General features: G+C 44.7%; 1 protein-coding gene and 3 long non-coding RNA genes across 7 annotated transcripts; 1 reads left to right on the top strand and 3 right to left on the bottom strand.

Moving 5' to 3' along the window:
* Positions 1-7,202: 7,202 nt before the first annotated feature.
* On the bottom strand, positions 7,203-19,444 carry KLF9 (KLF transcription factor 9). Its single transcript, XM_064403509.1, has 2 exons — positions 18,437-19,444; positions 7,203-8,187 (listed from the first exon to the last, which is right to left on the bottom strand). Exons 1-2 carry the CDS (start codon positions 18,903-18,905, stop codon positions 7,955-7,957), a joined length of 702 nt encoding a protein of 233 aa, XP_064259579.1. The 5' UTR covers positions 18,906-19,444; the 3' UTR covers positions 7,203-7,954.
* Positions 19,445-20,448: 1,004 nt separating this feature from the next.
* LOC135290517 (uncharacterized) lies at positions 20,449-25,103 on the bottom strand. The gene is made up of 2 exons (XR_010353284.1): positions 23,981-25,103; positions 20,449-23,835 (listed from the first exon to the last, which is right to left on the bottom strand). It is a non-coding gene; the product is annotated as an uncharacterized LOC135290517 (long non-coding RNA).
* A 974-nt stretch (positions 25,104-26,077) lies between these two features.
* On the bottom strand, positions 26,078-39,020 carry LOC135290628 (uncharacterized). Of its 4 annotated transcripts, none has more exons than XR_010353386.1 (4): positions 36,466-39,020; positions 30,443-30,663; positions 29,171-30,269; positions 26,078-27,424 (listed from the first exon to the last, which is right to left on the bottom strand). It is a non-coding gene; the product is annotated as an uncharacterized LOC135290628 (long non-coding RNA). The 4 variants fall into 4 exon arrangements; XR_010353387.1 differs by having other exon boundaries at positions 26,078-29,367; positions 29,495-30,269; XR_010353384.1 differs by having other exon boundaries at positions 26,078-30,269.
* LOC135290627 (uncharacterized) lies at positions 30,444-39,020 on the top strand. Its single transcript, XR_010353383.1, has 5 exons — positions 30,444-32,686; positions 33,916-34,552; positions 37,068-37,188; positions 38,439-38,495; positions 38,906-39,020. It is a non-coding gene; the product is annotated as an uncharacterized LOC135290627 (long non-coding RNA).
* Positions 39,021-57,484: the final 18,464 nt, after the last annotated feature.

The raw sequence follows: 57,484 nt of genomic DNA, 5'->3' as shown, positions 1-57,484 counted from the left end.
CAGGCTTGACTGCAGCAGTGTGGAAAGCCAGTAGGGAAAGCATGGAAAAATAAGGACCAGCAGCAACAGTAGAGACAGAAGTAAGAGAGGTAGAGAGAGAAGAGAGTAGAGCAGCCTATCAACCTCTCCTGTGGCTCCGCTCTTGTTGATGGTGTAATCCTCTGACACCAATTCCCACCTTTATGCTTTCCACCAAATTCCTCCAGCTTTTCTCCACTCATCTGCTCCCCGGTTACTCTTGGAAGTAATTCCCCCATTGTCTAGTCTTTATTCTATTGGTCTGTTACCCCCACTAGGCCAATGGGGGTGTTTTGACAGTTGTACTGGTTTTGGCTGGGATCATTTTCTTCATAGAAGTTTGTATGGGGTTATGTTTTGAGTTTGCGCTGTTGGTTACATAGGGATGTTTTTGCTACTCCTGGAGGGTGCTTTGCACTGCATGGATACCTTTTCTGTTTCTCACACTGCCTCACTAGCAAAAGTTTATAAGAAGCTGGGAGGGGACACAGGTGGGACAACTGACCAAAAGGCTATGTCATGCTTTATGACATTGTTCTCAGCAGTAAAAGCTAGGGGAAGAAGGAGGGGTGTTTGGATTAAGTCTTTTGAAGTAACAGCTGTGTGTGGTGGAGCCCTGCTTTTCTGGGGGAATAGCTGAACACCTGCCTGTTGATGGAAAGTAGTGGATGACTTCCTTGTTTTGCCTTCCTTGTGCACACAGCTTTTGTTTTCCACATTAAACTTTTTATCTCAACCCAGAAGTTTTCTCACTGTTACCATTCTGATTCTCTGACCCATCCCACAGGGTCAGGGTGGGCATGTGGCCCTAAGCTGCCGCTCAGGATTAACCCCAACAGCAGTGTATGTTGGTCTCAAAACGTGATGTTGCACCTGTCATTTTTGCACCCTGAGCTAAATGAGATCTTGGCAGGTATCTTAGCTTGTTGTGTGTTCATAGAAGAGGAAGTCACCTGCTTGCAGACTGACCTCTTTGGAAAACACGGTGATGAGAACGTGGCAAGTTAGCCAGAAAAGAATGACAGACTTCTTTGGGGATAAGGACGCGTGCATAGTAGTGGACAAAGTTGATTTTGCAGGAAGCAAGGTGAAGGGAAGGGATGATAACTGAGAAGATGGTGGCAGAATATACCAAGGAGCCATAGAAAAGAACAGAGAGCTGAGGAGTGCACAGGTGACACGTAACATGGATGGTTCAAAAGAATCTGGATCGCGTAATTTAAAGGGAAAAGATGTCCAATTCCCCCTTCCCAATTAGTAACCAAAGCTGTAGACTGTGAACACTATGCAGCATGACCTTAACTGCAATCCATTAACAGTGGTTTACCTCAGTTTGGGTTATGTAATAGGTTTTCATGGACAATAAAAGTTTTTTTTGTTGGTTGGTTTGGTGTTTTGGGTTTTTTTGCAGGGTTTTTACTTGTTGGTTTTGTTGTTCATTTTCCTGAAGAATTACAAATACAGTGTAAATCCAAAGCAGATGATCAGTACAAGGAGTGCAAAGGGACTTTGCTGGTATGACCAAGGTCAGATATGACCAAGAGTACCAGCCTCACTTTGTCCTCCTGCAGTGAAGCTTAAAGGACTGTTCAGGTGAAAAGCCACTGGCGTTACAGTTTTCTGTGGGCCCCAGCAGCTGAGAATTCTGATTCTGCTTTGTGTTTGCTTCTGAGCTGAACTATACCATCCATGAAGGACTTTCCTGGTCAGAATTTTTGTATAATTTAAAATACACTTTGCTATATAAAATATACTGGCTTTGTCCTCATATATTTAAAGTGTTACAGTTGCCAGTGTGCATGCAATTCCCTAAGCATCAGTAAGTCAGAAATCAGTATGTTCATCAAAAATCCTTGCAGTAGCTTATATTGGGGAGAATCCTTTATTTCAGTTTGAATAAATTTACAGTAAGGATGCCCCCCTTGAAGTGTTTGTTTGAAAATGATACCCCTAAGAAATATTGCTTATTAGATGTAAGAGTTGAGTGTAGTTGACCTTCTAGATAAGGCCTGACTTATTTTATGCAATGTAGGAAAGCAGAGGCCTGTCTTATTTCTTGCAATGCAGAAAAGCAGACCAGCATTGCACAGGCTATAGCAACACAACTGTGGTTTTCCCTTGTATTTTTTGACAGAGCAGTTATGCATAGGTTTTCATAGGCCCTCAAAATGTGGGAATGTGTCTGCTGGGAAACACTGTTTAAAGCCACCAAAGCAGTCATTAACAACAGTAGAGCCAACATTGCTGTACGTGGTGCTTCTGGGAAGCTCTAATATACCTTAAATCTGTGTCTTCTGAAACTTCTGCTGTTCTCTGATCCTTGTCCATTAGCCAGAAGAGAAAGAAAAAGCCATTGAGAAAGTCTGAGACTTCTGTGCATCTTTGGTTTACTTCTCCTTGTGCTCTGAATTTCAAGAGAGCCTTGTTGGATCTTGTCATAGTGAACTACCCTTACGTACTCAGTGATTCTCCTGCGTGCTGTGGTTTATACATTCCATTTCCTTTGTGCCTTGTGTTTCACTGTGCAGACACACAGGCATTATGTGGCCTAAGAGGCAGTAGACATTATGAAACAGACACTGATGGGGTTTGATATGAGAAGTGATAGGCTGTTTAGCAATTATCAGTTGAAGGTCACAAGCCGGTAAAAATACAGCAATAGTTGTAGCAATTTCAAAAATACAAACTGAAAGCAATAGGGACTCTAATTTACCCAAAAGCATGGATGAGCCAGAAAAATAATGTGTGTAATCATACAGAAGTAAGTGTCTGTTAAGGATTAGAACTGATGTCAGTCAAGATCTTCTCTTTTTGAAATAGGAATATTTCCACAATACCTGTGGAAGTGTTTGAGGAGGTGTTTTAGGGGTCTGAGAGTTTCTCAGCTGAGGACAGCATGGCAGTGAAAGCATGATAGCTGAAAAATTCTTCCCATTGGGAAAGCTTCCTCTCCTTTGAGGGAGTCCCTTAAACAGTACTTGAGTAAGTACAGTGTTCTGACAGTTGGGCATTTGCATGAAATTACTGCTGAAGAAATTTTTCCAATGTGGCTGAGCAGTGTGAGGAGCTCAATCTGAAAGTTTTGTTTCCAAAACAGTAAGTTATTGAGAAAGTAGTGGTTGTTAAAAAGCTCTGATGCATAAATATAACCTCACAGACTCTAGCCCTGGAAGAGTGAGTGCTGAACAACATTGTTATAGAGTCCTATGGAGATCAAAATTATTTGGGTCAACCAGCAGGCAGACTCAGAAAGCCATCCTTCCTTGTAAGCAGCTTTCTGAACCACTCTACAGGCATTTAACTAGACTGTTAAGACATTTTGTGGCATGTTTCCTTTCTTTTGTCCTTGGCAGAGAGGAAAAATGGAAATACAGAATACCCTTACAACCTTGTAGAAACCGTGCTTCAGAATGAGCATCTCTGTGTTCAGGGTCACACTTCCCCATGCCAACTGCCAACGCCTCCATGGTGCACCCAAAACTTTGCATGATGTACCCATTCCTACTCAAAATTTGTACCACTCCTGGCGAGACCCCTCTGTACTACACCTCAGTGGTTGGAATCATCCTTTGAAGGCCTCCTCTACACTAGGCAGATTCTGGTAGCTGTTCAAATTACAGCACTAAAACCAAATATTAAAAGAAAAAGAATGGTAAATTTGTGGAAAGTCTTTTATGATGGGATTGCAAGGGAATGAGGCCAGTGCCACAGCCCTGTGTTCCTTATTCATAAAATCAATGACAAGCTGAAAAAAAGAAAACATTATGCTGAGGTTTTTTTATCTGTCCTTTAGCCATCCAATACAAGAAGAGAAAACTCCAACTCAGCATTGAGTAAAATCTGGAAGCTACTTACAAGTTTTGTTCCAGCTGCAGATGGCAATCTTCCACCCATTTGTCCCTGCCTGCATTGCTGGAAGGTTACAAATTCCCTCGGGTCCAGGGCTCATCCTGCAATCATATCCGAGCCCTGTGCCCATGCCCTGGTTAAGTTCCTGTAAGTGGGTGCTTTCAGTAACTGTGATGTCCGTGATCGTGCATGTCAGGGAGCTTTTTGGCACAGGGTACCTTGCCTTTCCCTTTCAGAGTTGAGCAGATGCTTTTTATCTCCATACACCAGTGAACCCTCCAAAGCCATGGAAAGCTCAAGGCAGCAGTGTGGCTGCACAGCCCACAGTGTGGCTGAAGCCTCATTTTCTACTGAGCAGCTGCACAGAGTGAGGGAGAGCACCACTCTGAGCTCAAAAGCCATGGAGCAGTGGGAGACAGACTTCTTGGGAGCTGGAGCATGCAGGAGCTGGAGCATGCAGGACACTTCTTCCTGAGTACAAGTTTTGTCTCTGTCTCCCTGCCGTATCAGAAGAAGGAATGCCTGGGAAAACACCCTGGAAAAGTAGAGAAAGACAATCCAAGCTAAATGATGACTAGCAGAACTAAGACCTTTGAAGATGGTTCACACACTGCTCAAACTATGGATTTCATAATGTGCAGTATTTTTTTTTGGTGGTCATTCAGGCTGGTTTACATGACCACTGTTTGATTCCAGTCATTCAAGACCATGTTTGGGTTTTTTATTCCTTTTTTCTTTATTTGGACAATATATATATACATATGTACAAAAACACCTATGCCTACTTTTTTTTCTTTTCCTTTTTTTACAATTTTATGTGATTTACAAAACAGGACAGCAAAATAACTTATAAAGAATACGAATACTGTACAAAAATAAAACTGATTAAACTATTGGGAGTTGGTATTTTACAGTGTTACAGATCACTGGTTTGTAGAACAGCATTTTTAAGTATGTGTCCAGTCTGGTGTATGCTGGCCTAAGTCCATCTGCAAGCTGAAAACAGATCTGTAATGTTGGTCATGAAAAAAGCTCAAGAAGTATGTTATATAGCTATACCTTTAAATCCATGACTTCTCTATACTAATGGACTTTCTTAATCAAGGAGAGGAGCTGTCCTAACTTCAGCACTATTAAGTACTTCCAAAATAGTACAACAAGTACATACAGTATTAGAGAACCTGATTTTCCTTTTCTTTTCCAACACTTGCAACACTATTCAAAACTTAAGATGCAAGGATCTAACCTGCAGTTTGTTTTAGGTGTTAAAGCCATTGTTTGCTTTTACTGAAAGAAAAAGAAAAAAAAAAAACAAAAGCCAAACCAAATGAACAAAACAGTACAATGATATCCCCAAACCTGGTAATTCCCAATGCTTTCTCTTAGAGATTAATGAATCACATTAATCCTGTCTGTCCAATGCTGAAATACAGCATACACTACCATTTAGGAAGGGTTTTTTTCAGAAACAGGATCTTGTCACTGGCAGTGGTGACACATGCCTTGCATGTCCCATTGCCCCATGGACTAAAGTACCTCCCACCTATTTCAGACTTTGCAGGAACGTTTCTTTACATGTGCACTCTACCCCAAATACACAACATGGATATTATAAAGCTGGCCATTTACTCCACCTATCAGTTAATCCTGGTAGCTAAGTGACCGAAACGTTTACATACTGATTTAGAAGCTGCTTATCAGCTGTGGCTTCTAGTTGTGGTTGACTGGATGTGAGGATCTCTTGTATTTCACAGGATCAGGCTTTAATTTTCCAAGTGCTGTATTTGTCCCACAAAATGGCAACAATCCAGACTGCAGGACTGAGACTTGAAATCTAGCTTGATCTTCAGAGAGAAGAACAAAGATGAACAAAGATGCACCTTTGAATCTCATTGGGCTGCTCATGGCCCTGACCCTACTCCACAAGGCAGCATTAACAGTACTGGTAAGCAGAATACTTTCTGTATTTCTTGATCAATAAAAACACCAACACTACCAGGTTTTATTATAAAGAACCTATGTCCCTATAACTCAATCTGAATACGAGAAATTAAAGTTTGGTTTCTAAAATAAATGTTTCAAAAAGCTGAAACGGAGGTAGAAAGTGTGCTTGGTTTCCTGATGTCTTCACTGAAGAAAACACATCCCTTTTTATTCCATAGACTGTTCAATATCCCCAATGCTTCAAAAGAAGTTCTCTTCACATAGACGAAATCTATCATGAACTACACAGGTAAAAACACAGTATGCAAACTGATTTCTAATGCTGAAAGCCATATACAACTGTAGAGGAGAACACTCTACTCTCCACGTTAATTTTTTATGTTTGTTTCTAGGAAGCAAGCTTTTTATCAGATAAAACAATAAGATACTGCAATTGCAGGTGTGCTAACAAGATCTTTTATGTACAGAATTTTACAAGATGACCTAAATTCATCTGCAATGGAGACACTTTGGGTTTCAGTGTAAATACTCACAAAATTAATTTGGCCCTAAGTCTCTAGTAGGGCTGCACCTCCCCTTCCTCTTCTGGAGGAAGGGGTAAAAACCAAACAAAAGAACATTTCTGGAAAAAATAATGTGTAAACAGAATGCTCCCCCATTATGCAGCTGGGGAGGGGAAAAAATATATCACTGATAACCTCTTAAATTGCATGCTTTTAACATAAAAAAATTTGAAATATTCACTAATGATCACATCTAAAAGTTTTCATTCAGTGGTCTTTCTGCTCCTTTTAAAGATAAAAAAATAGCTTTAAAATAAAAGTTAACATTGCTTTTATCACCATTTGATGTGCCACGCATGACACATGTACAAAGTACTAAGAGAAGCTTATGTTCTAAAGGAGTATTGCAAATCTGTATTTCAAATTAGCTTGTGGTATTCCCCCATACTCCAGAGAAAGAGCAATCAAGAGATACAGGAGCCCTTCCGAAGTGCTCCTTACAGTAATTTTAGTTGTTTCCGTTATCAGAGTGCTCTTAGGAAAAGGTCTACTCTCTCCATAAGCACACACAATTCCCATAGGACTCCAAGGGAGTTAGGCCATGGTATGAAGAGAATAAATCTTTAAGGCAAGTGTAGGAAGAGAAAAAGCCTTTAAAAAAGCAGCAGTTTTGTAAAGATGGTAGCTGCTTTGTGCACCCATTCAAACAAACCACAGCAGAATAAAGCACTGTTAGTGGCATTTCTGTAGTACAGTACTATATTACTGACAAGTAAAGTATGGGATCATATGAGAGACATATGCTTCAGCTCCCACATGCCCGCTACATTATCTAGGCTGAGCTGTATTTTTCCAGGTAAGTGAGTAACAGAGCTAAATACACACACAGTCAGAAAATTACTGAGCTCTTTATGGGGATTTTTTTGCTTTAAGTATTTTCTTGAATCATACATGTTTTTACTGGAAAAGTCCAGCTGATATTCAAAAGTATAGTTAATACAAAGAAAAGTTAAAAATACCTATTTACTTTAATGGGCCTTATTGAGTATAAATTCACCTTATGTCAGTATATCAATCAGATACTATTGGTAACATATGTAATGTTTCTCTTAATAGTCTCTTTAAGTGCAGGATCACAGAAGATACACAGAAGTAAACCCACTTCTACAATGTGCTATGGAGTTTTTATCTGAGTTATTTACGTGACTCGGAAAGTGTTTTTACTTGACAGACTCTAAATACAAGCAGCATTACACTGTTCAACAAAACATGTTCATGACACAGCAATCACAAAGACTTTGGGGTCATGCTACTGTGGTGGCACAGGCCAGACCGCCCAGTCACATGTATGTACACCAGTATCAACGCATTACATTGGAAGAGGTGGTTCTCCCTGGCTGCCCCTTCCCTCCTCTCACCCCACAGTCCACTTGTTCCAGACTGTTCTCAGGGCAGAGCCAGGAGGTGGAAGATGGGGAGGGGGATACTGAGTACGTGTTTTTTTTTAATGCCGGCTACATGTGCTTTTGGACAGCGAGGGTGACCGGCACCGCAGCGGATGCTCGTGTTCTGGCACCGCTGCCTGCACCCTCGCCACAGCCCGCCTCTTCTCCACTCCTTCCCCAGGGCCAGCCCTGCCTTCACAAGGAGCTGCTGGAGCTGGACTTTTTGGATCGCTTGATCATGCTGGGGTGGAATTCGGTGTGGCGGCGGGCGTGCTTGGTCAGGTGGTCGCTCCGCATGAAGCGCTTCTCGCAGAGCGGGCAGCGGAACTGCTTCTCGCCCGTGTGGGTCCGGTAGTGCCGCGTCAGCTCGTCAGAGCGGGAGAACTTCTTAAGGCACTCGGGCCACGTGCACGGGAATGGCCGCTCACCTGTGGGGAAGAAAGGATGACGAGAGATTATGGGGGGCAGGGGCAATGCAGATCGGCACATGCCAGATTTGCCGAGGAGCCAGAGAACATGCTGCTGAGGGAAAAAAAGTTGCTTTTGTTTCCTGCCATGGTGCCAACGGCTGTGGAGTTGTTGAAAGTCACTTCATCAGGTTTCACTCTCACCTCCAGCAGAAGCCAAAAACCCCTCCAAACACATGAAACTCACATTCTAGTGCGGAACCTTACTCGACCTGACGACTGTCAAAACAAGAGATGAGCTCTGCCATTGCCTGTATGTTTTTCATATTGTTCTCACTACAGCAGCTTGGGAAAGGTGTGCCAGAATTATTCCTCTGACACTTCCATTCTACTGAATTATTTGTAACAGTTAGGAAATTATGCAAAAAAAAAAAATAGCTAGGACAAGTCTTTCCAGCCCAGGAAGAACTGAGTGGGGAAGCATTGGGAAGAACAGTGAAGTCTCAGGGCTGCAAACATGTAGGGCAAAACTGCTGCAGAGGGAAGTTCCCATGCTCCCCTTTCAGCCCTTCCTCTGGAAATCCAAGGTGTTCCAGCAAGTATCAATCTGTTAGCTGGTTTGAAGGCAGGAAAAACACCTCATCATTCACTATCGGAATAAATGCTTGCTATAATGATGAAAAACAAACCCAAACACTTTAACCTAAATGACACTGCAACTTTGCTTTTGCAAAACAAGGGTGCAAGGATTGAAGAGCGCTCCATGTCATCTTCCTGGCACTCCACGTCCCTACAGTTCACCTCTGTGGGCTGCACAGGCTTTGCCTTCAGGCACAAACACAGTGCCTCCAAAGCAGCAAGGCTGACCGTAGTACACAGCACATATGGAAACTGAGGGTGTTTAAGTTCACATAAAAGATTTCTACCATGCACTGGTGCAAGTTTCATCCATTAATTTCTTCAGAGCCTCCTGAAGGGAATATAAATGGCAGCTCTATGACAGCTATTTATAGATAGACAACCATGAAATATAAAAACTATCCCAGGGGTTTTCCAGCTTGGAAGAGTTGGAAAGAAACTCAGGAACTCCAGTATTTCTTAGTACTATGAGGTTTGGCACAACAGGTGAGCACACTTTACATTCAAAGATCAAAAGGAGTGATCAAAAAAGGAGTGATTTACCAAGTGGGTCCTGGAGTTCTCCCCAGATACAATAGCAGAGACAAAAAGCTATGACTTGAATGAACAGCCCTGAGGCCAGGAGGACAACAGTCAGTACAAAGTATGGTAGAGTTGCAGGGAGGGACTCACTCATGGCATCCAAAGGCCAACGGAGGATAACCACAGGCCAGGTAAGCTGACGTGTAACTACACCAGGGGCCCTGAAAGCCATACTAAGCTTCCCTGAATAATGCCTCACTGTTTGGGATCCCAATTATTTGTGCTCCTTTATAGGCAGCTGCCCTATTCCAGACCAACCAGCGTGCCATGGAGCTGAGCTGGATGAGTGGGACTGCCTAAGTCACAGCACAGCCCTGTGGCTGCTGCCCCTGTGCTTGCCTCCTTCACCTCTGGCCACGCTGGGTCTCAGTCAGGGGAGAAGGATGGAGCCGAGGAAGTCAAGCCAGCTGCTTGCCCAAGCCTGGTGGAGGCAGAGCTGCCAGACATCATGAGCCAGGGCTATTTTGTTTGTTATAAATGGATTTCTTGGCTCCCTAATGCATGCCTTTAGACATGGTTGGAAGACCTTCTGAACAACCACCGCCTGTATAAAACAAATTAATTGAAACAGTATGTAGGGTCATGTGTGCATGAATGCCACAGCTACACTATGGAGCAGCACCAGGAGCTGTATAGGGCCTCACAACACCACCCTTGCCCACTGCCAGCCCTTAGCATCTGAGGCAAGCGTTTTACTTGTGCTGCTCTTTTGCAATCTATCTCATGGTTTTTGTCACAGCTCCTGGAAGCAGGTGGCAGTGGGAGGTGAAGAACAGCTTTCTGCCCCCCTGGGAGTGTGGGAGGAGTGCTATACATCTTGCACGTGTAGAGCCATCTAGTATATGCCTCTGTGTCAGCACTTACACCCCAGAGCAGTGGGAGCAACTGAGGCATCCTGCCTCATCTCTGGAAACCACATTTCCAACCATCTATCTCAGGACAGCTCTTCTGTCTGCAGAAGTGCCCAACTGTAAACAGGGAGATAAGGTGCCTAGGCTGGATGACAAGCATCAGTCTTTGGGGAGCAGCACCTGTATTTTAGACATGGTAGTATCCAACCTGATTGTCTAAAAGTAGTGTTTAAAATCTGGCCTCAAGCAGCCCTTAAGAAACTGAACTCTTCCCTCATGCCCTCCTGGAATTTCACCTGGGAAGACAAAATGAGGCCCTGCTTCTGGAATTCCATCTGACACATGACAATACCAGCATGACCTCCACCACTGCTACCCTACACATCCATTGCACATGCCAGGGGAAAGCACTCCAAGGTTATGCAGTGTAACCACAAAGCTTTAGGGAAAGGCAAGGCTTGCTCAGGATCACATAAGGATCACCTCACCTGCCGTGCCTTTGGTAGTGTACTCTGCAGGGAATCAACCCTGAGCCTGGCTGGGGGAGGATAAAAAGGCTGCGGGAGCCTGGCATGGTGCAGAGACACCTTGCTACCAACAGGAAAGCTGCTGTGCGTGAGGATGGGGATACAGGAGAGATTGCGGCCAAAGATGGGTGGCCATGCTCCCTTGGAGGCACCAGCTTGGCCCCCCATCCACCGCAGAGCTCCCAAGTACAGTAGTAAAGAATGACTTCATCACCTCAGCAATACAAACCTGCAGAAGCTGTCACAGCCACTTTGGAAGTGCCCATATGAAAGTAGGCACAATCCCAGACACCTGGATGCATTAAACTCCATGTTTCTCAGAGCAGAGACAAGGGGAGGGAGGCTTCTCCAGGTCCTCAGGGGTCATCTCCGAGCCTGAGAATTCACTGCTCCCCTTGGTCACAAAGCTAAAAGGGATGAGACCAGCCCAAAGACATGGTAGCTCAGTGGTAGCCTCAATAGGTGCAAGGCAGGCGTGAAGTGTGTCTCTGGGAACCACCTAAAGCAAGGCAGAGATGGCTGATGGCATGTGATAGCCGTCCAGTCTACAAAGATGGTGGTTGTATCTGCTGTATTTGACATGCTTTCTTTCTGCAGCAGCAGAGATGTCTGTGGAAGAGCCATCTGAGAAAACAAGTCTTGCAGCTCATATGCTTGCTGGGCAGGCAGTGGCCTAGAGAGCTGCAGTGCAAGCTAGTGCTGCCTCCATCTGGAGATAATGGATTTCTGTGTCAGCCCAGGCAAGGCATCTATTTTCCCTATTATTTTTTCCCTTAGTTTTAGGGGTAGTAATGCTAAAGCTTGAAACAGCAGAATGAAGCATCAATATGCAGTGCTGTTATACACCGTTTCCCTTAGTGGCTGTATGCTACTGACTTTTTACATTATGCCTCCAATGGGATTTTCCATCAAGAAATGAAGGAAAGGTCAATGGTACATCATGATAATTTGAAACTATGTGTGATTGGATCCTAACACAACATACACATGATGTGAATAATTTTCTCTAAAAAATAAGATGAATATGTGTATACACATATATCCAGAGCAGTGCACAAAAGTAAAAAGTGAATGAGAAACTGAGTTATAGGTAATAGGAACAGGTGCATGCATCTGCAGACTCCCATTCTTTGTGCTGTGTGGCACCAGGAATACAGTAAGAGACAGTTTATTCTCAGTATAAGTTAACAGTGGTGCTTCACAGGTCTTCTCTACTGTCAAAAGAACTCCTGCAACCCTGGCTTACATTAAATCCCATACAGATGTAAAGGCCTCTGCAGATCCTTTTAATCTTAGCCCTCTTGCTACACCTGCCATTTTCAACTTGTTCCTTCTCGCCACCCTCTACAACAAATATTTAGTTTGCTCCTTCTGGGGAAGTTTAAACTCTATATCCAAGCTAGTTTGTATGACCTGAGGCAGGTCCACTTTATTTTATTCTGAATAGATTAAAAAAATACTTTTTCCCTACCCTGGGACATTTCAGATTTTCCCACACTGCAGTCTTAGAAAGGGCTTCTGAAAAAAGAACACAGAGTGGGCATTATTAGCAGGCTCATTAACGTAAGTACAGGTAGTAGTGGTATCCTGATTAGTCATCTGCCTCCTCACCACAAACACTGCTTTATGCATGTATGACTGAGGTTAGGAGCTGCAGTTCATGGTGGCTTTAATACACAGAATATCTGCTATCTGTCTCAGGTATCTTTCACTTTTTTCCCCAGTAATTTGCCCCACACACCCTGAATGAGCAATTTCCTGTGGGACACCGGACTTTGACTGAGTGCCCACATGCCAGATATTCTGGTGAAGACAGATCTTCCGGGCAGAGATTGGAGGCCTTTCTAGCAGGCTTTTTCATCTTTTGAGATATTCCAAAATCAGATCATTAAAACACATAGCAACCAGGTACAGGTACTGGTGCAGAGAGAGATCAGCAGTGAGGATGTCTGGGACCATATGCCTAAACCAACATTTTCTGGAACACCTAAGCCATGGTCATCCAAGCAGACAACAGACCAAAAAGATGGAATAGGCGACAGATAGATGGGTTCTAGCAAGGAGTTTATTCTGCCAGGACTCATAATTAAACAGAACAGGTCAGTTCAAGTATTAAAATGCTGCTTTCAGCAAGAATTTACGGTGGTCTGACATTCTTAGAACTATCACTCAGCAGCTGCTTGGACATACAGGTGTTTTGAGCCTCTTTCAAAAGTCCAGATGCAAAACCACCTGCTACAACCTGCTGCTGCTGCCGAGTCTAAAATCCAGGAAAACAGTCTTGCTGTTATCCCACTGTGATGCAGTATCAGATGCAAGAGATGCCCTTTCAGCTTCTCTGTCAGAGCACAAACCTTGACCGTGTTACAGAAGGCTTTCTCTGGGGGACTGTGCCTCCGTACACATAAATGCAGACAGAAAGATCAGTCAGGTAAGCTACTTGGGAAAGATCTTTCCAAACCTCACCAGAAAGTTAAATCCTTGCTTTTGTAGCTAAGACAAGAGCCCTCAGCAGTACATTCATGGATACATGAGACAAGTTCCTACCTCTTCTCCTTTCCCGGCTTATATTCATTTGAACTTCCTCCATTTTGCAGTAATACTTGAATAATAACAACAATGGAGAGACACCAACTCCTAGCCTGGTGCTTAGTGCACTTACCTGGGAACAAAGGACATCAAGTTTAAGCTCCTGTCCTGCATGAATGATCAAATTTCCACGCTAAGATGAAACAGCTTTGACAGGGAAAGGAGCAATCCAATTTCACATGCATTCAGAAAGATAATGTGACTTTTGGTATTTCACTCTGAATTTATTAGCCAGTGTTTCAACAGACCTTTTCCTCAAGTTTAAGGTGTTTATGGAGTGCTCTCAGGCTGTGTACATTAATCATAACTGAATACAGATGGTGAACTGCACTACCACAAGTGAACAGTGTCTGAGGTATTCTTTGCCATCACTCCCTCATACCCTGTTTCCTTAATCTGAAATTGGCCCTTCCCTACTCTTTCAGCTGCAGGCTTGGAAGCTGTTCAAGGCCAGAAGCACAGGAGCAGCAGCCTGGTGCCCAACAACACAGCAGCCAATAAAGAGGAACAAAGGAGTTCCTGCAGCAATCCTAACAGCTGGTGCTGCAAGAAACACAAGCTAACAAGAGCAGTGACACCCACCACATGGTCTCCAGTGCCACAGCACAAACACCGTGCAGAACTTGGTAAAGCTGCAACTTCAGTACATCCATCCGGAAGCAGTTGTGCTCTTATGGATAATGCCTGCTCACTTCTTCTGTCCTACATGTGAACTTTGTCATGATGACTCAAGTGATTAAGTTTTCTTGAATGCTTTCCCGCAAGTGACACATACACTTGCTTAAATTCTTAATTTGTTATCAAAAAACAACAACTGGGAATTGGACAATTTTGAACCTAATCTTGAGGATTTCTGCCTACCTTATTCAGCTGGCAAGGCTCCCAGTCAGGATCATCAGGTTTCTCCCAGACCTGGAAACATGCCCATCAGAACTCCAGCAATTTGTGCTTTTTCATTAACTGTGGTATTTCACATGGCAATATGAATTTAATAAAAAATGTGTTGTCGGCTCCACTTTTTGCTCTTGGGTCCTATTCTAAAGGATCTGGGTAAGTGGCACGGCGTGAGCTGGATAGGAGGGTCTTAAAATGCTAAATTTCAGATTATGCTCAAACAAAATTACTGAGAAAGATCTCAGCGAGCAGAGGACTGCCAACATACCAGCATCTGTACAGCCTGTTGAGTGAGATAATCTAGAACACAAGTAACAAAGCAGTACAGTCAAAACAAACTGATACAGGGGCTGGTCCAACACCATGATAACTGGGCAGCAGCAAAAGGCAACTGTAGTGCCTTTTCTTACTCTCTACCAGAAATGCTCCTCCACTTCCCTGTGCAGACTGTCAGCCTGTGGCTTCACACCTCTGCCTAATCCCTGCTTCTGAGCATTGGTGAGAGCCAAATGCTGGGACCACTTAAGAGTGCATCAGCTGTCTGGTGTAACAAAACTCTTGGCATTGTCTGAATCCAGTTTACATGATAATACAGTTGATTGAAAAGCCTAGCTGAAGAAGGGGAGCTTTTCCCACATCTGAGTTTTGAGCAGCCAAACTCTTAGTTAAAGGCATCTGATGTGTATGTGAAATTCCCATCAATTCTCAGCCTCCACAGGCAAGTAAACACCTGCAAGTCCAGTAGGTGGAAGCATCTCACAAGCTACTTTTATGGTACCTTCCTGGTCAAGAAGGAGGGACAGAGAAGACCTGGTCTCAGTAGTCATGTGCCCTTTAACTGGATTATATTCACACCATGACAGCAAACATGAATTTTGTACAGCTTGTGTCTCCTGCCAGTTTCTTTCCCTGTCCTTTGCCCTGCGCTCTCTGGCCAGGCCTCCTGACTGAGATTGCTTTTGTGTTCTCGTATGCCTACATTTTCCCTGGAAACCCGCTGACGTGCACATCCCTGCTCCACCTTTGCGGATGTAACAACACTACACACCTACACCTGTCACCTGTAACTCTACACCTGTCATAACCAAACCTCTAAACTCACCTATTTAGAGAATTTCTGTTTCTTCTTCATTCTGAAGGTAACTCTCTGCTTATCTGCTGTTGCTTGTCTTTTTCTTGTTCAGATGGATCCTTCACCTTTTCCCAACCTGTACCACTTCCAGGGCTTGGGTCTCACCCAAGCCTAGCAGCACAAGCAAGGGGACAGTTTGCACAGGCAGGATCTGCAGTGCCATCTGCTGATCTTTTTCTGTAAAGATCAACTCAAAAGACAACTTCTCATGGATGGCTAATTTGGGCCTTCTGGAAACTGAACGAGAATTAGCATCAAAGGCCCAAACTTCAAGCAAACCGTTATATAGACATTTTAATATCTGAAATACAGAACCTTTGAAACAACAAGTTTAAAGAATGGTTAATAAGATACAGACCTCTAACCTCTGAGCATCCAGTTGTTGCCTTCTACACTTCTACCTCAATTTGGTATTTTGTTTCTTGCTTTGCATTAGGCTAGCAAAGATGAACTGGCGAATTTTCAGATTCTCAACCACTACACAGAAAGAGGATCCAGAGCTTCCCAACTCGCTTGGTTAGGATTCATGAATAAAGAGAACTGTGAGTACACACAAGTTTATGGGTGTGAACAGAAATCCTTAAGCCATTTTCCAAGACAGAAATACTGGGATAAAATATTAAAAAATTAATACCAGGAAGCTTCAACTGGTGGCTGTGCACCTACTTCCACTAAAGGCTACACTGCAGCAAGAAACCTAGTTGGTGGCCTGGTGAAAAATGGCATATAGATGAGAGAGACATCATTTGAAAAAAAAGGAAATAAAATGGTACTAAGGAGGGCCCATTAATGCTCTGCAATATACAGTTATGAATAACTCCAGAGGTCCCATTGAATCCCACTGTTGCTAAGGAATTGTTGTCATCTATAAAAATAATTAACATTAATAGTATCATTTAGCATTTCAGTTAGCTACAATTAACTTCACATTAGGAAGCTCTGAAAGTTCATTACTCCTGGATGTCTGCAGTGATTTTAATCACACAGAACTACCATGACAGTACATCAGTGTTTCTGAGTCAAACGCCTCATATTTGGAGCTAAGGCCACCCACTTGGGAGCAGCACATGCTAAACCTCATACCACTTCAGCACTACTTATTATAACACTACTGCTCACAGCAGGCTGTGTGGGTTGTACAGTACATTAATTTACATGTCATCACACAGAATGCTATCTCAGCCAACATCTATTCTGGTTCTCTTATCAGGGTGGATATTTGAGCATGGAGTAGTAAATGGAAATGATACGAACGTTTTCTTTGTCACTTCTGAGACAACATTTTGGAAAGCCCCAGTTACACTCAGCCTCCAAAAGAGCATCTGAGCTGCAGTCTCTGAGCTGGCAACACAACAACCCTTGGCACTGGTCATGGGGTCAGCACAGGGTCACCACTGGCCATCCTCTTTCCTAGCTCAGAGAGAAAGTCTAACCGCAGAGCTCTTCGCTGAGCCACATCCAGTAATCCTACCCCCTTCTCTCCAGCCTCTTGAGGTAAGCACCCAGCAGATCTGCCAGCAGGGCACCGGTCGGCACCGCGCCCAAGCCTCTTCCTCTGCAGTGCTTGCACACCTAGGCACACCAGGGAACTGGAGCAACAGAAGCTGAGCTGGAGCTAGATGTGGCAATATCCTACCCAACCCATATTAAATTCTACAGCAATGCCAAGGAACGGTACATTCCTTGGGTGATCAACTCACTTTGTATCACACTGCTAACCATCACGACCAACAGACAAAACCCAAAAGGTACCACCATTGACAGAACTGATGTAAAGCCCATGAAACGTCTTGGCAGCATTTGTCTCTTTTTATTCACTCCTTTCTGTTCCTGAAGACAACCCTTTAATTCAGAACATTTTTAAAGCAGCCTTTTGTATCCACTATGAGCAATTCAGACCCATAAAGGATTTTATTCAATCACTTGCACTGAAGGTCTAAAAACAAACAAATAAACAAACAAAAAACAAGAAAACCAACAAACGAATAGAGAAGTCTGCAGCTGCTGTCCCCTTGGGGCTAGGCTGCCGCAGATATGTTCTATCTCCAGGTTTCCATGTTGCCACACCCTCCGAGGCGCCCGGGCGAGGGCCGGGAATGGGAGCACACGGCTTGATGCACGAAGCCCTTGTGGAACACGTCAAAGCTGGATCTCGGTAACCGATAGTGCGAGGTGCTGCCGCCGGGAAGAGCGGGGTCGGTCCTCCGTGTGCGGCGCCGGAATGCCCTGGGCCGGCGGCGCAGCGCGGGCCGGCCCGGGGAGCGGCCGGCGGGGCTCTGCTCCAGCGCCTGACACGGCTCCACTGACGCGCTCCCCATCCAGCCCGCCGGAGGGGGGTGTGTCCGCAAGCCCCAGAGGTGCAGCTCACCCAGGTTCAGGGAGACGCCGCCACCGCCCCGAGCCGAGCCGAGCCGAGCCGAGCCGGCAGCCCCTGCTCCGGCGCCATGGCCCCGCGGCATCCCGTCCCCGTAACCGAGCAGAGCTCACCGCCAACTCCGCGGCCCAGGCCGCGGGTTCCGACGGCGGGAGCAGCGGGGATTGCGCTGCCCTCGCCTCCCTTGCGAAATGGGCGCCGAGTTCTGACCCGGTGCAGCCGCGTCCGCCCACAGCGGCAGGGAACGCGAATCCCGCCGTCCCTGGGCTTCCCTCGCCGACGCCCCGAGCGAACTCGGCGGCCCCCGCCGCCACCCTCCCCTCCGAGCCGCGCCGGACACGCCAAGTTCGCTCCGCTCCCCCGCATCTGCCGCCCGGCCCGCACCGCCCGCCGCGCTCCGGGCCGGCTCCCGGCCGGCGCAGGTGGGCGGCGGGCAGGGCGCGGCGGGAGGCGCTGCCGCAGCCCCGCCCGGGGCGGCCGCCCGCTCCCTCCGGACACGGGGCGCCGAACAGAGCCGGGGGAAAGCAGGGGGGCGTGAAGGAGGGGGAGGCAGGAGCCAGCCGCGGAGCCAGAGCGGCGCGGCAGGGCGGCGGGGGCGCGCGGGGATGCCGGGCGCGCCGCTGGCCGGGTTCACCCGAGGACAAGCGCTCGCTCCCGCCCCCTTCCCTCCGCCACCGCTGACCTGTGTGCACCCGGTAGTGCGCCTTGAGGTGGGAAGACTTGCCGTAGACCTTGCCGCAGCCGCTGTAGGGGCACTTGTGCCGCTTCTCGGCCGCCAGCTTCCCCTTAGGGGCGGCCCCGGCGGCGCGCAGGCGGGGGGGCGGCCCCGGCGGGGGGCTGCGGGGCGGGCTGGAGCCCTGCTCGGTGGCCGCGTCGCTGTCGGAGCCCGCGTCCTCGTCGGGGCTCTCCACGCTGTCACTGCAGACGGAGGGGGCGGGCAGCGGCCGGTACTTGTTCAGCTCCAGCAGGCTCTTGGCGATGGCCAGCAGGGCGCAGTAGTCCTTCCAGGCGTCGCGGGGGTCGCGCAGCTCCCGGGCCGCCTCCCCCTCGCCCGGCACCTTCAGCCGCGCCGCCTCGGGCACGGCGGAGCGGTTGGAGATGGAGACCAGGCACTGCGCCGCTACGAAGTCCACGTACGCGACGGCCGACATGGTGCGGCCGCGCCCCGACGACAAGGGGGGCTCCGTCCGCCCTCACTGCTCGTCCGCCGGGCCGACCGCGCCGCCGCCAGCCATGGCCCGCCCGCGGCGCGGGAAAGAGCGGGGCGGAGGAGGAAGGGGGCGTGGGGGGCGAATAAATAGCGGGGCGCCGGGCAGGTCCTTCACCGCCGCCCCCCGGGGGCGGCGCGCAGTCGGCGAGGGGGGAGCGCCGCCCGCGCGGCCGGTCCGGCTCCGGCGCAGGGGCCGGGGGAGAGGATGCCGCCCGCCCCGCGCCCCGCGTGCTCCTGCCCGGGGGCGGCCGCGCCGGGGCCCATCACGTCAGGCGCGGAGCCCCTCCCGCCCCGGCCGGTCGGCGGGCAGGGCCGGCCGGCTGTGTTTACTTTCTCCCCCCGCCACTCACGGCGCCCCTTTTCTAGGGGGGGCGTGTCCGCCGGGCGGCCTCCCCGCCAATCGCCGCGCTCCCTCCCCAGGCCGCGTGCTACTCCGGGCGCCCCGCCGCGACCGCTTAAAGCAGCGATGCCAGGCCGCCGCCGGGGGCGCGACGGCGGGGGCGCCGCGGCTCCCCTCCCCGCCGCGGGGGTCGCGCCGCCGGCCCGTCCGAGGCCCGGAGGAGCCGGCGGCGGCCTCGGGCGGGGGGCCCGAGGTGAGGGCGGCGCGGGGCGGCGGCGCCGAGCGGGTTAAGTGACTCCCTGGAAGTCCTACGGTCCCAGCAACGGGCCGGCCAATGGGAAGTGAGCCGGCTGATGTCACTGGCAGCGCCCCGCCAATCAGCGCCCGGTCCCGAAAGGTGCGCAACGCTTGGAGGCGCGGGGAGCGGCGGGCGCGCGCTCCGGCCGCGGCCCCCCCGCGCCGCTGCCGGGAGAGGCGGGAGGGGCGGCGGGGATGCCGGGCCCGTGACCCCGCGGGCTGCCCGTGACCCCGGCGGGACCCCGAGCTGGCCGCCCCTTCCCTGCCCGCGGCACCGGGACCCGCCGGACGGGGCTCCCCGCACTGCCCCGGGAAGGGCGCCCCGGTCCACGCGGGCAGGAGACGGGAGGAGGCGGGACCCCGCGCAGCCCCCCGGGGAATGCCGGCGGCGGCGCTGCGCGCTCCATCGCCACGGCGTCGTGGTTGAGACAGGCGGCCCCGTAAGGCCTGTCACCCCTCTGTGCCCCACGGTGAGCGGGGCCGGTGCCGAGCGGCACCACCGGGGAAGAGTTTTAGAGCCGCCTGATCGTGTCTGCCGTTCTGGCACTGTTGGCAGAAATAAAGGTCAGGTTGACGCTTACCCTGTCGCCAAGTGCCATCCAGCCTAATCGAATCCCGAAAACCTGTCACGTCCACCCAAGTACCGCGCCCCCACCTCTGCCCCATCGAACGCGCCAAGCTCGTAGAGTGTTATGAAAGCTGACTGACCTGCGCTCAGCCAGGGAAGAGTGAACAATTGGCTTCTGGATCAAGCACTGTTTTAAAAAAGGAAATGAAATTACCATCACCCCTAAACCACCAGTACTGAGGTGTGAAGTATGTCAGTGTGTTTTGCTGCTTTGCAAGCATCAGGAGAGAGAGTAACAAAAAGACTCTGCCTTTGAAATAATGCCCATGAGCCTCTCTGCGGCATTACCCAAAGTAACATGGGGGCCTCTGAAATCACCGTGTAGATGGAGAAGCACTCCTGTCAGACAGAAGAGCTTTTCCTGGCTTTTGTGAACTGCATCCCAAAGAGACTGAGTCCTGGCAGGCCAGGGTCCCTAACTGAATCTTCTGCCCTCAACTGCAGCCCACCCTTCCTGACAAAAACAGGTCCTGAATGGTGAAGGGCTTTATGGATTGCTATTAATTTCATTAGCTGAATGTGGAAATTATGAGGAAGTAGCTACCGAAATGAGGCAGTGTTGTTCTTTTCCTGCAGGAGATAAAAATTAGTGATGTCAGCCATTTTGTATGCTAACATGCTAGATCACTGTGTGTAACCTCGAGCAGTAATAATCCTTTGCCGTGGATAATTGGCATCAGCCATGGATAATTTTATGTGCCATAACTCAGGAAAAAAACCCAAACAACCAAACAAACAATAATCAAAATACACAAACAAAACAAAAGAGCTAGAGGCTAGGTCTGTAAGTGGATCATCCGTAGGCTGATGAAGACCAAAGAGAGAACGTGGTTAGAGCAATGCACCTGACGAGGTGGTCTTCAGGTCTCAGTCATCAGTCAGCAAGTCACTCTAAACACTGTTCTCACAGCATTTTTCCCAGCTAATGTAGCATCTGTTGGCCTCTGGTGCTTAAGAGACACCAGGCAGAATAAGAGGTGTGATCTCCAGGTCTGATAGGAAGCTGAAGCAGAAGGTATTGTTGTTTCTTTACCACTAAAGCTGTTGATATATGTCTGGTTTCTGTATAGTACTGGTGCCTACAACCGTCTGTTTCCTTCAGAGGGGCAACAGCATTTTACACAGAAAATAGCATCTCTGGTTTGTTAATCTGGATATCCAGGATGTAACTTCACAAGCTAGATGTTTGTAATCGTTTTTCACAGCACTTTCAGAGCTTCTTTGGCTGACAGTGTTCAAAAGTTCCTGCTAGGAGATGCCCTAACCCAGATTTCAGTAATATGCAAATAGCTTTGCAGAAGGAGACTTGCTTATTTCATGTCAGATACTCACATTAGTGAATAACTCTTACATTAATTTGTACAGTTCAGAGAGGAAAGTGTTAATAACAAATGAAAATAAAAGAGACAAAGCTTTTTTGTTTGCAAGTTTGTTTTGTTTTAAGGTAACTCTTGGCTAATTTAGAGCATAATCTGTGCCCAGTTCCACAATGAGGAAGCATACCAAGCTTTTAAAATAACTCCAATATTCCTCCAAGAATTACTGCCTATTAAAGAATACACTGCCTATTAAATGTATCTGGTAGTCCAAACCGCCAAGACTCCAAGTGAATTAGGTCCAAACAATACTTAAAAAGCAATGCCAATGTTATACAGAATTGTATGCTTGGAGAGAGTATCAAAATGACCATGTCTACTTTCTGAACAGCAACACACACGTGCCTGGAAACGGATTGTGCTCACAAACCTGTTTATCTCCAGATGATACAGCCCATCACTCAGAGTTGACTGTGCTGATGGTAATACTTGGGTATGGTTTCAGAGCATGCATTTAATACATAGCTTGGTTTATAATTCACAGCTGATTTTTTGCAATAACTAGGCTAAACAAGGATGTTCTCTTAGACTGTACCAATGAGGTGTAAACTTGGCAGAGGGGTAGGACCTAGGTGATCTTTAAGGTCCCTCTCAACCAAAACCACTCTACGGTTCTGAACACACAACAGCACTTACACCCTTTGTCAGCTAAGGGCACTCACTTGTGAAAGCCTGAAGCCCAAATTCAACCCACTGTTTACAGCTCCATCTGCTTCTGGTGGGCAGATGTTTGCCCTCTGCATAGTGCCTGGGTACAGGAATGTAGCACATCTGCGTGGAGTCAGGGTGGAAGTTGTCAGTGGCTGCTTTTAAGGCAGCTGCTGGTTCTCTGGTCCAGAGGACAGTGCATGGACAGGAACTGTCATGGGAGTTGGGAGCAATGAAAACTGTGACCTCCAGGTGAGTAAGGAAGGCACAGGTGGGTCTCAGGTAGCAGCCAGGGATCATGCTTGAGGGGAGCACAGGGAGATGTTGCAGGGGAAGTAGCAAAAGTGAGATTCAAGGATCTGCAAAGAAGGCGAGGGAGGACAAGTCTGTGTGTGAAGGAGAAGGACCCTTCTCACCAGAGGGATGGGCACGGGTTCTGTAGGAGATGTAAGCCTGTGGAGGAAGAAGAGCTATTCATTATTCCTGAGGCTTTCAAAAATGTTTTCTGTTTTCAAAACCAGAACTTTTCAGAATAAAAGACATGTCAACTATCCTTCACTCCATGCCCCCAAGTCTTGTGCACCGTGTGCCTGTGCCTAAAACATTGCACCCTCTTTCTGGAGGATAAGGATGGCATGCACCTGGCAGGCACTCTTGGAGAGACCAGACTGTGGGAACCCTCAGGTTTTTGCTCCAAAAGCCAATTTATGTAATGACCTTTAGTGCCACTGTGGGCAAAAAACCCTTTCTTTTGAGGAGCAAATGGTCTCGTAAAGACAGTCTGAATCAGGTGTTCTGCTTCAAACCTTGTTCTATTGCTTCTTGTGGGCTGTTCTATGGAGCACAGAGGATTCTTCTCTGATGGTAACTTTCTTCCAAGACAAAATGAAGAAATCTTTCTTTCTTCTGTATTAACATTTCCTAATATTTTGAAGGTCACAGGCTCCAAACATTATTCCAGATTCTGCTTTGACTTTTTTCATTCTCCAGGGCTCATGGTGTAAGCTCCAAATTATTTGACAAGATGCTGAGGGATTGATAAATTGTTAGTAATGGCTGAAATTATATATCAAGATAAATGGCCTGTTTACTGACATGTGTTCTTAAAGCCCGAGGCCACGCTGAAGATTCATGACTGACATTCTGGCAATGTGACAGAATGGTAATTCAGCTGTCATATAAATCTGAACACATTATATTTTACATGCGTGTGGCATCTTTCATACCAATGCATTGCCCACATTGTCTCCATGTATTATTATGGAGCAGAAGGAAACAGAGCAACCTCTTCCACCAGACAGCTGCCACAACTCCCATTGTGAAGACTGGTGGGGTAGGAAGGAAGTGCTTTAACCTTTTGAAGGAATGACTCTCAGTCACTGAACAGAGCGAGCAGACAAAAAGTTGCTTTATGTGATGCAACAGAAACATTTAAATTCAATTTTTGTAGATCAGAAGGATTCAGTGGAGTTGCTTGCTGTGTAAAGTCTTGCAAGACACAGTAAGTATCTGCTAGCAAACTGTCCTTCTATTTTAAAAGCAGCTATACAATAGAAGGCTGCTGACAGAAGACACTTCTGGCCTGAAAATCCAGGAGTATGAGGATTACCTGTCTCAAATTTAACTTCATTTAGAAACAAGCACTGTCGATACAGAGCTGTGCTCCTTTCCTGTTTACTACTAAACATACTGATTACTGCTTGGAGACTATGTTTCTCTGCTCTTACCTTCAACTTCTGGTCTAATGCTGCCCTTATTCTGCATGACAGGATTGATTGTGGTCTTGGTCTTGAGGTCCTTCTAATACCTCTTGAATTGCGTCTTAACTGCGGGCAGTTCAGCTGATCTTGCACCTCTGTAATAGGCATGGCTCCTCCCTCCTGGGTCTTATCTCTGCAGGTGGTAAGTATGCCGGGGATGTTGTGCCTCACTGACATTACAGCCCACCTGGGCACCAGGGATCTGCATTTCAGCTTGGTCTGGTGCCGATAGTGGTGTAGCCATGGCAGCGTTGAACTCAGCGTGGGCTGGCTGCTTGACTGTGCACCCAGGATCCCAGATGGGTTTTGCAGCCTGCATCAGACACCATCCTTCAGTGTGCATATGGGTGTGTGAGTCCCAAGTTCAAAAGCAGAAAGCTAGACTAGAGTAAATTTGGGAACGTCTACCTTTGACTGTAGCAAAGACATCCAGTGAAAAAGGAGCTGGCAGCAGAACAGCCATACCACCCGTGGGGAGTGTGGAATAGAGGTCAGCCTCCTTTGGCAGCGCTTGGTCAGAGCTCGTCAGGTCAGTTTGTTGAGTGCTGTTGAATGCAAGGCCTTCAAAACTTCCTGATTAACACTGGCACAAGAGTTGGTGCCAGCTCTGCTGTTTCACCCTCGAAGGCTGTCACAGTGAAGGGATGCCGCGATACAGGTGACGAGTAAGCACCGTCGGGCAGCTCACTCCTTGCATGAGGTGTTGCAAAACAAGAGAAAAAAGGCAGAAAAAGGAGAGCGGTGGCAAAGCAGTGAGCTGAAGCGCAGTCCATGGGCTTCGAGGACAGTGCGAGGCCCTCGGGGCTGGAGAGCCGGCCAGTGCGGGCAGGGCTCGTGGCCGGCGCGGCGGCAGCCCCTCGGGCTGGGGCAGCGCTGCCCGCAGCCCCGCTCCGCACTGCGGGCTGCAGGCGTACGTGCGCCGCCGGCGCGGTGGGGCCCGCCGCGGCCATCGCCGCTTTAAGGCGCCGCGTCAGTGCGAGGGCCGCGGCGCCGGGTTCAGCTGAGGACACAGCCCCAGTTCTCAGAAATCCCCGCGCTGCGGGAACATCGCGCTCCGTACGGAACGCGCTGCCCTAGATCGGGGGCGCCGGGCCCGCCCCCCGCCCGCCGCCCGCCCACGTGAGAGCCCCCCCACGCACACCCACCCGCGGCCCCGCCACGCCGGGGCTCTGCGGCTGTTCTCCCCGCCGAGATCTGTCGCTGCTCTTTCGTATTGTTGTTTTGTTTGTTCGTTGCGTTTTGTCGCGTTTTCTTTTTCTTTTTTTTTTTTTTTCCTAATCAGTATTATTTTTCTAACTCACCGTGGGGAGGCCCCTGCAAGAAAACGGCGTCATCTTTTTCAACCCTCTGCTTCCAAAAAGCCCCCAACCCAAACCTAAAAAACCCCCCTTACGTTATTTTATACATAGGTATACTTTAGATTATATATAGAACATTTTAAACCAGCACATAGAATATAACATGTTGTGTTATATATGTATATATGATCTACATATATAAAAATAAGATCGTTATACGATCTACAATATAAACATACCTATATTTTTGTTTTATATTTTATATCTAATAAATGTATACCTATTGTATATATTATTACATATACGCATGCATGCCTACATCATATTCATACATAATAAATACAATATGTACATATTTAAATAATAAACATGCAAAATGTATGTTGCATTTAAATTTTTTATTGTTTTCGTTTGTTTGCGTGCCTTGGTGGGGAGGTGTCCGAGCGAACCGAAGGGTCGGCAGGCGGGCTGGGCAGTCGGGGAGCGGGAGCAGACTTTTCCCGGGAGCTGGGGGGGCGGAATTACCGCCGCCCGCGGTTTATTAATAGCGCCGCGCCCGCGGCAGTACGTGTGCGGCAGAGATACCCTGTCCCAGCACCTGCCCCCCCTCCTCCAGCCACGGCCCATCCTCCTCTTTCTCCTTCTCCCCGGGAAGGGGACGGGCGTGCCCGCCACTGGCTCCGCCTCGCCTCACCTCGGATGGCCTCGGCCGCCTCCATCTTCCCGCCCGCCCGCCGCCCGGGTGCCCGCCCGGGTGCCCGCCGCCTCCCGCGCCCCGCTTCACCCACTTCCAAAGTCTCCAGGACTTCTCTGGGCTTATGGCTTCCTTTGCTGCGTGCTGTGGGTTTGTTTTCGAGAAAGGTGGCATTTCTCTGCAGAGGCGCCTGAATGGGTTAAATAAATCCAGCCGAGTTGATCCATCACCGAAGGGCCTTTAAGCTGAGACGGTGTCACGTTAACTGTCCAACAACCCATTGCCAAAACTGAGATGTCACATTAACCCAGAAAAAAAATAGCGACCGTGCCACATTAACCCACAGCCAAAACTTGAGATGCTGCCAAGAGATGAGGCGTCACCTTCCTGCTGCAGTAAAGCTGCAGCGCCCTTCTACCACAGCACCAACACCCCTCGTGTTACTGTGTCCCTGGCATCTGTGTGTGCAGAGTTCCTGAAATTTTTAATTTTCTCCAAAACCACGATAGCAGGTTATTCTCCTTTAACGTAATCATCCAAGATTTTCTGCACAACACTTCTTGACAAAAAGGTTTTAGGGAGGGTGAGAGGTAGGGAAACAACTTAGAGAATGCTTGTCTTGTACATCCTGAAAATTATTCATATTTTTTTAAAAAAGAGTTTTCCAATATGGTATTTATTTATCTAATTTCCTTCCCCTTTATTGCTGTTTTCCATCAGAAATAAAAGGTTCAGGGAGAGGGTGCAAGGGGGGAGAAGGGGGTAAAGGAGAGTTGGTGAGAGTTGGACTTTACATTAGACTGTCCTAAAGTGCGAGTGGAAATTGAAGATGCCTGTATTTTTCTCCCTGGACGATTCTCCCGAGGAAGCGAGGATATTTGCAATCAATCTCTCACCACTGTGTTACTACTACTGCAAATTCTCCAGCAGTGGGAATCCTGAAGCATTAGCATGGACTGGCTTTGAAGCTTTCTCAGCTGTAGCACATGGGAGGCCTGCTGGATTGCTGTAAGAGTACTGGCAACTAAATTTACAGTAATGTGGCAATTGCTACTGCTGGTGGTGGTACACAGTTAGCTTGTGAGAGTTTTCCTTAGGAGGTTAGGTTCTTCATCAGAAGAAATTCTTTCCACACAAAGTGTCTAGGAAGCAGCTTTGCAGTAAGAGGCCGGATGTCCTAGCAGACACCAAGTGGAACAGACACGGGCAGTTTTTTGCTTTTCTAAAAAAGAAGGTGAACGGTGTCCTGAGCTGCTTGAGCAGCAGTGCTGCTGGCAGGTGGAGGGATGGGGTTCTGCCGCTCTCCTCAGCACTGGTGGTGTCTGCTGGCTTCTGCTGCGGACTCCCAAGTACAAGAGAGACATGGCCATACTGCAGCAAGTCCAGCGAAAGGCTGCAGAGATGTTTAGGGGACTTTTCCTGTGAGAAAATACAGGGAATTGTGACTTCAACCTGCAGAAAAGAAGGCTTGGGGGTGGAATCTTAAAAGTGTATACAAATATCGGAAGGGAGGTCACAGAGAGAGAGCAATGGGTGGTGGGCACAAACTAAAAGCACAGGTGGCTCCCTCTAAATATCAGAAGACACTTTTTCACAAGTAAGGGTGACCGAGCAATGGCACTGGTTGCACAGGGAAGCTCTGAAGACTCCATTCATCAAAATCAGCTGGAACACGGTCCTGGGCAACAGGCTGTAGGAGGATCTGCCTGACCAGGGGGTAGGACTACATGACCTCCACTGCAGATGTCCTTTCCAACTGCAACCTGTGATCTGATAGCTGGACACGTCCAGTCAATGCAGATTCAGGGTCAATATTTGGGAATATGTGACAGAAAAAGCAAAGTATTTAAACCTATGCCCTGGGTAACCTAAAATGTTATTGTATTGCACATCTCTCTGTGCCCAAATTTACTTCTGTCCCTTTCAGACCCTGCAGCCACAAAAAGGAAGGGCAGGGCAGGGGCTGGGGTCTCTTTAGAAGTCAAGGCATTGAGGCAGAGGCTCCCTCCCACTGCTCCCTCTGCCTCTTGCTTTTTTCCTCTCGCAACAGTGCCAACTCTAGAAGCTGCGTTTCTCAAACAAAAACTTTTTCAAGTGGGAATTTTGCAACATCTGTCTGCAGCTGCAGCGCCGTGCTGGGACAAGCGGAGCAGCCCCACTCCATGCAGTCGCTACAGCCACCCGCTTTTGCTTGTTAATAAACTGTTATTTTTTCAGTTGTATTAACTCATATTTGTATCTCCTTAATGGTGGAAAGAGTGGTTAAAACTAAGGGGTGGTAACTAATTTTTAAGTGTCCCCCTCAAATGTATTAAACCAAGACAATATATTAACTTCCCTTGATAATTTTGGGTACTGTTGAGTAAGTAATATGCTCTTGTTAATTCTTCTGTGCTTACTGATGCTGGTGAAGGGGTCTTGTGAATTCTACAGTTCACGTCCCTAGGGCCGTGTTTACCTTTTAGGATTTGCTTACTACACAGCCTTTGCACATGTAGTACAACATGAATTGAATGGTGCTTGAGTATGTGTTTGTTTGCATATTTGCACCATATTATCATAAATCATCTTTAGGGACAATAGCGAGACTAGGAAGATGTCTCTGGCCTTAACCCATTCTCCTAGTCACATTAGATTTTCTAAAATAAGACATCCCTGTTAAAGAAAGTTTTATCTTGGGGAGCCGTACTTAAATTTTATGATAGTAGTTCTTGTTTTGAGGTTTGTCTGTACCAGCACAAGATTTGTTTAAGAATCAGTTAAGAATGTTAACTTACTCTTTAACATTAGCTTAACTGTTATATTCACCCCAGGATATGAAAAATGATATTATAGCCCTAGACTGAAGAAAATTAGAAAATACTGAATTGTTTTCTTACACTTACAAAATGATTTTCTATATAAATTCAACCATTGATTTTCACTGCCACTCCTTTTCTGTGTCCTGTTATAACGTTTTTATCTTGTACTAGGTTTAGGTAAAATCTCTTCTTGTCAGCCTTGCACTGAAATCAGCTTAAGCTAAAGTCTGTGGCAAAGGAGATTTAGGTTAACTTGATTTTGGCTGTTTTCTGAGAGAGAAAGAGGAGGTTTTAGGTACGTTGAACACCATATGGGCACAATAAACACTACACAAATTCAAAATCAGAAAGACCAGCTTCATACCTGATTCTTCATGCTAAAAGAGCATAAACTCCTAACCGGTCTTAAATTTCTCTGAGCTCCTGCCTGCTCCCTTGAACAGTTAGGTCTTCATATCAATAAGCATTTGGTTTGCAAGTTTGCTGGGACTTCAGCCCCTGCTAAGAACAAAGCAGCTGTAGCAAACCTTCCAGGCCCATTGTGCTGTCTGTAGCAGTAGCCTAGGGAAGAGTTTAAGAAACTTCTTTAAACAAGTTTCAAAGCAGCTCATAGGCTTTGTGACATCTTTATATTTGAGTGAAGAACCCTAAGGAGCTCTTAGAGTGAAGCCTGGGGTTTAGAGCTTACCCTGTTCTGCCTAAGCATGCTAAGAAAGAGGTTCATTCTCTCATTCAGAGTTGATGGTGTTAAAAAGAAAGGTGGATACCATCTTCTTCAGAGTAGTCCACCAGCCTGAGTCCCTGGTTTCAGTGGGAGGGCTGTGGGTGTCAGTCTCCTTGGGAAATAGGAAATTATGGTTTTCTCTCAGGACTTATGTTCTAGAAAGAGCCATGTCTTCAGAACACACCAGGGCTGTGGTCCAGGTGCCAGACTGGAAGCTGGGAAAAGCCTTTCACTGACTTGACTGAGTAAGACTCCTAATTTCCAGAGAGGAGTGTGGCTAAAGGTACTTGTGTAATCCCTAGTATTTTCTTGGCTGCCTAAAATGTCGTACTACTTAGCATGCTTGCTCTGAAAGCCTTTCCAAGGCTGCTGTTGTTGGGCCGACAGAAACAGGCTCTGCTCTGGCTTCCAGGATAGTCAATTAGAAGTGAGCTCCAGTGTGGGTAGTTAACACAGTGCTAAATTAAAGCAAATCAGTACTGCTGGTGTGAAGAGGATATTAGGTTGTGCTCGCTGTGCTGATTTGCTTGTATAACCATTAGTTTGGAGCACAGGCAGGGCTGGAGCATGGCTGTGCAGCATAGGCTAAGTTACCAAGCCCTTCTCTCCGCTGAATATGGAACCTCAAGTGCACCTTAGAGCTCTGCCATGCCACAGGTCTGTGAGAAGCAAATAAATATTGTTGCACACATAGCATGAGATGCCTTGCTGTTGCCTCAGTAATTGGCAGAACAGGTTCCTGTCAATGCAGAAGAATTGAGACACTTGTCACGGCAGTTGCATCGCTGTTTGCACCAGAATTTCCTTTCCTTTTCCCCTTTCCCCTTCCCCCTTTCCCCTTCCCCCTTTCCCCTTTCCCCTTTCCCCTTTCCCCTTTCCCCTTTCCCCTTTCCCCTTTCCCCTTTCCCTTACCTTTCAATTTTTTCTTCCTGTTCCTTTTCCTCTCCCTTTCCCTTCTTAAAGCCACCAAATAATTTCTATCTATTCTTCCCAAGTACTAGTGTGTGTAACAGTGGAGGGTCTCTGCCATCATAAATGCAATGCAGGCTTCAGGTCCAAATGATTGTTTTGTGTGCCTGTGACTTCCCCATGGTGGATCACTGTGCATGTAGCCATTACATACTTGCCTGTTTCTGTAAGCAGAGGAAAATAAATGTGCAGAGAATGACAAAAAAGTTAACCAAAATGTCAGTAAGCTGAATTTAATGATGTATTTAAGTTCTTGGGCAACGAGATGGTATAAAAGACACTTGATTTCCACAGCATGACCTCTGAAAGGACTTGATTACCTTATGAATGTGTGTTCCTTCTTTCTAATGCATCTATTACATATTTGTGCAAATATTTATATATATATTTCACTTGTATGAAACCTAGGAAGAACAGTAATTGGTACTCATAGCATTTAGTTGAGCACTAACTATTTTTGTGTTACAATTCCAACACTGAATCAGACAAATGCTGATTCAGTGCTCCAGGTTCAAAGCTCTGTGACAAGGTCAGAATGTTGGACTTGATGATTACCAATGTGCTGTTCAGCATTTCAGGTAAATTTTATTGTTCAGATGAGCAGCCAGGCCTTGGCTGGGTAGGTCTAGCTGACTGTCAGCCAGTTTTGTTTACTTCAAGATACGCAGAGAACAAATCTTTTACAGACAGAATCAGTGAAAACACTGAATTCATGGTGGCCTTATACTATACAAATAATGGTGCTGACATTTGAAACCAAATAATTTAACTCTGTGTAACAGCTGTAGAGGTTTAGTTTTTGAGTGAAGCCACAAGACAGCTACAAGGGAGCTTTGCAGGATAATTCAAGCAGTCCTTCAAACACCATGTCTAGCTCTGTCTTCTACACCAACTTCCTCTGTGAAAAAGTTAGTTTTGTCTCACCAATACTGTTCAAGGAGCAACTAATGCTGTTAGAAGTAGAAAATTAGTATGAAATATTAATTCTTGTTCTTTGAAGGGGTTGTAAGAGAGACAAAATAAGTTTATTATCTAGTCTTTCTTAATTTTGTCAACTGCCACAAAGCTCTTTCACTTAATGTGGCAGAACCTGGAAAATTCTCCTTGTCTATTCCAGGTTTACTGTGGCTGAGAACCTCCCCTCACAAACGCATGTGCATCAGAAGTCCAGTTACGTGTAGCGTGTTTCTGGTCAAGTGACACCAGCCAGAAGCAGAATTGAAAATATAAAATGTTTTCTAACAGCCTGTAATGCAAATATATATTTTTCCTGTTTGGCTTGGATTTAGTGTTGTAAAGTCCAAAGACATTTAAGTATGCTTCTACTGGTTGCAATAGAATTAGCAATTGCTTGCTGCCAGTATTGCAGTTGAAGTTCCTTATAAATATTCATTTAAATTACCTAGCTTGCTAGTTCAGTAGTTATCTGTATACAGCAAGTAGTATTTCACGTGTGCAGTGGTTGTTTAGTCCCACCTAGTATTTACGCCTGCAAGAGGCTTATTGCCCATGATGCTGAATCTGCCAAGAGCTCTTCAGATACATCATTTGTCCTGCTTAAAATTCAGTATAAGATCAAATAATAAAGGTCTGTTTTAGCAAACATCTGCCCATAGAGAAAACATTAAATGACTGTGCTGTCCCCCTTAATATCCATAATGCTGTATATTGTGTGAGATTGTGAATGGAAATTCAATTTACCTGTTGATGTTTACACCAGCAGATGTGTTGAGGATTTCAGTATTCATTACATCAAGTAAGTAAATATTGTTATTCTATTTTTCCTAAAGCAGCATCGGCTGATATTGAATGATAGCAAAATAAGTTTTAGTATTTCTGCAGAAATTAATATATATTTCCTCCCAGAAGGCCTCCCCTGACAGTAAAAGGCAAGAAAAACGTTTAAATGTGCACTTAGGTATATTTGCATGTACCTATGACTTTGAGAAGCCTATTTCAACATCAACACATTTGGTTGGAGCTCAATGATCTTGAAGGTCTCTTCCAACTTAGTCATTCTGTGAACTCTGTGAACACAAATTATATTCTTCCTATTTTACATATAAGCATTTACTGACTTTCAGTCTGCTGTACCAGAGGAGGTCCACAGAGAACAATACTACTCAGCAGGTGCCAGTGAGGACACAATCTGTGAGCTGATTTTATCTGCCTCTCGGATTTCTGAAGGTATGAATAGGAATTTCCCTAATTATCTTCTTCCCCTCTTAGCTTATAAAATAAGTGTGCTTTATGGAATATGTATTGGTACTGGAGTGAATACAGAAAGAGTTTGTTTTTTGCAACAGATGCAAATTTCATTTTATTTTGATCAGTTGTTACAGACCTTGCAAATGCACACAGGTGCAATTGGGAAGTTTGTGTATAGAAGATTATGCAGTATCTTCACCTATTTACTCTGTTGAGATACAAACCTTGGGCTTTTTGGGATTGCAGTCCACTCTTCCCATAAAATTAGTCCAAGATCCTGGCCTTTAGTTGTCATTGTACCCTTTGTTCTCAGACAAACACATTCAAAGTGATTGCCGCCTTTCTTAGATAACATTATTTCACTGTGGAGTAGTCTGTCTCCAAGAATGTAAAAGACGTGGAAGCACTCTGATAAAGCACCATACCAGTTCGAGAGAATTCTTCTCTTCAAATTAGATGAATATACTGGAACATTCACAAACACTACCTGCCTTATGTGGATTATGATAGCGGAGCTCTAAATTACATATACAGTGCTCTCCAGCTTCTCCTGGCATGCAGGAATGCACAGCCTTAGCAGTGGTTAATATCCCCCCTTTGGGAACAGCTCACTCAAGAATTCTCTTAAAAGCTGGCATATCACACCCCTAAGCAGCTTTTCTGTAGTCACAATGTCTGTTGATTACTTGATATCTTTCCATGAATTTTAGTTGTTATTTCTATTAAGTACTGTGTGTTGCTGATATTGTCACTGATGTTCAGAATGATTTGTACTTTTGTACAAACACATTACTATACTTAGAAGAAGCAGCATTTTAATTTTTTTCAGTGTTGCACAACAAGTATGAAAATGCAGTTTATTTTTAGGTGATACAAACAATAAATATTGCTCTTGAGTCTGGTGTTGTTGTTTTTCACAAACAGCATATAGTGAAAAATTCTTCCAGGACAAATATACACCAGGTTCTGATTCTCTAAATTAATCTCTTGAGGTATTCAGTTACTCACTAGGGTATAATGATTATTATCAATAAGATAGATGAAACTTTACACTTTTTGAAAGAGGTTGGATAGATACATGATGACCGTAAATCAATGCATTTTTAAAAAATATTTTGTTTCAGTGAATATTGCTAACTGACTTATCAAAATAAAAAAATAATATGACAATTTATTAGGAGCTATCTTTTTTTTTCCTTTTTGAAAAGATGCAGTATCTCAGAATGCCAGCAGTCAGTCAAGTTCTTCACTTTTTAAACTATTACTTGCTCTAGAAGTAAACTTGCTCTTTGAAAGGGAAGTAAACCTCTAGATGGACTCTGTTACTTCCACAATATTGTTTGGTAAGTGGATTTTTTTATGGAATTACTGACAGAGTTTGTCTTCTGCATGCTGCTTCATGCAGTCTTTTTTTTTTTTTAAACAAAATGCAATAAAGGAAAGAACTATGAGAAATCATGAGGAATAGGGCATGAGTATACACTGCCAATTTATATTTTACAGATAGTATAAAAAAATCCTGCAAATGTGTGTTGTATCCCTGACCCAAATATATTTGCAATTGGTATTTGGAAAATAAAGGTCCTTACAGACCAGTACCCGTTGGATCTCTGAGAGCCACCCTCAGTAAATTGAGAGTTAGCAGAGATCATTGTACTCATTCTGTATTGTGCCTTCCAGAGGAATCTCTAAAGGCTTGAAGAGAAGGCTTGGGAATTGTAATTTCATCCTGTGCTGAAAGGAACTGCTTGCTCTCAGGAATGAAGTCAATTCTCAAACAGCATAAAAGTGCAGAGGAAGAACTGAGGAATGCTTTTAATTCAGCTGCAGAAATATATCCAGAGTGTAAGTATTTATGTTGGGATTTGATCAGGACATTTCGACTTCCAATCTTTCAAGCTGAGACTACAATGGCAGCTTCCTAGCTGCCTCATATGGACATGGGTTTCTCTGCACTGACAGCTGAAGAGCATTTCCTAACTCTGTGATTTCTAGTTCCCTGTAATTTCTAATTCTAATTCTAATTTCTGATCAATGTGGAACAATTCTACCTTTTGAGTTATCAAAATTATTTTTTTTAAGTATCTCCTTACTCCAGCCATTGGCCATAGCCATCATTAGTCAGCTGATGAGGTGTTGTAAAACAAGCATTGCTAGAACAGTGCTTTTTATTAAAAACACCTATGTGCTTTTGATGCTCAAGTAGTTAGAACACTTCTCTTTCCTGATTTGTGCATAGAGATGGTTCTGCAGCACTGCAGGGCTGCCTTTGGGTAGTTTTAACTCCCAAATTTCTTATGCTCCCCTCCACCACATTTTCTATGCCTGTTGTGTGTACATCCGTCCCTCTTCATTCCACCATTCACTCCATTCTAAGCCAGCAAGCTACTAATGAAGCTCTTGATGTGAAACCAGTAGCAACAATGCATTTTCCTTCCTGCTGGAGAAGGCAGGTGTTTGATAAGCACAAAGCTTTACGCAGGCAGCTACAACTAAAAACTGCTGTTGGCTATTGTGGATCAAATAAGTGTTGCAACTCTTTAATTGTGTTCCTCCTCTATAGCAAAGGATTTATATTTCAAAAAGAAAGTAAAACCTGGTAAGTACTTTGTTTCACCCACACCGATGTGTGAATTCTGGCTGATGAACAGATAGACTTGATTATAATATAAAAAAGTGAGATAAAATGGTTGTGGCCTGAGACCTAACTCACTAAATATTTGGGCTGTTCTATATGAATACTATATCTGTAAAATACATAAACTTCTCACATAAATATATGTTTGTAGAGTTTGCTTCTAATATGCAACAGAGTCCTTAAAAATCTCACATACTCTTAACCAGTTTTGCTTACAGCTATGCTGGGAGTGCTGTGTCTAACATATATGTTGTGGAAATGTATGAGAGAAAAAAAACCAAACAGAAAAACCCCAAACCAAACCACCACCACCAAAACCACCCCAAAACTTAATTGCAAAATACTCCATAGCAAAGGTAGTTTGTAGCTGTTGTGGTAGCATTCATATGCTCAATTTATTCCTGCAGCTAATAATGAATATTCATGCTAAGAATGAATCTCCCTAAAACAGAAGAAAATAAATGGAAGCTTTTTGCATTTGTCTGAACAAACTCCTACAGCTTTTAATGATCAAGGCATTTGCTGAGCAAGAGTATTTACTAGGCCAGGGTACCTCACTGCACACAAAAATAAATAAACGTAGAGGAGAAAGGAAACTGAAATGTGTCTCTGAGCATGCATTATAATCTATGTCAGGTTCCTTTGGGGTAACTGTCTGTTTGTAATTTCTTACTGAGTTATAAGAAGTGCAAATTGCAGTGAATATAATTTTATGTGGATGGCTAAACTATGGTCTAAATATGAATTGACACTAAGATGAACCTTTTATTTCCCCATGCTTTCCTATTAGGGGTTTTAATTCATGGTTCTGGGAGAATAAAGCCTGCTAAGCCCATTCTGATTTAGAACAAAAATATGGATCAGTTGAGACTGTTCAACCACTCACAGAAAAATCCAGACAAACTTTCCTTTGCAACTCTGTACCATCAAGAGCTGCAGCTTTGCTGAGAGGTAGTAGTCTCACCCTTGTGATAGGCTGTTGCCCTTGACAGTGTCAGAACAGATTAGTATTTGGATATGCTAACAGACACTAGAGTGGGAGGCTTCTAAGATATTTGTTTCCTGTCTGCAGCTTGAACATTAAAGTAAAAAAAAAAAAATTACAGTACTAATAACTTACCTAAACTTCTTCAGTATTTGTATACCAAGAGGAAGGAGAGTGTCCTCAGAGCATGAAAATGAGAGGCAAAGAAGTAGTTGTCCTGAGAGCGCGTTAGTTAATAACAGGGAAAAAACTGAATAGTGGATGAGAGGGCAGATTTACTGATAGGGCTATAGGATCACAGCCAACTGCTTGTTAAGACCTTACAGGTCAGAGCAGATGTCATGAGATAAATAATCAGCCAAGCTATGGCTTTAAGGGGACTGCAAACCTAACTCTAGCCCCCTTAATAGCACTGAGTAGTATAGTGCATGTTCTTGTGCTACTAGGCAGTACTTGTGCATCACTAGACTCCTCCCCCAATATAGACTGATATCCACCTTAAAAGGCTGTACCACTGCACAGCCTCCCACTTCACCACTGTGGCTGCATTTAGTCCCATTGGAAAATGCAGATTGATAAAAGACGTTCTTGTTTTGGAGTACCTGCGATAACCATGTATATATGTCTCTGCTGGGAGGAGCAGCAGCTCTATCCTTCCTTTGTTCTGCTGTTGCCACCAGGTGTTCTCTAGTACTGTGACATGGTCCATGTATATATTTCTTAATTTGTCTCTATAGTAACTGACTGCCAAAAGAAGTCTGGGAGCTCAGCCATAGGAAAAATGGAAGAGTATACCCCACCATCAGGAAAGCAAACTCTTTAGATGAAGTGTTCTGAATGGAAGATGAAATGGCACATGTAAGTTTAGATTTAACAGCTGTTCTTCCCCTTCTATTTTGTTGCGTGAAAGGCAATTGAAATGTTTGGCCTCACCTCTTAGAGGAAAGGAATGGGCATTCCAGTCTCAATGTTTTCTTTTATTGTTATGTAATGCTTTACCACAACTTGTAGCATTGCTTTGTGGATGATCACAATATGTTTTTCCTTTTCTTCACCCTTCATCTCCATCTCCAATCTACTCAGTGCAAACATATACTTCTGAAGAATTCAGTTAATTCCTTTAATTTCTCGACCAGTTTGCTGATTTAAGCCACACAAGTTCAAATACCCTTGCTTGACTTTCAGCATTCTCTGTGATCCAGCCACTTACATCCACTTTCATTCTCTATGTGGTGCTATCATCACCTCCCCACATAACATCTGATCCAGCTTAATGCAGCACCACCATGTTCACCACTAAACCCTATCCCAGCTGCTGCATCCACACATCTTCTAAATACCTCCAAAAATGGTCACTCAACCACTTTCCTGGGAAGCCTGTTACAATGCCTGACCACCCTCTCAGTGAAAAAAAAAATTCCTAATATCCAGTCTAAACCTCACCTGGCACAACTTGAGGCAATTTTCTCCTGTCCTGTCACTTTTTAACTGGGAGAAACTGGGAGAAAAGACTGACCACCCCACCTTGCTACAGCCTATTCTCAGGCAGCTGTAGAAAGCTGAGCTTCCCTTTCTCCAGGCTGCACACCTCCAGCAACCTCAACTGCTCCTCACAGGATTTGTGCTCCAGACTCTTCACCAGCTCCATTTCCATTCTACTTGCTCCAGCCCTTCAATGTCTTTCGTGTCATGAAGGGCCCAGAACTGAAGACAGGACTTGAGGTGTGGCTTCACTAGTACAGGGGAACTGTGTTTGTATTAGCATTTTTAGCTACACACATATGTTACCACCTTGTGGTTTCTGGGCTTGCAAAGTGTTTCTGCTGCATTTCAGAGTAAGAGTCAAATATGCTACTGCTCTGTCTTGCCTTCAAAGTTCAGCATTAGAATTTTAGGAAACAACAGCAGAGTATATAGCAGAAAAAATGTTTTGGTAGCTCTTGAAACTAAAGCAAGAATTAGAAAATTAAAGTGATGAAATGCAAAGAACCCAAAGACTTGCCAAATCCTCGCTGAGAGGTAAAAACTGCTTCCACTTGAGTTTTAGATAGTTATATGTTTGGCTGAAAAATGGATGTGAATAATGAGACTTTGTTTATCTTCCGTAGGCCATAAGTGTCTTTCTTGTTAGTAGCACTGCAGAAGCTGTTCCAGCCACTGTGCAGGTTCGTGGAAATTGTGTGTGGGTTGTGTGTGCACACATACACAATTATGTAAGTTTGCTATAATATGGTGGGTATTGGTCTTTGCATTTATATTGTGTGAAGGCAACAACTGTCTTTTGTGTTCACTGCAATTTTTTGCTAATATATAAAAATTTAGAAAACCCTTGTGTTTCACCACTGTCTGTAGAATTGGGGCAGCATATTAGCTATGAAAAATAAAAGACACAGAAAAAAAATCTTGTGAAATCACTCCTTTGAAGCTGAAATAAAAACATTGTTATGCCCAGAGATTAATTATGAATAATCGGATTCTGACTTTAATCTGTTCAGTTAAGGGGGGAAACATAGATGAGTTGAGGAGGAATATTTTTCCATCTTAAAATGATCAAAGTATTTTTGTATATTTGCAGAAATTGGTGGAGACATGACAGTCAGACATGGAGGGAAGAATACCACTTCAGAATAAATAATGGCATCAGATGAAACATGGAACAAATAGGGAAAGAAATGGAAGGAACTTGTACTGGAAGTTATACAAACTCCTGTATGGTTTTGTAGAAAATACTAAACCCTTCATTTCCCATAATGACCCAGCTAACTCTGTAGGAAGCCAGTTGTTTTCAGTTTTCACCTCTGCGGATATATAAATATCACAATGTAAAAATAATACATGTACAAAAAAATTGTAACAATGGCCAGGAGCTGTTTGCTCAATATGAAAGCAGTTAGACTTTGTATATTTTCTTTTGGTTGTAGATTTCATTATTAATTTCAAAGTTTCTCTCCATCCTTTTTGAAACTCATGCACCAATGAACCAGAAGTTCAGTCCTGGAGGAGAGGAATGAAGAAACAATGTGTTCAGACCAGATATATATTTTTGTTAGAGAAGGCAGTACTGGGAATGAGTAATGTTTGTTGGTTTTTTAACATGCTGATGGATCCGGTAAGTTTAAGCCAAAGCTGGAGATAACTTTGTCACCAGCATGCTTCATTTACTAGCCAACAAGGAAACTGCTTACATGCAGGCATTGTAAAATTGAAAAGACAGCAAGCACCACAAACTTATCAACACATACTTTGAAAAGTGTCCCTGTCATCCTGCAGCCCAAAGCCAGAGCCTAAGCCTGTTCCTTATAGTAATCCACATGGCACATTGGCCCGAGCTGCATCTCTCCACAGCCTTGTGATTCCTGCCTGTCTTCCCTATTAGGCACCTTTAGCCTGCAATTGTTACCTTCATTGTTATGGACAAATAACATTCCTTCTTTATGGCTTTTTCTCCCTCTCAGCCTTCACTGTGGTGACCTCTGGTTTCTTTTTTCTGGTGTAACCTTGCACTAGGAACAAACTGTCACAAAAATACAGATAATTTTTAGAGTCAGCTTGTTTTTTTGTGTTTGCAAGTGTTCATACTTTTTTCATAAGCAGATTTCAATTAGAGGTTATCACGCAACAACAAGCCTCAGTGCTCTTATGTATATGGAATGCTTGTGGCTTTTTCAGTTCTCTGCATTTCTTCAGATACAGGGGGAAAAAAAAGCAAGCTAGATTAAATGATGAGAGTGCAGTACAAGTCTCACTTTCCTACACTTAAAATGTAACAAGACCTAGTGACTGCTGAAGCAATGAATCACCACAATTTGCATATACAGGTCAGCAGGGAACATTCTCTCACAGCTGAGAGCATTCTTGCAGTCAACACTTGGCTACTCCCATTGCAGCCACCTCTTGGCAAATCCAACCCAATACATATTCATTCCTATTACTGGTCCCTTAACCAGCGCACAGGCGATGTGATGGGGAGGCCACACTTTCCATTGCTGGGATGAGACCTGAGCCCTGCAGGGGCCCTTCCCTCTCAGAGATGTACCAGGGCTTGGCTGGCTGCAGCCCTGCGGAGGACAGAGGTGCTCCCCTTTCAAGATGACAATTCTCTTGGAGGCCAGTCAGAAGTCAGTGGTGGACGCAGGGTGCGGTCCTGGAGTTCAGGTGCTGGTGGCAAGCAAGAACACCTTATCTAGTCCTTGTAGGAGCGGTGTTTGCAGAAAGGGGGAGGTGATCCCACCATCCATCCCCAGGTCACGAACCTTTCCGAGGACGTGCTTTCTCACTCAGATTAAAATCGGTGGAGGGTGAGTTGGGAAGGACAGGACCTTCTGCACCCATCTTAAAGCGAGGGAGGAGAATCTCAGCGCTCGCACCGCACATGTGGCAAAGGGGCGGCAGAGCCGGCGGAGCGGGGCTGGCTGCGGGCGGGCGGGCGAGTCCTGCTGCCGAGGGTGTATCACAGCCACCGAGTGCCGTGCCGAGTACACAGTGTTCCCTTCCCGCCCCTGAACTGCGATTGAACTTCCCCAGCCCGCTGTGCACCGGGGACCGCGCCGATACCCTCCGAGGGGCGGAGAGAGAGGCAGGGAAGAAGAAAAGCAAGAGGAGTGGAGGGAAGGAAGTTCCAAAAGGGTTTATTTCATCCTAAGTACTTAAGGTGGAGTGTTGTTTGGGTTTGCTTTTTTGTTGTTTTTCTTTGGTTTGGTGTGGGTTTTTGTTGTTGTTTTTTATTTCTCTCTGTGTGTTTTCTAAGTTAAAAAAAAGCAAACAAAAAAAATGCAAGGCAGTCAGCATCCCTAAGCAAACACAGTTCCAGAAAAGATGTAGAAAAGAAAAAAAACATTGCTTTTACAGAAATACATTTATGGCATTTTTGGGTTTTTGCCTTCCTGTCATTGTTAAACAAGTACTTTTCCTTTACTCTTCTCTCTGACCCGAACATTATAATTATGTTTCCTTCCCAAAGGAAACCGAAAGTGCTGTGACCCCACACAAGAAAGAAAAGACCAAATTTTTGACAAAGACCTCATCCCCACAAGTTGTTTTATTTTCATAATGGTGCTTTTACAGCAGGTGTTTTTCAGAGGTTTTGTGCCATTGTGGTGCTGGTCTCGGGCAAGGCTGTGTACCCGTGAGAGGTGCAGGGGATCAAATAAAGCAGTTTCAGCCTGCAGCAGTTCAATGTGTCAGCAGGCTCAGAAGTGTGGATGTGTTCCTTGGGATTGCATTACTAGGGCTGTCTCTGTGAAAGCTTTGTTAAAAAGTATTAGCAGCACACTTGGGTGTTTTCCTTGTTTAGTGAAATCAGGTTTGTGCCAATCTTGGATCGAAATGAATAATAGATCTTGAGAGATTTTTGTAGCTAGTTTGTATAAGTGCCTATATTTCATGCAAGTATCACAGCATTTGGAAGACTTTTTCCCTTTCTCTGATTTGGTTTCATTATGGGGAACATAGAGGTAACCCACTCATTACAATTGTTGTGTGGTATTCTTCACAGTAGCTAAAGTCATCACCTAGTTCAATTTAATTGACTTTCAGTTTATTACTCAGAGCTGTCTGGACACCATCTACACACTTTGCGTTTGTAGTTTTGGTGGTTTTTTTTGTAGTAAATTTATATTTATATTACTGATATGTTATAATCTTAGCGTTTCCTGTCCATTAACCGCCTCATAAAATCCTTTACAAATATTGGTTTTAGCCTGTTGAACAGCTAAATGATGCAGCCTCTTGCAGTCCATGGTTCAACCTGATGGAGCAAGAGACTTTTTTCTCTTGTTTTACTACTGTACTGTCCCAAATATAAGATAAGCTTCTTGCCTGTCAAATATGAAAACTTGCAAAAAAACCCCACTTTGGAATTCTTTTCCTATGAGACGGGTTATGCCATGTCCCCTTTAAAGTCTGTGCAATCCTGGCAGATGCCTTCAGCAAGTTCAAGGGCAGCTTCTCAGGCAGCACTTCCTCTGAGCCTTGGTCCAGTGGCAGGTGGGCGCATAGAAGCACCTTTTGGGCCTGATTTGCTGATCCCCAGCAGTGCACTGGAGCTGAAGCGACCAGTGCAGCCTTGTTGCAGGCTGTAAGGCCATGCATGGGTGGGGCCTGCGTGCTGGCCCTGCCTGCTGCATTCCTTGCCTGCCAGAGGAGACTCCCACTCTGCTCCTTTGTTGGAACACATCTGTCTTCCTCATTCTCTTTCTAACACAGGAAGTGCTCGCCCTTCTCCTTGTCTCACAGATATATTCTCTCTCTGCTTTTCATCCTTTATCTTCCAGCTGCAATGCCTTTTGGCTTTTCTGAGATGTTAGTTCTAGCGCCTAGCACTACAATGGCAGCTGCTTCTCATCAATTCACATGTCTGTTTCATCAGTCTTGTAATTTTATGTTATCCACAGCCCTTGAAAGCGACTTTAGACCTCTTTGCTCATGTTTGCAAGGCTGGTGTGCCATAACTAGGCCAAAAGTACTTAAAAGGCTCCTTCCTTTCTAAGAAGCAGCTGTGTTTCATGGGCTGTGGCTGAGAACTTATGACCAGAAATAACCATTGCCCAGGATGGGGAGACAAATGGGCCCAACACAGCTGGAATATTGCAGTGACTAGCAATTAACCCTTCAGAGGAAATAGACAGGGAAGGAGATGTGGTGGGGTTGCGCTCCACGCTCAGTGCTCTGCCGCAGCCCGAGCCGCTCCCGCGCTGCCCCGCACACTCCGGCTCTCCCTTGCTCATCCTCACCCCGCTCTGCTGACACCGTTTTGCCATTTTTAGCAAAGTGAGCGGCCGCTGGATGTCACTGTTTGGTCTCCGAGAGACAGACACACGGACATTTTTCTGTCTCGGAATACAGGAACTGGCGTCCTTAAGGACAAAAGCGGAGAAACAAACCAAATCAGCCCAGCCGAGCTCGCCGGTGCAGCCCAGGACAGCTGCTCGTGGCATTCCGTCCTGGAAGAGCAGGTGCTCCAGGAGCGCCGGAGACGAGCGGGGCCCCTGCTAAAAGAGAGGTGACACTGCAAGGCTGGGATTGCTGGCTGAACCACGGGGAACCTCGGCTGAGGTACTCCATCAGTTTCAGGTCTGTGAGCTTTGTACACTTGGCTCACTTAGAGAAGCGATGAGCACTTCTTTACATCTGCAGCGCTGGGAGACGGTAGATCATTTTGGCACTGGCCGTGCAAGGTGGAAGCACAACATTGCTCCCTCCAGTCCTTTCTCAGATGATCTCCTCTAACAGAAGTCTGTGTGGCAGATACTAGGTTTCCACTTTGCCGGTCATTCTCCCTGCTTGAAAGCTGCAGCTGCAGAGCGCTCAAAGTCTGCAAGCGCTGGATTGAAGCAGGTCCTGCAACCTGGATTTGTCGGTCTGGCCTGTGAGGTATAAAAATTCCGCACGATCCTTTACTGCTCAAGCCACAGCACCTTCCCTGGCAAAGGCCTGCCCTGGCTTTAAACCTGCCCTGGCTTTAAACCGGGCCTGGACACACAAAGGCTGGACAGTGAAAGCTTGTCTCTGTGAAAACCTTCTTCCCTCAAGGGACTTCCAGACATCTGTTGAGACAGGGAGCCACAGAAAAGGCTGTATGGACCATGGGATGAGCACCTGGCATCTCTCTTGCACTGGGGAGTGCTGAGGAACCCTGTCCTTGGTGGTTGTTGTTCAGAAGAAAACATCCTTGAAAGACAAGGAGATATGATAACTGTGTCCTTCTCATTTTCTGAATTTCTGACACCATTGTCATGTGTGCCATAAGGCTGAGCACTCGGCATGGATGGAAGCCAGTGGGAGTTGCCTTCTGAGCCACTCAGCAGGACTACAAAGATCTCATGAGCTTATGCAAGGGAGAACATTAGAAGGGACAAATCCCAGTTAGAACTGGATGTAGGGAGAAAAGCGGGGACAGAGGATGAGGAAAGGCTGAGGTACTTAATTCCTTCTTTGCCTCAGTCTTGAAACACGACCAAGTTGTTCTCTGGGTACCCAGGACCCGGTGCTGGAAGACAGGGACAGGGAGTGGAAGAAAGCTCCCAAACTCCAAGGTGAAATGGTCAGAGCCACACCACTTAGACACACACAAGCCTGTGGGGCCAGAGGCAATGCACACAAAGGTGCTGTGGGAAATGGCAGAAGCGTTCTCCAAGCCACCTGCCGTCATTTCCCAGCAGTCCTGGCTAACTGGGAGGTGCCAGGGGAGTGGATGTTAGCAAACGTGATGCCCATGCATAAGCTTGGACTGGGGAGGTCGGGGAGCAGATCCCTTTCAGAGCCATGACAGGTGCAGAACAAGCAGGGGATCAGGGCCAGCCTGCATGGCTTCCTGAAGGGCAGGTGCTGCTTGGCCAGCCTGATCTCCTTTTAGGAGCAGGTGACCTCATCCAATGGATGAGGAGCATTCTGTGGGTGTCGACTACCTGGGTTTCAGTGAAATTGTTGACACTGTTTCCTACAGGATTCTCTGAGAGAAAGTGGCTGGTGTGGCTTGGAGGGGTGCACTGCTCACTGAGTTAAAAACTGGCTGGTTGGCCAGGAGCTGCATCCAGCTGGCAGCCAGGCTCCAGTGGTGTTCCCCCGGGCTCAGTCCTGGGGCCAGTCCTGCCCAACAGCTGTGTCGATGGTCTGGACGAGGCCATGGAGTGCCCCTCAGTGAGTTTGCTGTGACACCAAGTTGGGCAGGAGTGCTGATCTGCTGGACTGCAGGAAGGATCTACAGAGGGCCCTGGACAAGCTGGATTGGTGGGAGGAGGTCGGTGGTGGGGGATTCAACGGGGCCGCGTGCCGGGTCCTGCCCTTGGGCCACAACAGTCCCTGCAGCATTCCATGGGCTGGGGCAGTGGCTGGAAAGCTGCCCCCTAGAAAAGGGCCGGGGGAGTGTTGGCCCACAAGTGGCTGGACCTGAGCCAGCGTGTGCCCAGGCGGGCAAAAAGGCCACTGGCATCCCGCCTTGGATCAGCAATGGTGTGGCAGGGCAGGGATTTGTCCCTCTGTATTGGGCGCTGGTGAGGCAGCGCCAGGAATCCGGCCTTCGACCTTGGGGCCCTCAGCACCAGGCACTGGGGGCTGGAGCAAGTCCAGAGAGGGGCCACAAAGCCGGGGAAGGGTCTGGAGCCCAAGACTTATGAGGAATGGCTGAGGGAGCTGTGGGTGTTTAGCCTGGAGCAAAGGAGGCTCGGAGGGGCCTCATCACTCTCTAGAGCTGCCTTAGGGGAGGTTGCAGTGAGGTGGGGACTGGTCTCTCCTCCAGGGAAGAGGCGACAGGACAAGAGCAAAAGGCCTCAGGTTGTGCTGGGGGAGCTTCATTTTGGCTATGAAGAAAACATTTTCACTGGATGGTTTGTCAAGCCTTGGAACAGGATCTGCATGGAACACCACTGGAGTCATTATGCCTGGAGGTACAGGATACGAAAGCTGTTTGGATGTGGCATTTAGGGACATGTTTACTGATGCACTTGGCAGAGTTAGGTTCATGGTTGGACTCCATGGTCTTTGTGGTTATTTCCAACCAAAACAATTCTATGATTCTAAAGCAGTATTCAGAAGCACACTACTTCAGGAAGTTACTTGGGCTTTTGTGCCTCTTGTCCCTTGAACCTGGGCAGCATCCTGGACATCCTGAGTAAACAAGACCTTTGTTCTCCATCCTCTGAACCTGCAGCCACTTCTGATCAAGTATCCATGCAGCTGATTTGGGTGAGGGGGTTGATCTTCCCAAAAATGGTGTTTTCTGGGTTGCTGTTCTACTGGATGGGGCAGTGATGTGACTGAGCTCAGAGCCCGCAGGGTGTGGGAGAGTGGGGAGCAGGATGTTAGGTGAACAGACATTCAATAATAAAACTTTTATTTACGATGTTTTGCACTCATTCCCACTTGGAAGAGGCTTCTCACATAAGTGGGCAGGGTTAAAATAAGTACCCCTGGAAGTATTTAGAAGATGTGATGCTGTGGTTCTTAGGAACGGGATTTAGTGGTGGAGTTGGTTTATACTTCAACTTAAGGATTTTAAATATATTTTACAATTTAAGCAATGTTATCACTCTCTGTGCACTGCCATATAATACTAAAACTCCTGAGCAAATATCTCCCTGATCTCCAAAAAAAACATTTTTCCATCTCTCCTCTTGCTCCAATATTCAAGAGCTAAGAACCTTCTTTTCACAACATTCATCCAGTACATAGAAAAATGGAGTGCAATCCCCACTCTACATTAGTTTTGTCAAAGAACATTCCTCTCTCACATCTCCCCATAAAGCATATCATCTGTTTCCCATCTGTGAATGTTCTCAGGCGAAGCACTCTCTGTCAGAAAACTGTTAGAAGGTATTCCTTGAGCCAGAGGGTTCCAAAGTTACCTTAAGGCATTCCCATAGTGCAATTTGAAGGGTATCAGGCAGAGACGATATCACAAATGCTGGAAATCTTTCGAAGTTCAGAGTGCATTTTATATGATGTATAAAAAAGGAACATCAATGATATAACCAGCCACTTTTCCCGCTCCCTGTTTTATCACACAGTTTTTGAGTAGGCCTATTTTTAGCCTCCTCATCTTGGAAATCAAAAGAAAAAATAGAGCGGGAAGAAAGTGTTTAATGATTCCTTAATGGACTCCATGTATTAGCCAAGCTCCTGGTTACCTGAGAAAATCATGTGTAAAAGGTAGTGGGTGTGTCCTTCCCAAAATATTTTGGGAATACAGGCAGTTATGGACTTATGCATTAGGCAACTACTAGGCAGATTTATCAGTCTAACTTTTGTAACACAGTTGTTTCAGACAGCTATTATGATAAGTTGTTATGGAGGTCTAGTGCTAAGTCACATGTACCTATTTAATGCAGAGCAAAAGCTTAACTACAAGGGAACTTGACTACTGCTGCCACCCATTGCTGAGCAATGACAAAACTCAGGTTTATTTCTCTCTCTGAGCCACACAGGACCACCTATAATATATCCACTTCTGCATATAAATAATAAATAAAAACAATAATAGAAAGCGAGACTATCCAGGACTGCAAAGGAATATTGAGAATCCCTGGTTGCTAGTCTATCAGTCTTAAACCCCAATACTGAAATCTAAGCAAAGTTCACCTAATTTTACAACAGGAAGTTGGGTAGTCTTAAAGTTATAAGTTCCTCTGCTTTGCACTTCCAGCTTTCCTCAAATATAAATTAGTTAAAGCAGGAAACCAAATGGCAAAATCACTGAATGCTCTTTACATCTCATGTTTTCCTCCTTTTACTATCAAAATATCAAAATTGTACTAAATTAACATTCAGAAACATTAAGTAACCAACACCTCTTATGCTCCTGTGTACCAGTTATGTTCCCACTGTGACCAATAGAATAGACACAGATTAATTGAAATGGGATCCAAAGATGCGTATCTAGGCTAGGAGTCACGTAGCAGTATGGATACACAAATACCAAGTAAATCTTGATAAAAGAGAACATCTCACAGGAACACAGAGATCAAAATCAATATTTTACTATCTAAATAAAACAAAACTTTCAAAAACAATCTCTATGCTAAAAACTATCTTTCCCTAGAAAAAGAAACAACATCTGTGGTTTTTGAACAGTGCATCAAAAATGCAAATAGAAGGAGAAATGTAATTTGAAGACCAAAGTCTCACCTTGTTTAAGACCAAATTGCTCCACTGATGCAACAAAGTTTTTTAAATTTGGCACTTAAATAACTAATAGTAAAACCCGGCACAAAAAATGAAATGGCAATGCAGTGGGATCAGTTATGTTGGCTATTTTTTCCGAAGAGGCAGCCATCTAAACTCATATGATTAAGAGCTACCTCAGATTTCTCTTAAAAGGATGTATCCGCCTTACTTTTCTTATTGCTTTCTACTGGAAAATACAAAACAAAACAAAAACAACAACAAAAAAAAACCCTGCCAACACTGCAGCCCACTTCTGATATAAACTAGTGAAACTAGTGAAGCATAAACCATATGGGCCTCAATGATTCATCAGAATTTCCACAGTAGCTGCATGCAAGGTTTCGTTTCTTTTCAACAGGCAACCTACCTTAATATCCTTGATCTGCTCTGTGGAAGCTATTGTTAAGAATATCAAGGAAAAACGTTGCTCCGGCTACCAGAGTTGCAGTAATCAGGGCTGAAAGGAGTGATAATTATCTTCTAATCCAGGCATAGCAACAAACTGCAGGTATATATTTCTATTACTGCCTTATTGATGGCCACATTTCTAAATTTAACATCAGACTCCTCGAGCCTGCTTATGCCCACAAATTATTTTAATTCATAGCAGATGATTAGCCAGGGCTGTATAATCAATGAAAAGTAAGGGTAAAAATCTCTTTTGCTTCTTTTTTAAGCTAGCGTTTTTGAGCAATTTCCTGAGCATAATCTTGGAAATAAAAGAAATAGAGCATTTACCTGTTGACACACATACACAGATGGTACACTGAGAAAAAGTGTACAAAAGAAACTCATGAGGCCAACATGAATGCACAGGGTGAGCTCTGCCAGCCAGCTGCCACCTTTCCTCCTGGAAAAATTAGTTGACATAGCAGATGGGGAGGGCAGAGAGTGTCTGATTAGGCAGCATTTAGGTGAAATTGCACCCGTATGAAAGCAGTGTACAACATATCCCAGACATCCATCTCCCTGAAAGAAAAAATTAGGTCATCCCAGAGTAATGGGAGCAGTGCATGTCACAAATTGACTTTAAGGTGTTACAGAGACCAGAAGATTTCACCACGATCCCCCGGGACTGTTGGCCTCCTGAGTACACAGAGTCCCAAGCATGCCTGTCTCATTATCACAGCAACCTGGGATACCTCACTGCCCATTTCCTGCTCCATTTGCATGTTCCTCTGCATGGTGGCCAGCTGCAGGGCTGAGAGTGCAGCCCACGGCACCCGATTCCACCCACACGAGCGGAGCAGAACTCTGTGTGCGCGGCATTCGTTCATCAGCACGGGTCTCATCACCCACCGCTACGCTGCCTTCCCTTGAGCCCCACTCCAAGCAGGGCTCCCTGCAGGGCTCCCTGCTGCCAGGTCCCCATCTGATTGGTGTACTAGTGCTCCACAGTGATAATGCTAGGCTCCCATAAAGCCAGAGTTTTCACTTGCTGACTGCTCTGCCTTACCCCTGAGGAATCTGCACTGCCTTGCGTTCATAACACGTGCAATTAAACAAATTGAGGGGCTTCAACAGGTGAGGCTCTAGGAAGATAACAGGTTGCTTGCTGTAAGTTGCATGGTCACTGCTGTCCTAAAAGGGAGCATAAGATAAAGCACCAATCCCTTTCAGTGAGGAAATGTCTCCAAAGAAAGAAGAGCAGCTGCAAACCAAAGACCTAGAGGTAGAAATGCACTAGAAGTGATGAGCGCTAGTTAAGGAGGGTGCTTTAATGAGCTTGTAGCTCATAGGTTCAGACTGAGGTTAGAGGGTTAAACTGTGATTAGAGTCCCACTGCTTCTGTTGTCAGTCTTTGGGTCACAAGTAATCTTTACAGATAATTTCTTACCACACTGTTGCCTCAGGTGCATTCATTTGCTCCATTGCCGCTACCATGAACCACCACATGTGGCCCATCACAGAACCTCAGCAAGCAGGTTGTTGATAACCATTCCTGGCATTCCAGATCTGCTTGGATTTAATGCACAGAAGGAGCATGATTTTGCTGAGCACTTTATAGAACACTAACAATGTTATAACAGTTGTGTTCTGCAGTGGTATTTGGCATGGGTATGGTTCGTATGTGTTTCTTGAGTTTTGTACCTGTTTCTGTAGAGATGGTGTATTACAAACACCAGCTGAAAGGATCATACCACTATCAGATCTTGCCATTTTCATATTAGAAAAGCATTCTCCAGAGTACTTAGTTCAGACTTCTCCCCTTCCTTTAAAACCATAGACATGCTCATGCATTTCTATGGGCTTCTTACCTGCATTTGTTCAACATGCACCTGCCACCAAAAAAACCCCAAAAAATAGCAGGATAAAATTAGAACAATTATCCTACAGCTTGAAAATATTCACTTTATTTTTCTAAAAAAGCACTGGAAAATATACAGATAGGTAAAAGCCAGAAAGAAATGTCCTACAAGTAAATAGAAGTTCTAGGGTAAGCTTTGTATGTTACAATTTTTAGGTAATGTTTTGGCCAAATTTTTTATCAATACAGTAGTTTATTTTTATTAAGTTCACCTATCTTAGCATACAGTACATGGAATTTTGGGGCAGATATTGGTCTTTTGAGAATCATTCTCTGCTTGAATGATCTGTCAATTATCTGAAAAATGCTTTCTTAGCTTTTGACTATATGCAAGCAGCTCATTCTCTCTGACCAGATAATAAAAGAACGGAACATTTTAAATTCTTTGACAAATTGGAGTATATCCAAATCCTTCTCTGGGAAATTAAGTTTTGTACATATGAATCTGAGGCATGTTTTTTAAAAGATTATGCAACTAGCAATTGAAACTTCTTCAGTTAAGACTTCAAGGAAAATCCATGCCTTACAAAATGTACAAGCTTTTAGGTGGCAGGATAAAGTGGGTCTTCTCCCCAGCCAGGTCAAAGAAATCAGAAGTTAATATTTCTATTATAATGTAATTAAATGATGAGTTGGGATTGGATATTTGAAAGTGTTTAGTACCTAATCCCTCCTGAGTAGTTCAAAATGCAAATACTCAAGAAGTTGAATTTTTCTCCTTCAGCAAAATAGACAGTTTGCAACTGAGTTATTGTGGTTATTCAAAATGGTCACAAACTCAGTAGGTTATTTAGACTATATGAGAGAGATACAATACATGTTTTAATACAAGCAGTTCAGTGGTCCTACATGCTTGCAGGTCCTTCAAAACTGCAACCACTAAAATAAACACTAGAATGTCTTTTATTATACAATACTAGGGGAGATCTAGTTACCCACTATCATTTTTCTGTGTACAACATTAAAAAGCATTATTAAAGTTGCAAAGCCCTGAAAAGGTCCTAAATGCATTCCCTTTCTGCACAATGGACTTGTTCAAATACTTTTCCTTCCTTGCCCCAATCTACCCATAGCACTGGTTAAAATTATGAGCAGCTGTGTTGTTTTCTCATCAATGCCTGCACACAGCTTTCTCAGTCTGCTCTCAAAGTTCAACTTGTCATTATGTCATTATGACTTTTTCTCTGATAGTAATTTTAAATTATCAATTTTATTATTTCCATGACAACTTTGACATGAATAAATATTGGTAATATCAGTTTACCAAAGGGCTAGTATTAGTGAAAAGCCAATTTGAAAATATTGTAATCAAGACTTCTAGACCTCTAGAGTGTTTTATACTGAATTTAGGTGGTGTTTTCTACATCTGTAAACATATGTTGCCCTTACAAATGGCCTCAATGCAGCTGTCTTGAAAACAGAGGAGATTTGGTGACTGTGTAAAATTAATGTACAATGTACAATACAAAACCAACACAGCTTTGTGACAGAAACATGGACTGACCTATGTCTTCTCCATCAGATTTCCTTTTTTTTCCTGGAATCTCCTGTGTCAATCAGAACTCCTGACTGGAAGCTTTCCAGAGGAAGTATTTTGTGACAGAAAATGTCCCTTTAGGAAAACTGTACACTATTTAGGATGTAGAAAAACTGCAGAAGCATAAATAGTCCTTCTTCAACAGCTCACCCAAAATCACACCATTTTCCACTCTGTCTGTGCATGCTGCCATCTGCCTCCCCTCTAGCCTTCTCCACCTCCTTGTGAGCCAGGCAAGGGAAGGGAGGCTTCACCTAATAGCACAGGACTGGTAGGGTCTTGTCATAATTAGTTTATGCATCAGGCATCAAGGAAGCAAAACAAACCCCATAATTCTAATATCAATTCAAGAAGAAAATTTTTTAAAGCCACATCAAAATCCAAATGCATGTTTCCCCACATAAAGTGTTGTTAGATACTAATCAGCTTTTTCAGACTCCAGAAAGAAATGAAATCTGACTCCTGCAGACAAATGCTTCTATTGCTGCACACCTCTTATTCATCCCCAGAGCAATTCCATCTTGTGCACAGTCTGAGGGAAAATCCTGTGGACAAAATGGTAAATAATCATATAATTAGATCTGCTGAACACAAACCTCAGGGGTGTAACTGAGGCTATATGGGCATCTCAAAGTGTAGCTCATTCATATGTAGGACATAGAATTACAGCATAGATGGAGCTTGCAGTTGTGGAGCTTTATGTTTGATGCAGTGACTGGTAGAAGCTGGCATTACCTTCAGGTTCAGCAGTCAGGATGGGTTGCCAGGCCTTCTCCTTTTACAGTTCCCACTCACAGCCTAACAGCTCCCCACCACCAGATCCCCACGGCTTCCCCTGCCCAGTTCCCAGCCCCACAGTTGCCTTCATCCATACACCCACCCACCCACCCACCCACCCACCCACCCACCCACCCACCCACCCATCTTTCCATCCATCCATCCATCCATCCATCCATCCATCCATCCATCCATCCATCCATCCATCCATCCATCCATCCTGCTTCTCACATATCAAAGAAGGCCAAGAAGATGAAAAATGGTTCTATGAGCACTAGTTCTTTTTCTGAGCCTCAAGCAGGTTACTTCAATTGCAAGAAACAGAATTGCTAGAAAGTGAAGACTCTCTGTGTTGCCAAAAATCTGAGAGGGAATATGCCGGAAAGGACTTCTTACCTTTAAGTTCACATTAATTATATTTCATTCCTCTTCAGTACTGCTAGTCCTGGCTTACATTCAGATAAAAACAGGGAAAAAATAGGTCTGTGTTTGAATTTGTGTGATACACAAACTCTAAAAAGAGATAGACAAATTTCCTTTTTAAACAACTGAAATTAGTTTTAAAGAATTTCACAAGATTCTGAGTGCCCTTAACTCCTGCACTGTTGTGAAAGACCTATATAAACACAATATCCTGATGAAAAAATAAAAGGTAATTTAATTTAGAAGTTACACCTCACATGGAAATGTTAACTAAACAGTACAGCTGGTACTGCAACTGAGATAACCTTGTCTTTTATCAGCAGCAGTATGGAAAATTATGTCAGAAAGAAAAAAGGATTTTCAAGTTGATTGTGACCTCTTTAATTTATGACCTGGTTTTAATACTATAGCCCATATGCAAGCATCTGATCTTGTCCATCATGAGAACTGGGAGCTGTCTTCTCTGTTTACTGCTGTACAAAATTATACACTACAACAGAAAACCCCAGAGTGGCTAGGGAGAGAGTTTAACTCCAAACTTGTTAATGAAACCATAACCCCATAAATTCTAAAATCCAGACTGATGCAGCAGACAATTACCTACTGGTCTGAGGCACATTCATCCTCACTACCGTCACAGACTCTCAGTAGTGACCAACAGTCAGAGGAGAGGAACATATGTTGTGGCTATGACTGCACAAACATTACTGCAATTCTCACCTCTAGATCTTGTATTTGTTTCCAGATTCGTGCCCCTGCCTGTTATCTGTTTTTCCAGTCTGTCATGATGCCAGCCTCCCTCACAGGCTGCTTTCCATGACTGGGAAGGACTTCTGAGGGATCTCATTACTCTACCAGAAGTCTTTCAAGGTTATATGCAAGGCTCAATGCCTACAAAAAACTCATCTAGACAGGCTGTTGATGGAGTGGTATGGTTCTGTCAAATTACTTCCTTCTACTTGTCTGTTTCCTACACTCCCTTATTACATTGGCCTGTTACATCCACCTCTGGTTTTTTGGCTGATACCTGCACAGGTGCTGCATAGAGAAGTCCTCCTCCCAGCTCTGGGCTCCTCACCTCTGTGATAACACAAGCACAGAGCAAGAACAGTGGCTCTGCTTCACCCAGAGAGGTGACTGTGAGCAGCAGCAGCCAGGGATGCACCTGTGTCTCTTCCTGAGAGGTTCCTGCAAGAAGTACAGGCCCCGGCAGTGGTTATAACACATTATTTGGGTAAATGACCTGGTATCTTGTTTTTGTCTGCATGTAGTGTTTGAAATGGATAGGGAGTTCTATTCCCCTGATTGTCACCTCTAAGAGGGGTTTAAGCACTAAGTACTCAGTTCAAGTGGTACTGGAGAAACCTGGGAGCCTGAAATAGCATCTTTGGTGGCAACACAAAGAGAGAATATCCAAATGTAACAACGCTAGGCATAAGTCCATTAAGCATCCTGCTCTCTTTCAAGCACATTTTGTGAGCACACCTGCTCTATATATAGGCTGTATCTGATCCATAAAAGAGCTTTGTCTATTATAGAGCACGACAGTTATAGAGGTCCTAATGATTCCTTTTTGTTCTTGAAAAAAAAAAAGATACAAAATTACTTTAATTTTCAGGAAAAATCAGCCTTTTATCTGCAGCTGCAAATGATTTAAATGTTATTGGACTGTGCTACATAGCAGGAGAAAGAAGGCAAATGGCCAGAGTTACTCTTCTGCCTTTTATCCACAACTTCCATATGGCTGCCATAAAAGTGTTCTCAAAAAAGGTCCTTTGCAATGACTCTAAGTGGAAGACACCTTCCACCTACTCTCACTGTAAAGATGTGATACAGGTCTCATAGTTAGACTTGTAAACTAATACTACTTTAAATCCTGCTTGGCCAACTAATTCCAAAAATATTAAAACTTCTTCTGTCTTATCTTTAGCTGAAATATTATTTATATGGGGGGGGAGGGGGGGGGGGGGGGAAATAGTTCCAGGTAATTGGAACATGATTTTTTACATATATGGTTTAGCTAAGCAAGTAAAAAATTATAATCACCATAGTCAAACATCTTTAGTTCAAAGTTGACAACATGATACAGATGCAGAGCACTGCTTGTAAAAATTCCTAAATTTACTTTATCATGACCAAAGATTTCAAACCTAGGCATCTATATTCACATTCAGACATTTGAGTAAGTTCAGTTCCCTGATTTTCAACACTTGCTACATCACTGTAAGCAATTCCTACTGGTCCTTTTGCAACTTCTTCTCAGGACAAAGAACACTTTCCAAGAAAATTCTGCTTTGCCAGACCTATTAAGTCTGGCTTCACATAGATTCCATGGAATATATATTATATATTCAAAAAACCTGGCAGAGATTAAAAGCATCCCGATACCCATATTTAGTTAAAAAAAAACAGGTGGCCTGCTTTAACACGGCTCAGCCTTCTGATGCAAGTTTGCATGATTTTCCAATAACTGATCACAAAAGAAGTTTGTCTGTATTCTGGAAGAAGAATAAGAGTTCAGCCAGACCTACATGCTGTCATTAAGGCTAAAGATCTCATGCTAAAGCTAAGGCCTTGAAATGACTGAAGGGAATGGATGCAAGAACTGGATCATTCTGAATAAGCAATAGAAATGGGGATTAGTGAGTGATTCTGATAGGCTTATTATATCAGAAACTTTCATAAAGTTATCAACTATTGTCTCCCAAAAAGCACTTAGAGAGAAAGGCTCTGCTACAGCCATATATGAATGATGTATGCACATATATTTGTGTGTGGACATATACATTTAATATGCATACTCATACATGTTTAACATCTAAATTACATTTTTGGTGTTCCAAAGCAAACAATTCCTATTAAAGAAATTAAATATCATATTGTCAGGTCTCATTGCTCATTTGGTTCCTTCAAACAAAACACAAGGTGGAGGGAAAAGAGCTGTAGACAGCCATCAGTACTCCACTTGCTCCTACAGCAGACAAGGATTCAACAGTTGAAAAAGTCAGAGAAAAGGGGGGAGAACGCTACTACTGATGAAAACACTGGAACCTTGCCAGACAGGAGCCAGATGACAGAGCAGAGCTATTCTGGGAGGGGAAGGACACAGCACCCCCATTCTCAAGTGCCATCAAAAGAGATTGCACTGTGTACTCCCCCAGGATTCTGCACATCTGAGCTCACCCTGACCACAATGCCTTATGCTGATAGCATACAGCTGCTTCCTTCACAGACACAGACAATAGCCTCAGTTCTGAAAAAGAATATAATTTTGACCTTTAAGTTCATTTACATCTGTGGACCTGCAGATAGAAACAAAGGGCAAGAGCAGGCATTGATTATCTATCCCTTTCTGCAATTCTCACTTCTGTCTGGAAGGCACTATTGTCCTCTCTCCCTCTCTCTCTCTTATCAATGTGGAGTTCATTAGTTGTCATCACAATAGAAATTACTAACTCCAAGCGGCTGTCTACCCTGCTAGCTCTACCTCCAACAAGGCAAAGAGCAACACAGCACAGAGGAGGTGGTTGGCCCACCCAGCTGGAGGCCTGACATTGGGAAAAATAACGGCTTGATGTGAGCAATCAACTGAGCTGATAACTCCCTCTGCCTTGAACAGTCTTATTCCGTGTCAGACAGTGGGACCATTCTAGTTTTGTGCCAAATTAATAATGCAAAGACAATTGAAAATGGAGAAAATATATTTATTTGCCTGCGACATCCCAACTGGGAGGAAACTTGAAAAGATTGTCAGAAATGGTTGCAACCTTTCCCATAATTCCAAATAAAGTGAAACTGAAGGAAAATAATTATTAGTGAGATCCTCTACACTGCTGCATACAGCAAGCCCTGAGCTGTTGGAGACTTACCATCTATTTCCGTGGATGCAAAATTTGATACTTGCTGCCCTTTTGAAAGAATTTACTTGGAGAAGAAATATTTCCCTTATGAGATTCAGGTGCCACAAAACCCTAATGAATAAGACAAAGCCCTCTGAATTTAAAGAGCTATCAAGTGGAGTAATTAGGGATTAAATTAGTTCGTGTCATAGCCAGTAATCAGGACTAAGCAAAATTATTATGACAAATAGTCTCATCCGTCTGAATAATACAAGATCTCTGCAGGATTTGTGGAAAATGGGAGTGTAAGGGTGAGACATTATTAAGTGTTGGAAAACTCAGCCCAGGCAAAAATATGTACAGAGAAGGACATGAAGGCAAAGCAGAGTTGCAATGAAACATGCCAACTCTCACTGCAGATGTAAAAACAATCTATTTGATGAAAAAACAAACAACTATCAGAAAATGCCCCTGTTGCAATAAGATGGATAACAACAAAACATAACAACAAAACAACAGTTCCGTGAGGACACAACCCAATTTTTACAAACTGACAAGAAGAGCACAAAATATATAAATCCGTAAACACATACCAAATACAGTTATGTATAT

Source organism: Passer domesticus, chromosome Z, assembly GCF_036417665.1.
Source record: "Passer domesticus isolate bPasDom1 chromosome Z, bPasDom1.hap1, whole genome shotgun sequence".
NCBI classification, from domain to species: domain Eukaryota; kingdom Metazoa; phylum Chordata; class Aves; order Passeriformes; family Passeridae; genus Passer; species Passer domesticus.
The sequence above is the reverse complement of the archived record's forward strand: the minus strand, read 5'-3'. Positions and strand labels throughout refer to the sequence as shown.

Excerpts from the sequence above, each read along its gene's own strand:
- KLF9 (XM_064403509.1), bottom strand. The coding sequence starts at position 18,905 with ATGTCGGCCGTCGCGTACGTGGACTTCGTAGCGGCGCAGTGCCTGGTC. Across the intron at positions 8,188-18,436 it reads GCACTACCGGGTGCACACAG|GTGAGCGGCCATTCCCGTGC; the intron begins GTCAGCGGTGGC and ends TCTTCCCCACAG.